Consider the following 72,089-nt stretch of genomic DNA (forward strand, 5'->3'; position numbering starts at 1 on the left):
CTCTGGATACAACTAAATATCCATGCATTCCCCAGACCAGGAGATGATCTCATTCATCACTCCAAAGGTGAATTACTGTTATGTAGTAATGCCATTTGTACTAAAGAACGTAGGAGCTACATACTAAATTTTAATGAACAAATTTTTCCACGAGCACATCAGGTCCCTAATGGAAATATATGTGGACAACATGCTTGTTAAGAGCATGGAGGAATCAACCTTGGTGTTCGACCTACAGAAAGTATTCAATACGACTAGAAAAGCATAACATGAGCTGCAGTCTTTTTTTTGACTTCATAGTTTTTCTCCAAGGGATTTTACTAGAGGGGGATTTAATGAGGCATCAAAGCAATGAATAGGAGTGGATACTTATAAGACACTTAGTAGCGATTAATACATATTTTGTAAAATTATTGCATCAATAAAAAAGTAAATTCATTCAACTGTTTTCTTTTATTTGTTAACCACACCCACTCAAGCTCGAGAAAACACAAAAGTTGTAACCGACCTTATCTGTCCAGCACAGCAAAGCAACGAGGCCTGAGTTAGGATGTACGAGTTATATACGCAATACAGGCTATAACCAAAATCGCAAAATAAGTTACAATTTAAGTTATATAAAACAACAAACAAAAGCAACAAGCCATGTAAAAGAAAATAAACATGCAATTAAAAGCCCTAAAAAAGGAGATAAAATTGTACTTAAACAATTACAGAATAAAAGTGTTCAAAGCCCACAACCTAAGCCATCAAATGTACAATATAAAAGAAAAAGAAACTAAGAAGACGTAGGAGCAACTTCATCCTCAACAGGCTGGGAGGTTTCATCAGTTGAAGCAAGAGTAGAATAAGAAGTCTAAGGATCATCCAGCTTGGGCTCCTCCGGGATAAGGACAATTTGATCATCGACCATGATCTTGTCGAGATCTATGATTGAGATATTGACCTCGAGAACTAAGACTTGAAATTGGGCTTTTACGTTATCTATTGTATCATCCAAGCCCTTCATTGACGTGTATTCTAAGTCTTCATAATTTTGTTTTATTTTCTCGAGCTCCTTCTCCAACTTGAGTTTTTTGCTAAAAAGTCGGACATGGCTCTCCTTAGCCTTTTCTTTAGCTACCAGTGCCGCTTCATAATCCGTGTCCGCCTGCTTCATCATCCCTCTCAGCATTGTGTTGTTCGAATTGAGGGAGTTTTTCTCGATCTCAAGTTGATTCTTCTTCTTCTAGAGGGTCTCAACCTAAGTCTTCAATGCAGACAACTCAACCTTCAAAGCCCTAATAGGGAAATCTTTTAGTTTCTTCTATATAGTCTAGCATACAACAAACATACAGATCCCACCCTTTATTAAAGTTTCCTAATTCTCCCCTAAGCCTACATCAATGACAGCAACAACATTGCCATGCATCACGAATTCGTCTACAAAATCCTGAGCATCAAAATCGGATTCAAAGAAGCTCCTATATTTGTTGCTTAAGGTATTTCTCTTCTTGGAATAGGAGGGAGCTTAGGAGTAGTCTTAGGAGCTTATACCTAGAGCTATGCTTCCCTAGGAACAAGCGAAGAAGTCGGAGAAGGGCTTGATGATTGACTGACCTGCTGCACCTGCTAATTTTCCTGGGCTTGGCGCTAGGCACTTTTCTTTTTGAAAGCTATTAACCTCTTATATGAAGTTGAAGAACTAATCATTCTCTCTGAAAAGGAAAAGATGATTTCCAGTTAGAATAGACATAAAGGAAGCCAGAAATTGAATCTATAGAAACCTACCTAACTCGATTTACACGTAACTAAGCTTACTAATTAGTAAGGTTTTGGTGGGTAGATTAGGAGATTAACCGCAACACTATTGAAACATCTCCACAATCATAGCCTCTTCTGCATCTAGGTCATCCAAATGATAACAAACAACCTCGGGTTCAGAATTCTAATACAAATGAAACATATATTCTGATTTGTCATTTAGCCAAAAAGGTCGGAAGTCTCCCCTAAGTTAAAAGTTAAAATAATAGTTTTTAAAACTATAAAAGGATTCCTAAAAGATGAAAAAAACCTTTCGACCTTGCTGAGCTTGGAAGGATGTCCATTACTGTCTTTTGGTTAAGCTAAAAGGTTTTATCAGGTAAAAAAAAAAACTCAGAGAGATATAATAAGTTCAAGGACTTGGCATACAACCTGATAAATGCGCATGAATGTCCAAGAATTGAGGTGAAGTTCAAAAGGAGATACTTTGGAGGAAAATAAAATACCCATTACAAACTCAGTAAAAAGGATCTTAATTCCTATTCTATCAAAAAAGCATTCATACATTATATAAAATGAGGCTCCGTGTTGTCAAGCAAAATGTAACACATTCTCTCCTAAGGATCAAGTGCTACTAGATCATAGTTCTCCTCCTCATTTTGATTTTTACAAAAGGCCCGAGTAAGTCGGAACTCTGCTGACATTTTTGTGCCCACTACGAAAACAACACTCAATACGATCGAATCTACCCACATAACATTCTCTGGTATATATATTTGAAGGCATAATGACAACTATATAAGGAGACATTGATTTACCAAGACCTACAAAACAAAAAAGAAAAGCCTAAAGACAGGAAAAAAGCTGAATACATTCAAAACAAATCGAATCTCCTTCAAAGTGTATTATCTTAATTTTTCAAGTGTATTATCTTCTAATAATTTTTAAAAATCTTTCTTATGAAATTAAATTTTAAATTATTATAAATTTAATTAATTAATTATTAAATAATAAACTTGATTAGAAAAAAACTAGGATAGATGTAACATTTCCCTCATGTCACAAGCAATGTAATTCCGGGAGTTATGAAAATATTTACTCATAAATACAACATATGATAATTTGATAACATTTTCCCCCATGGTAAGAAAGAATTCATCTCTCTTTCGGAAACTATATTCTACAAATATAAAAATTAATTTCTTCCTAAATGTAAGGTTAATTTAATTCTTACAAATGAAAGATTTTGTGATAAGAACTTGTCCAGACGAATTTGGTACACCAAAAATTTGACGCACCAAAAATAAAAGAACACAAAATCACTAGGGTCTAGGGTAATAAAAATCACACAAATTATGAATAGCTTTGCGTTGCTATTTACTAGTTTGTCCATGTGGTAACTTCAAGATCTTTACTGCTAATTAAAACATTCATGGGCACGGATTAGTCTGATACTAGTAATAATGATTAAAGTTGATGCTTTTTGCCAGCAGTTGGACCCTCATTACATGGTTAATTATGTAGTCACAATAGTCATTAAATCATCTTCATACTAGATCACACCCCATATATAATCACTATAAAAGATATATATTTTTTTCATTTCTTATTGATCACTTCTGTTCTTGCTTGATAAATCTCCGTTCGTGGTATAAGCTCGTCGAACCAAAATCAAACTTGATATGCCTTGAATGGATAAAGTATACGTTAGGAAAAGAAAAATACCAAAAATGAATAACTGCAAAAAATACTACCACATTCAAATTAGTTTCTAATATTTTGTAAAATTATATCTAAATGAATTTCTAACAACGTATTCTCTTGTATGAATTTCTCTTTTATAAATAGTATGGCATCTGTATATCCCATTATTTGGTTAGTATTTTGTTAATCAAATCATTACTCATCATAAACATTTCTTGTGTAACCGATATATATAAGGCACAATGAAGTATATTCATACCCAAATAAAGAATACTAGAAGGTCAGTACTATTATTTTTACTATTATTTTTAATTATTAATCCATTTTTTTTAATCTAATATTTTTTAAATATATTTTTAGCTTATATTTTTAAATATTAATGATTAATTATTGACTAAAAATAATAAATTCTTTTGATTTTGCTAGTATTTTTCTATCCAAATTATGAGCACAATCAACGGAGTTATAACCACCATATCAACTTTAAATATAAAAATAAAGAAAAAAAAACTTACAGACGGGTGTATACAAATATTGGGCAATGGTCATATATGACATTACGTTAGAGATATATATATATCAATGGGTGGTCTACAAGATCACGTCTCCGGCAACCACGTTGGTGGTTTGATTATAATTTATAAAGTTATGAACATGACTCATTTCACAGCTCTCAGATAACTAGATAATAGCTGCGCTAATTAATACCAACAATAATCACCATGTAAAAAATAATATAATATTATGTGCACATTAATCAATTATTAAAATTATTTACCAATTTATTTATAAATAAATAAATATATTATTTATTTTATTTTCAATGTATATTTTATATTCTAATATTATATTTTATATAGATAGTTAAATTTGATAACTGGATATTTAATATGATTCACTAAAATCAACTATAAAAATTAGTCACATATAAAAGATACACATTAAAATATAAAATTTACACAAAAATAAATTATATATATATATATATATTAATTATTTATATATTTTAGTGGTTGAGTTTAATATTTATTTTAATATTTTTTAAAAATATTAAAAAATTATTAAAATTTATTATTTTTTATCATTAATTAATTATCAATATTTAAAAATATAAAATATAATATATTATTAAATTATTACACCAAAAAATTAAATAAATAACTAAATAATAATAAAAAATAAAAAATTCTAGGGGGCTTCTATTTTTTTTAATGCCCACTGCAGAAAAAATAAGACTAGGAACTGACTTGTACTTACAGGTACTTGAGCGGGAGCTTTTTAAAGCTGGCTTGTACTTATTAAATTTTATTTATTTTTTCACACATATTTTCCGTTATTATATTGCTATTGAAATTTTTATATATTTCTAACTTCTCATCCTAACTTTCATAAATTCTAACACAGTCTTCATATACTTTTTATTTTTCAACCTAATCTTCACAAATTTCAACACAAATATATCTCTATCATATATTAGGTATGAACTTCTATCTATTTATATTATTTGTTTGTGCATTATTTTTTTTATTTTTTCAGTATATCTATTATGTTTGTTTGTTTTTTATTTTTTTTTGAAATGTGAAGAGGTTGACTTGATTTATGAAAATCAATCATAAAATTTTTCTTGTAGGAACATTAGTCAAAATTATAATAACAACATGTATATACATATATAAATATAGATATATAATCATAAGAGTAGTTTATTTGAGATATGTGTCCTATTTTTTGTGATTTGTAAAGGTGAGCCAATATATATATAGGTGGATAATGGACGTACCAGTACTAACATTGGATTACATACAAATTTTATTATTGACTAATAATAACTCTATTTATATTAGTACAATCAAGTAAATATTTAAATTATTAATCTCTGAAATTTGAGTTAGGTAATTTAGTATTTTTAATGAAAATGTTTAGGATAAAATAAATTTTTATGATAGTTATATAAAATTTTAAATTTAAAAATAAAAGAATTTATTTATTATATTTATATTTATTATGAATTTTTTATTTTAAAATTATTTTATTTTAAAATATTATATAAAATTTTAAAAAATTTTAAAAAATAAATTATTTTTTGTTATAAACATATTTATTATAATTTTTTTAAGATTTAAAAACTGTTTTATCAAATATAATTGTAGTATTTATACTTATTAAAAGTCATTTTTAATTTGATTATGTAAGTGTCGCTATCTTTTAAAAGACAGCTTTCATAAATTAAAAAACAATTTTCATAAACTATTTTAAAAAAAAAAATTTTACCAAACCAAACCTAACGATGTGACTTTAGAAAACGATGGCATCCATGAAAAGAATGGAGACCCGTCAAATTAACTTACTTTAAAGTTTAAAATCTAAATGTCATTCCCGTAAACAAGATAATTAATGACCAAAACCCTTTCCAACCAACAATTTCTCCGAAACAAAGAGAAAACAAGCTAAAACAAAATCTCCCAAATTCATGTAAAAGGTAATTATATTCATAATAATGGCAAAAAGCATCATCACATTGTTTTACCATTTAACTTTCAAGTGACACAAAGCGAGAACCCGTCATCATCGTCCTGAACTCCTCAAAATCGATGGCGCCATCGCCGTCACTGTCAACACCGTTGATCATTTTCCGGCACTCGTCCAGAGAACACGGTTCGCCGAGGCTGGCCATGACGTTGTGCAACTCGTCCGCAGTGATAGAGCCATTGCCGTCGATGTCGAAAACGGAGAACGCGTCCTTTAGGTTTTCTAGAACCTCATTGGGATCAATGTCTTTGGTGTTTAGTTCAATGAACTCGTCAAGGCTGATAAATCCATCGCCATCTGCATCGACCTCGCGAATCATCTTGTCAAGTTCCTCCTTGGTTGCAGATTGCCCAAGGCTTCCCATTATGGATCCTAATTCCGAGGAAGAGATCTTGCCATCGCCGTTAACGTCGAATTTCTTGAAGACTTGCTCCAATTCGGAGACGAACTCGGCGCGGGTGTACACCGCCAAGGACGGCGAGCGGGAGATGAGCGGGGAGCCGGTGGTGCCAGCGGTGGCGGCGTCGGATGGCGATGATAAAGATTTGTTGATGAGTTTCTTCTTGCGGTTGAAGAGGGATCTGAAGCCCATTATGATTTTAGTTGAAAGAGGGGGAGGCAACGAAGGAAAATCGAAGAGACGGCAAAGGGGTTATTGGGAGGAGGGTACCAGTGCAAAGCGAATTAGTTATTTGCGCAACTGCCAATGGAACCAACTCCTTCGAACGTGGTGGGACTTTGCCATGCCTTATTTCTCTAAATATCATATTTGCTATGTTTGGCGATAAATATGCGTGATTACAGCAAAGGAATCGGGTTTACTGGGTAGTTTCTTGTTAATTCATTCCTTTATTATTTTTTTATTTAGGAAAACAAATTCAAGTTAAATTGAACTTTTGATTATATTTTGCAATCTTTATATTTATATTTATATTTATCTTTATTGTAGTTGTAGTAGTATAATATAAATAAGGAGCTTTTATACTTACTGACACGTTGAGTTTAAGAATTTATTTGTTTAGGTGTTCGTCACTAAAATTTTTTTTGAATTTTTACTTATAAAGTAATAGATTATTTAATTAGGTTGTTATTTTTTAAATTTTAAAATATGATTTTAAAATGTTTTCTTAGATTGTTAGGTATTTAGTTTTTAATATTGTTAAATTAAATTAAAAAATATTTATAAATTAAAAATTATTTGTTTAAATTGTTATTTTTAAGATTTTTAAATTGTAGTTACATTTTATTTATAAAATTTATTTTATTGATAAAGTTACTCTTTAAAAAAAAACTAATAATAAATTTATATTTATTTTATTTAAAATTTTAATCATCAGAAATTTTTTAACTTCATTTTTAATTTTAAGTTATTTACTTAGGTTATTTTGCTTGCTTAAGTTAAGCTATTTACTTAGGTTATTCATAAAGTTATAAATTTCTCATATGAACTATCTTTTATATCATTAAGTTGGTTATTAATTTTTAATGTGTACTTATTTAAAAAAAAATTATTCAAATTTTTAATTAAAGTATTATGTTTAAAATTTTAAATTCAAATTTAAAATATAATTTTTTTTAAATTTTTAAGTAAGCAAATAGGTTTAAGAATATTTTTAAAATTTTATATAATTTATAAACAAACATAATAACTACAAAAGATTATATTCAATTGATAAATAGAATTATCAATTTTATTAAAATTGAGGTTATTTGTACTATTTAAAAAAATTTAATTTAATATTCCTTTATACTTAATTCTGTTTTTAATGTTTTTTCGATAAAATTGAATTAATTTAGTATTTCAAAAAATTTAAAATATGTTTTTTTCAAATTTACGCCAGTTATAAGGTTATTAATTTACAAATTGTATTTAATTTTATTTATTTTTATTGGTAAATAATAAGATCGATACTACTTATGACGAAACTAAAAAATCATTTATGGCAACATAAGACACATCAATCATTTGGTGGTAAGATTGTGGTTCTAGGAGGTGATTTCAGACACATACTTCTGGTAATTTCAACAGAAAGTAGACACGATATATTGTCATCAGCTATTAACTCATCACATCTGTGATCGTTTTGTTAGGTTTTGAAGCTGTATACAAACGTGAGACTTTTAATGTCTTCTTTAGATCAACATGATAGTGAAATAAAGAGATTTGCTAATTAGATACTTGATGTTGGAAATAAAAGTATTGGTTCTGCTGTTGGTGATGAGTTAGATGTTGAAATTCCAGATGATTTACTGATTACAACTGTACTACTGATGATCCTCTCTCTCATTTGGTAAACTTTGCATATCCAGATTCATTGCAAAACATGTCAGATTACAAATATTTTTAGATTAGGAAAATTTTAGCACCCACGCTTGAGAGTGTTAAGAACGTAAACGATTTCGTTTTGACAATCTTTTCAGAGATGGAAAAGAAGAACGGAGTCTCTAAGTTTTACAACATGTCAAGTTGATGAGAATGAAGATGTACAACAAGAATGGTTCATACCAGAATTTCTAAATGATGTTAAATATTCAGGACTACCTAACCATAAGTTGACTTTGAAGTCAGAGTCGCTGTAATGCTACTGCAAAATATATACTAAACTTTAAATTTATGCAACGAGACAAGGTATATAGTTAACGAACTTGGCAACAACATAATTGAAGCGATGATTGTGACTGATATTTTAACTTTATTTTGTTACAAAAAAATTTATAATATTAATTTTTTTTTGTACTTAAAGAATTTTAATTTGTTAAAAAAATTTGTTTTTGCTAAAAATAAATACTTTTTTCTATTTTTTATTTAAAATATTATTATTTAAAATATTATTATTGATATGTTAATATTAAAAATATAAAAAATAAACATACTTTAAAAAAACACTTTACGTCGTTTGTTCTTTATAAAATTAAATTAATTAATCAATTATTAATTTTTAAATTGTAACTGTTTTTTAATAAAAAATAATTTATAAATTGGGTTTAAAATTTTATGAATTTTTTAATTTTTAAATTTTAAAATATAAAATATATATGTATGTAGTTTGGTACAATTTTTTATTGTTGTTATTTTTTTAATTGTAATTAACTTTTTTTAATATAAACATACATTAAATAAGTAAAATGAAATTTAGAAATTTTGATATTGACTTCAATATAAATTTATTTATTTAGATTTGTTTCAAGATTTTTTCTATAATTTTAAATTTATTTATTTTAGTATTTTTTATGTAGATTGTTATTTTAATTTTATTTTGTTATAAATATTTTTGTAATAGTAAATTTTTTTTGTGTTCGAAAGATTTTAATTTTTTGAGAAAAAATTATTTTCGGTGAATAAATATTTCTATCTTTTTATTTAAAATGATATTATTGGTACGTTAGTATTGAAAATATAAAAGATAAAACATACTTAAAAAATGTATTATAAGATTAAATAATTTTATGATCGTGGGTATTTGTCTCTACGAGAGGCTGTGTGAAAAATTTTGACTTATGATATTCATCGAAGATGGCCTTCGCCCTTCAGTGATGAGATTAACTTTTTATTTACCCGAAAAGTAAAATATCATCTTTAAAGACAATGACAATCTTTAGAAAATCACCAATCAAGAGAAAAAAAATGTATGATGCTCTTAGCATGGATAGAGGCCAACAAAAAATTTAAAGTAGGTCAAACTTTAACGTATGCTGACTTTTCAAATTAATTTGTTTATAATAGAGAAGAAAGAAAATGATATCCATGCAAGAGAGAGTATTCTATCAGGGGGTTAAACTGTGTTCCACTGGGTACATATGATATCTACTATATGAGAATTTTGTTAATTATTCAAAAAGGTAGCACAACATATGAGTCTATTAGAACAGTTAACGGGATTACATATCCTAACTTCCAAGATACTTTTTATTTTATGGGACTACTGTGTGTAAAACCCGGTTAATTAACGGCTAATTAACCCATAAATGAGAATTTATTCTAGAAAGCCTAAAATGAGATTTTTATGGCTAAATGTGATAGAGGGGATTGAGACGAGAATTTCGGTACCAATTTTATGGAATTCGGACCAAGATTGAACCGAACGGGTCAAACCGGGCCAAATGGACCTAAAATGGGCCCTTGGCCCAACATAACTAGACCAAAACCCTAGTTTTCAGCACTCTCTCTCCTCACAACACTCATTTCACGCTGAAAATTGAAGAGAGGGGAGGAAGAACACTCTCTCAAGTTCTTTCTCTCACTTGATCTTCAAACCACCATAACTTTTGATCTAGAGCTCCGATTGCCGCTCTGTTTACGGCCACACGTTCACCGTGGAGAGCTCTACAAAACCCATACAATTAATCTTGAGGTAAGCTACGTTTTGCTCTTCGAAATTCCAGCCTTGTTTTTGAGTTTTATGAGCAAAAATGTTGAGATTTTGGGTTCTTTGATGTTATAGGACCCAACTCTCTTGAAGGAGAAGGTTAATCTTGTCTCCTTGGACCTTGGGTGTGGTAAGATTCTCAACCCTAGTGTGATTTTGTTGTTCTATGATGTTTGGGTTTTGAGATGTTGTGTATGGGTATGATGGCTGTGGCTTAGGTTGTGTATGTGTGGATATTGGAGCTTGATTGGTAACTTTGAAAAGCTTGGAAAGGGTTTGGTGGTGAAAAATCTGTTCTTGGAGGTTTTGAGACCTTGAGAGCTTGTGGATAAGTGGTTTGGAAGTGCCCCGGTTGAGCTTGGAAAAATCGGCTAAGGTATGGTTTCGGTTTCCCGTATCTAATATGTAATGTGGTAGGAAATACTTAGGCTAGAGGCCCTAAGATAGGCATTGAATTGTTGATGTTGTTGAATGATTGAGATATATGATGTGGTCATATATGTGATGATGCTTATTGATGCCTCGGTGGTATGATGTATGAGAAATATGCATGTTGTGATATATGCTTGATGATTGGTTATGGTTGAATTGTGGGTTGAACCATGTTGATGGTGAGTATGATATTGATTATGTACAATGATGATTTATTGAAATTGGTGTTGTTGAAAATTGGCATGAGGAATAGTATATGATATGTCAATATGTTTGAGTTTGAGCCACTTGGGTGAAGTGGGTTAAAATGATGAGATAGTGATTTTGTAAACTGTGGTAAAGTGTCAATGTGTGAGTTGATGAGGCTTGATGTTGAATTTGATATATTTTGATAGATTTCAAAGAAAAGGGACGAAATTGGCATGTTTTGATAGATTTTGAAAAAAGTTGGAAATGGCTTGTTTTGAAAATGGCACCTTGTGGTTTTGTATGAAAAATATGGTTATTGGGCATACTTTGACGGGACATAACTTGGACTACGGATCTCTGTTTTGTGCCAAATCTATTTAGAAATGAAATTGGATCTAGGATGTCCATGTCGTTCAAAGAACGGGTGAAAAACGATTTAAAATGAGGAAGTTATGTCCGTCGGAAGATTGGGGGTTGAATCTGTGAATTCTGCAGCTTTTAACTTAGAAAAATTTTTAGCAGAATGACCCCTTGCGCGTGGACGCACCTGGCGCGTACGCGCCGATCTTCCAGAAAGCGCCATACACGCGTGCGCGTGATGTGCGCGAACGCGCCGATTGTGCTGCACCCAATGCCCAGCCATTTTCCAGAGAGTTATGCCAGAACTGTGCCAGTGTTGTGCCTGGGGCACGAGAACACCCACGCGTACGCGTGGTTGACGCGTGCGCGTCGATTGGCAAATTTTTAATCCACGCATTAGCGTGCATGACGCTTGCGCGTCGATGAGTTTTTGAGGCCATCCACGCGTGCACGTGGAGTGCGCGTACGCGTGGCCCTGTTTTTCATCCCAAAGTTGATTTTTGAGTTTTCAAAGCCAAATCTCATACTTCTAAGCCTCCGATCTCACCACTTATATCTTAAATCATTATGATATGTCTAGCTATAAGAAGAAAGGCTAGTGAATGTGGTAACTTGCGAGTGAAGCAAGGGAAAAATGAATGATAATTGAGGATCAAGCATGATTATGTGGGATGCGGAGGATGGTGGTGGAAGTGCTTGTTATGCCATGGGCCGAAAGGCCGTATTTGTTCATGAGATGGCTGGTTATGGATTTAACCGTGATGCCAATGGGCTGGTTATGGATTTAACCGTGAGCCGGAGGGCTAGATTATTGCCGTGTTACGGCGGAGCCATGATTATGGCCATGTACAAATGCATATATGCTGTTGAATGAATTGTGAATGTTGCACTTCCACTGTTGGAAATGAGAGTTTCCCTGGGAGGAAGCAGTGGCTAGCCACCACGTACTCCAGGTTGAGACTCGAAGCTCTTTTGACCCTATGTCATAAGTGTGGCCTGGCACTGTGAAAGACCCGAATGAGCTCGCCCCCGTAAATATTCACCAGTGAGGATGATGGATATAGATCATGATTATGATCAAATTTATAACGAGTATAACTCGAGTTGGGGATGCGTGACAGAGGGACAGTCCAATGGTTAGCTACCAGGACTTGTCGGGTTGACTCTATAACCGACAGATGATATCATCAGCCACTAGGGACAGGCATTCATCATATGCATACTATGTGAATTGTTTGAGATTGCCTACTTGACTGCATACTAATTGCTAATTGTCTAACTGCCTTAATTGTTCCTATTTGTATATTTCTTGTTTGATATAACTGTGTTTGCTACATTATATCCTGCTGGTGGTTGGGAGGTTTGAAGGAATTGGAAAGGAAAGTATTAGTTAGACTGAAGAATCTTTAGTCAGATGCCCTTATATGGTTTAGCTTGTTTATAAGCTTTGATATTATCTGGAGGAAGTACTAGGATTGCCTTTGGCTTTCCTCTATTATTATGTATTATATATGTGGAAGCTGTTACCATGCTGGGGACCTCTGGTTCTCACCCATGCGGATTTTGTGGTTTTCAGATGCAAAACGTGTGGTTTCCCGCTGAGGCATGGTGGAGACTTCTAGAGTTGCGAAGATCCTTTGTTCTCGGGGCTGTGTTTTGGTTTATATATTTTGCTTAGATACTTTTATCTCCACTAAATAATACAAACTGTGATTACTCCTCTTATGGGAGATTTTGGAGAATAGGTTTTATGTATTTGTGTCCCTTTGGGTTTCCTTTGGGGTTTTCCTTATTTTTATCATATGTATATATTGCTATGCTCGGACCGGTTATCTTCACAGTCGGATCTTGAGTCTTGATATTCCTGTTTTTGACACTCCTTTGTATATACATAATCACGCGTTGGATTATCCTTGTTCGTTACGTTATCGATAGGAGTGTTGCGCTTTCGAGTTGCGATTTTTGTTTACCCCTTTTTCTACAAAGGCTCCTAGTTATAATTAATCATCCATACTACTATACGTACTAAATTTTTATTTTAGAGGTCGTAATACCTTGCCATCTCTGAATTATGACTTAAGCATAAGACTCTGTATGGTAGGGTGTTACACTGTGTGACGATAGAAAATTCATTACAGTTATTAATGAGGTCTGGTCATCAATTGAAAAAATTATTTGTGATGTTATTGATATCTATTAGTGTTAATAAACCAAATTGTATTTGGAATGAAATTTAGGTATTATTGGCTGATTGGATACTATATATAAGGAGAAAAATATTGAAAAACTAAGGTATTTTACTATGTGGTAAATTATTATCACATATAGGACTTTACTTGCCAAAAGTAGTATTCACCAATGAGTAACTTTACGTTGCTTTGTCAAAAGTTAAGAGTCACAATAGCCTGAACATTCTAATTCTAGATTAAGACAGCAATCCAAAGTCATCAATAGCAAATGTCGTGTTCAACAAAATTTTTAATAATATTTAGATAAAAAAATAGTATTTTCATTTTACTAACATGTTATGATTTATACTTTTATACAAATATTTGCGTATATATAAAAAATTTATTAACTATACTTTTAGATTTGAAATAAAATGTATAACATGGAGCACACCATTATATGCCAATTACTTTTCTAATGAGGTTTGTAAAATACTAGGTTGTCGATAAATTTTCATGAGCCTTATAATATAAAGTTTAGTGTAAAATTGACATGCTACTGTTGACACGCTACTGTTACGATTATATATGTTCTTATTTTTTAGGTCTCTTTCCTTATAGCTCAAGAATATTATACACTTCAAATTGTTCCATTTGCATTTTACTTTGAATATTATATAAGATGATGATAGTATTATACTAAATTTAAGAAATTTATGATTATAAAATATTATTTTCGATTTATCATGTCAAATTAAAATGTAAATCCGTATATCGCACAAGTTTAACACTAATAAAAAAGTATAGCGAGACAATGAAAATGGTAAACAATGTGAACAATATAGTTAAAAAAATAATAAAATTAAAATCATAAATCAAATTATTAATTAATTATTAATAATTTTAAATTTTGAAATTTAAAAAATAAAAATTTTAAATTAAACCAAATCACAAACGATACAATTACACCCAATATTACGCTAACCTCCCTTTTCCATTCGCGAATTCCGGTCTGCAAAGTAACTCAATTGCTGCTTCAATTCTCCGTTCTCCGGTCCGACGCTGCCCAGACTCTAGCCGCCGTCACCCAGCTTTCAGCCGACGCCGCCCAGCCTCTCTGCAGACGTCTGATTGCACCACACCAGCCCTGGACAACCTCCTTTACGCTATCCACCCACCGCCGCCCAGCCTCCCCGCGAACGTCTGATCGCGTCGCACCAGTCCCTGACAGCTTCCTTCGCGCTGCCCACCTGCCGTCGGCCATGCAGCCTCTCCCGTAGCCCACTGCATTCACCGTCCCAGTGTCACCATCAGCGACAGACTTGATCAACATACAGGGACGTACACAGCTAATGGAGTTTGATCATGATTGCTTATTCTGTTCATTCATCTCCTTCTTCTTCTACTTCAATGGCCAGTTTAGGATGGTCATTTTAGTAAGTACGCGGATGATTATTTTAATTCTTTTGTAGATGATTATTTAGATTAGATTGGATTTAGTTACATATAATTAAAATATGTTGGATGTTCAATTCATTAGGTATGCGAATGATTATTTTTATCATTAAGTGGATGGTTATTTTTTCTAGGAGTGAGCAACGCCGTTAGCAGCGTGTGGCAAGCCAAACAGCGACGATGAAGTGAGATGCTTATTGATGAAGGTGGGGGTAGCAGCAGGTTGGAAACGAAGAGGGTATTTGAGTGAAATATTTTGGTAAATTGGGGTTTGGGATGACTATTCTTTTGGAATAACTAAGTAGATTTTTTGTTTAGGTAATTTGTAGAGTGTTTTTTATTTTTTACATGTATTGGACTAAATCTACAGCTCATTGTTCACATTGTTTAAATTTTCCATTGTCTCTCTAGCGGAGTTGTTCACAATATCCTCTATGCTGGGTACAAGCTATGATGCACGGACACTGACACGGTCACGGGATACGACACGACATGGAACACGTCGACACACGAATTTTAAAATCTTATAAGATATGGAGACACGTATACATATAAAATATAAAGTATTTTTTCGATAAATCGTAATGATATTTTAATATTTTATTGATATTAAAACATAAATTAATTTTTTAATTATTTTTAATGTCTTATTTTAATTATATAAAGTATTTAAAATATCTTTTGTTTTAATAAATACTAATATATACTATTTCTAAATTTATTTCAAGAATACATGTTAAGAATAAGATTGGATACACTGACACGTGATGGTATTTAGGTGTGTCTAAGAGTGTTCGGAAAAGATTTTTTTATTTTTTTATTAAGATACAGTTAGACACAGCAGACACACGTGTCTGATAAATGTCGGTGAGTATCATATCCAAAATGCATTTGACTCGTAGACACGTAACTCAACGAAGTGTCCGTGCTTCATAGGGTATAAGTATACCGCTTTCCTCCCTCATGAGATGAATCCAACCATCATATTATTATTAGGGAAAATTATTATAAAGGATCATATTAGAGATTTAATTATTAAAAAGGACCGTTATAGCATAGTTGTCAGAATCGAACTGGTGATAGAATCGATCAAATTACTAATTTGTTGGTTTAACGGATAAGTTATTGGTCCATCCGAAAAATTAATCATACATAAATAAAAAATATAAAATAGTAAAAAATTTAAAATTAAAATTTGAAATATATATTTTTACTAATATTTTAAAAATAATTAATTTTCGAATTCTAAAAATAACTAATATAAAGATAGACATAAAATTAATCCGTACTACCATAATAACATCTTAATTGGACACAATAAAAATAACAATGCATAAACTATATTCAAAAAGTAATTTCAAAGTTTGAAAATCTTTATATAATTAAATAATTATATATAAGTTTATTTTTGTTCTTAGTTATAAGTATTTTTTTATTTTATTTATATATTAATTATTATTTTTATTTTAAAATTAATTAATTTGTACTTCAATTAAAAAACTAATCAATTTAAAATATGTTGAATATAAAAAATATTGAATTATATATATATATATATATATATATATATATATATAAGTTAGGATATTATATAAAATACAATATATACCATAAAGAGCATGAAAGATATAAAAAATATATTAGTACAGTGATTGTTAATTTGGTCTTCATATTAGAAGAGGCAAGTTCGACTCCCACCTCTTGCTATGTAATTTTACAAATTTCTCAACCCTGCACTCAACCCTGTGCTATGTCATCAACGCGCCGGTTGATCTTGCTTGTTGATTATTTGACTGAATCGGTTTATTTTTTAAAACGGTTAGAATACTAATCTAGATCGATATAGGATCTCGTTTATCGGTTTTTCGATCCAGTCTAATTTTAATAACTATGATTTATACTAAAGTTGTTAAAAAATAATTATTTTTTATAATATTTAAAAAAAAGACCAAATTTTTTTAGAGAGACATATATTTTTTGGTAATTATTTATTTATTTTTTTTGTAAACATATTTTTTTATTCTCTATTATATTCGACTCTTTATTTACACACTTTCATCTATAACAATAATTTGTTGTTAGTAAATTCCCTAATCTCCAATTCACCGTTAGTAAGTCTTTTAGCTCACGTTTTTCTTACTTGTTTATCTTCCGTGATAAGAGTGAAGAGCCATTTGATAATGAATAGAATTCTATTAAACTCAAAATAAAACAATTAGACTAACAATAGAAACATATACTATAATTGATCATTTAATAGTATGCAAATAAAAATGATCTTTCAAGTATAAATTAAATTTGAATTGTAGTTGAAGCAGTCATGATTATCTAATGCATGAGAATATTCATTAGACTGCATAAAACAATTTGAGAATTTTCTTATGTTAAAAAGTTTTTCATTTTTTGAATTTTGAAAACAAAACTATGAAGTTACAATCCACTATACATATCAAACAAAGTACAAAACTATGAAAACTTCATAAGACATTATTTTTCAATTTGGGTAAGAGAAATTATCAATACAAAGAAAAGTAAAATACATAACACAAGATTAAAAATTTTAAATTTTTCTAACATAAACAGAATATAAGGACCTTTGGAAACACTAGCTGAATTCTGCTTTGACTTCAAGTCAAGTGTTTGTTTCAATTTGTAACCAAGAATGGGTAATGTACTCAACAAAGTAAATTACTTATTTTTTACAATAGTAAAATAAAATTAAAATGGAACATATATGAGTTTTTTGTAATATATATCTCTGTTCATCATAGACAAATAAATAAACCTAGGTACCTACATTAAATTCAAAAGTGTTAAAGTCCAAATCCATCAAGCCAAATATAAAAAGAAGTTATAATTTTGGCAAAAGTTACATGGTGTACCTAAGAAAATGAATTCATAGAGAACTCAAGGGCAGAGAAAAATTCGTTAGAAGAGCTCCAACAGTGACAAAGGCAGAACAGAGTCATCTAAGTATAGCAAAGGCATCTGTATACAAGAAAATAAAATCGATAGAAATAAAGAAAATATGCCAAGAAAGAGGAAAAAAAAATACAATGACAATGGAGATGATGGAGGAGAAGAAAACATGAGGCAAGGAATAGGGAATGAAGAAGAGAATAAGAGAATGATTTTGTCATTTCAAGTTTTATTTGTTAATTCTTTTTTGATATAATTTTTATTTGGTTTTTTTAATAATTTTAATATAATTGATTATTTTTTTAATTAAAATCCCTTAATGATTCTCAGCACTAATTTTCCATTATTATTAGAGTGCTTATTGATATTTATTTTTTTATTTATTAAATGTATTTAAAAATAATAAAAACTAAATTAGTTAAGATGATAGGTTGTTTATCACTTAACTAAAAACTTTTGGGTTCACGTTTATATACAATAAAAATATTATAAATTATATATAATGAAGAGTAGTAAAAAAAAAAGTTGGACATCAATCTTTCACATAACGTTTTATGTAATCAAAATTAGATACTTACATTTTTACTTTAAATTTTAAGAGTTTGATTTTGATGTACTTATAATATAAAATATTTACATACTCGTTAAATCACAGATGTTTGATTGTTTTGGATGATCATTTACGTACTTGATATAAAATACAATTGTTTTTCTGATATGATATGACATAATTAAATGCACTATAAAAAAAATATTGAGTACCGTCAGATTTATTATTGAATTCATTAAATAAATTCATCGATAATCAGTTTACCATCGGATTTACTATTTTATACTGCAGTTGACGGTATAAACGACGTCTAAAACTGTTTATCAGTGGATTATTTTTGTTCGACGCTATTTACCGGCGGATTTTTCATTGGTATTTTCAATGGATTTATCGAGACTGAGTTGATGTTTACCAATCCGTTGGTATTTTCAATGGATTTTTTGAGACTGAGTTGATGTTTATCGTCCGATTAACTCGACGGTAACTTTGGCGCCAAATCACGTGTTTAGGTAGGGGTGGCAAAACGGGTCGAACCCATCGGGTCGATCCGCTAAACCTGCTAAAAAGGACGGGTCGGGCTAGGATTTGGAGCCCGCCAAATTAAAAAAATCCGCCAAACCCGCACCGCCAAATTGGCGGTTTTGGTGGGGCGGAGCGGGTTGGTACGCCGGGCCGAAGATTTTTATTTTTCTTTTTTTTTTAATTAAATAAAAGAGTAATTACTATTATAAAATTAATAATTATAGAATTTTTAAACACTTGTTTTTCATTTTTTATTTTTATTCTTCTTTTAGTTTTTAACTTTATTTATTTTATTTTACGATTTCGTATATATGCTCAAATAATGTGACTTATTTTTTAAAATAAAGATGATTCTATTGACAAATATTATTTTTGAACAATTTTATTAAAGTTAAAAATTTTAAAAAAATAGTAAAAAAATTATATTATAATTTGACTATTTTTTATTTGTATTTGATTTTTTAATTATTATTTTTTGGTTAATTTTAATGAATTTTATTAAAAAAAAAAGTCAAGCGGGTTAGCCCGCCAATCCGCCATAAAGCGGGGCGAGCTAGCATTTTAAACCCATTTTAGTTGGCGGGGCGACCGGTCCGCCCCGTTTATGGGGCGGGGCGGAGTTGGGCCGGGTCGCCCCACTTTGCCACCCCTATGTTTAGGTGTCAAGTTACCGTCAGATTTATCCGCCAGTAAATCCTACTTACTACTCTGCTCTTTGTTTTCATGAACGGCGACAACGTCGTTGCTGGACAGCGACAGCGATGGTGCTGGGTGGCGACGACGGCAAACGAACAAAGAGAAAGAGGGAGTCACAGCCGATGGAAGGGAGAAGACGAACGGGATAGCGGAGCTGACAGAGAGGCAGGCAACGGCAGGGCTGAGGACGGACGGCGGGGAGAGGCGGCGGTTAAAGAGAGAAAGGGAGAAAAAAAGTTAGAGAGAGAGGAAATTTCGAAATGAAAGGAGAGAGGGTTCATGCTTAGAATTTTAGGGCTCATTACCGTCGGATTTACCGGTGGATGAATCCGATGGATGAATCCGACGGTAATTTATGCCGGGTCATCAAAACGCAGCATTTCACTAAATTGGGTTTACTGGCGGATTACTCCGACAGTAAATCCTGTGCTAAATTTCGCGCCTATTTTTCCCATTATCCATCTAAGTATTATCAGTGAATTTACCGTTGGAAACTGAAATCCGCTAGTAACAAATTGACTAAACGAATTTCACATTAAAACCGTCCATAAATCCGTCGGTAAATCCAACACTAATATGCGATGTTAAATCTGACGATACTCAATATTTTTTTTGTAGTGATGCATATATAAAATTAAATTTTAATTTTAAATTTTAAATTTTACGTACTAAATTTTAAATTTTTAAAAAACAAGGAAGAAATAAATTATTTAAAAAAAAATGTTAGGAGAAGCTAAGAAAACTCAGGTTTTTTAATTTTTTTTGGTAAGAAGAAAACTCAGTTACTCCACAACAAAAAACGTTTTATGTTCCCCTTTAAAGATGCTACCAATAAGAACATTTGTTTAGAGCCCAAACTGGCGTGGCGAACTTGCTATGATTGAATTCAGACCCATCCTAGCCTTATCCTTAACTCCCGTATATTTATTGGCCTCTAATTTCACAGAATTAAACATACATCTCCTATATTTATTATATGCAACATGCATCCTGCAGCAGTTCCCATGGTATCCAAACTTTCGGGGATGATTCTATTATTTCCATTTTCCATACCATGTTCTCTAAAGGACATTACTACACACGATGTCAACTTGTCATGTCCCCTCAGAATTTTGGATTTGAACCACAGAAGAGGTTCGAGTCTTTCATGTGCAGCAAGAAGGCAGGTTCGATATCAAGATGGGGATATTGATGATGATGAATATGGGCACAATAAGGAAATTGCAATGTTGGAGTTGTACAGTCAATCAGCAAGAGATGAAGTACTCTTTGTTCATGCCATTGTGGACCAAGAGGAAGTAGATGTGCTCATCTTCAAGGTCGATTGTTTATTTGCTTCACATTTAGATTTGGATTGTTATTATATGATTATTATATTAACTACCAATAGCAATACATCAGCTCTATCATTAATAATAGTAAACAAATGCAATTAAACGTGACCATAGAACGGCTAAGATCATAGTCATAAACGTGACCTTTTAATTCAAAAATATTATTTATATATTAAAATTAACCGTAAACTCAATTATTATATTTAACTCATTTTTAATGTATATTTTATACTAGTAATTACTTTTAGTATAAATTTAATATAGTTGCGTTTAATCTATAGTCACGTTTTTTACTTTATAAAAAAGGACCGTGACTTTTGCCTATGAAACTGTGGCTATTAAATTATGGTATAGTATCAGCCACAGTTAAAAATCATGACTTTTGCTCAAAATATACTACCATAGATCAAAGGTCATAGTTTGTTATATCTAATTATCTATGGTCAAAACTGTGACCTAGAGTAAAAAAATGTTGTGATGAACTCACAGCCTAGTGATTTTCTTATTTGTATCTAGGGTCCTCTTCCCCTCTTATATATCCCCCTCCCAAGTTGCTATTTTGGGTTAAAAAAGATCATAAATAATAATTAGGACCAATCTACATAGCTCTCTTTTCCTTTTAATACCAAATTTTGTTTTATTGGCTACAATATAATTGCTTTGTCAAGGCAAATATAATTTAGTTACAATATATAATTACATTTCAGGGCCTTTCTTCAAGCTTGAGCTACAGTACCTCCCCAGATTTAACTAGAAGCATTCTACCAGAAAGGGCAGTGATAAAGACCATAGATAGAATCAAAGGGCCTTTCGACCCTAACAATATAGTGTACCTGCAAAAAGATGTACCATGGGAAGATTTCAAGACAAATCTGCTATCTAATTAAGTGAGTTTCAGTTGCGTTAATTTTCAGCAACAAAAAAGTGAAAAAAAAAACCCAAATCGGTCATGATTTTTAAAATAGGATACTTTTTCATGTTTCAAAATATGTAAAATAGTTCCCTCCGTTAGCCATTAGAAGTGACCGTTGAGGTGAAACATTAATTCCTACATAAATTGTTAAGTGTTCACATATGTGAACTGGACAAATTAATTCTTGGAGTAAGTATAAAACAATCTCTAAAAAAATAAAAAAGAAATCTTAAAACGATTCTTGAAAATTTTAAAAATTTTAAAATAGTTCTTTCTAATGTTTTTAATTTTTTTCAAAAATTAACATCATATAATATTTTTGTTAATTAGAATAATAAAATATTGTTGAAAAATATATAATAAATAAATAATATAAAAAATAAAAAATATATATTAAAAAATAATTTTATTAATACTAAAATATTATAAAAAGTAATATTATTTAATTATTAATCTATAATACCTGCATTGAGGTAATGTATAAAGTAAAAATTATAATAATAATAATTAAATTTAAGAGATTATTAAATTATGAATGACAATATTTATATATCTAAATTTCTAAGATATTGACAATAAATAAATTTAAAAAATATTTCTAAATAAAAAATCTATTTTTTCTTGACATAATTACTAACTGTGTTACTACAAACAATTTTAATTGCAAGCTTATTTTGTGTAGCATTACAAACATTGAATTCCAAAACTTTCTATTCAACATGAATAGAATACTTAAATTTGCCAAGACATTTCTTCTTCAAGTGTTACATAGTATTAGGAGCTTTACAATAGAATTTTGTATTTTTGTAAATTATTTACATTACTTTATGGTTAACCAAAACTTACAAATTTGTCTTTATAGATGACTTGGTTCGCATTACATATAAGTTTTAAAGTGTTGCCTTCATAAACATTTGCACAAATATTTTCAAATGTTTATGTGAAAAAAATTATGTTTATGTTAAATAAAAATTCTGCTATCTCTTCAAACAACACTAGCTTATTCTCTTATTCATCATTAAAAAAATGATCATAAAATATGATACCTATAAATTAAATTAAATTAATATCTTGCATGGTCAAAAATAAATATGGATTCATTTATTTTAAATTATCCTTTTATGAAATAGTGCCTTTCTAAAATTAATTTATAATTTATTTTGAAAATACATAAATATTTTTTGTATATAAATAATTAAATTTGAGATAAATAGGCCGAAATGTTAAAAATTAAAATTTATTAATTTAGAAATAATTATATATACATAATTCGAAAGGGCTATTTAAAATTTTAAAAAAATTTTAGTAACTATTTTGAGATATTTTAAAATTTTTAGAAATTATTTTGTATTTTATCATAAGAATTGATTTATTTATATGTGTGAGTTAACATTTCATATCAGTAGTTACTGTTAGTAATTAACGGAGAGAATTATATTGTCTAATAGAAATAAACGTTAGGAGCTATTTTGTGTATTAAAATATGAGAGATTAAAATATCCAATTTTAAAACTCTCAAAACTAATTTGGATAATTATTAAAAATAGTGCGTTGATTTTTTAATTAAAAAGGTACTTTTATAAAATTATAAGGCTATTTGAGAACATTTTTTAGTACTTTTATTAAAACAAAGAAAAAATTTGTTTCATAACGTGTTGTTCTTAAAAAAAAAGGCTTAATTACTCCAATAATGTTCCACATTCATATAAAAAATCTAATCAAGTCATCCAAGCATTTTTTGTTAACGCGCCTTCTCCCTCCCCCCAAGTTACGTGAAATACACGCGCACCTCCTCTCCCTCCTATCAACGTAATAGATTTACGTAAACCTCTTCTTCAACGTAAGTATTCTTCTTCTTCTTCTCTTCTTTAACGTCAACGATTTGTATTGTAATTTTTGGATCTGCAATCTCTACTGCTCATCGTTCTTCTTCTTTTTTTCTTCTCTTTTACTCGTTGTTCTTCTCTGTTGCTCGTCTTTCTTCTTCCTATTCTTCTTTGTTTTCTTCTTCGATTTTAGATTTCAATATTCTATCAAAATAATGAATGATTCAACTTCAAATCAGTTGAATGAGAGCATTTTAGATTATTTTTCTAAAACAAATCAAGAGGACAAAGTTTAGATTATTTTTTGAATCGAATTGAATGGAATATAATTGTTAAATTGAATTGAATCGAATTGAAGGTACGCATGTGTTCTGAATTGAATTGAATTGATAATCTCTAAATTGTAGACACATGTGTTTTAAATTTGATTTTATATCATGGATAATGTTTCATTCATTCAGTATTATACAATTGTTTCACCTTAATAACGTGTTCAGTTCATTTTGCAGAAAGTTGTTTGAATTTGATTTTATATAATGGATAATGTTCTGTTCATTTAGTAGTCTACAATTGTTTCACCATGAGCACGTGTTCGGTTCATTATGCAGAAAGCTGTTTAAATTTGATTTTATATAATAGATAATGTTCCATTCATTTAGTACTATACAATTGTTTCATCATAATGACGTGTTCAGTTCATTATACAGAAAGTTATTTGATAATGAATTTATATAATGGATAATATTCCATTCATTTAATTCTACACAATTGTTTCACCATAATAATATGTTCGATTCATTCTGCAGACCAGGTGTGTTGTGAATGAACGATTTGTCCCAAAGGTCGGGATGATTTTCTAAGACACTAGAAGAAGGCAGAAAGTTCTACAAAGATTATTTCAAACTTTCCAGTTTTTCTACCAAAATAAGGAACCCGACTCGGAAGGGAGACGTGATTAAGAATCAACTAATCGTATGCAGTAGAGAGGGGAGGTGGAAATTCAAGATATCTCCTACTCTAAAGACAAATCCCTCAGCTGGCATAAACTGTCCAGCCAGGATCTACCTACACATATTGAAGGATATCGGTCTCTGGATAATTTCCAAAGTCGTTCTGAATCACTCACACCCTTGCTATCCAGACTGGAAAGAGATGCTCAAACAACACAGGGAGCTAAGCATGTTCTTGCGTCGCACCATCGAAACCAATGAGGAAGTTAGAATCAGACCAAAAAAAACTTACCAATCATTTGTAGCAGTAGTCGAAAGTCACCGAAAACTAAGTTTTATAGAAAAAGACATGAGAAATTACATCACAAGGGAAGTACAGAATGTATCCAAACAAGACGATGCCGAAGAATTCAGCAAGTACCTACTAAGAATGAAAGAGAAGAACCAAAATTTATTTTTTGAGCTCAACCTCGAAAGCGATCACTCCATCAAAAATGCATTCCAGGCCAATGAAAAAAGCAGGGCTGCATGTGAATATTTTGGAGATGTGGTTTCATTCGACACCGCCTACAACACAAACAGGTATTTGGTTCACGCAAAGTAAGTCTTTACATTCACTAAATCCACACATTTCGGTTCATCACATTGTGAGAGTATCTATTTATGCAAGTACAATCTGATTTTTTTGTTCTTTTGTTGGCGTGAATCACCACGGTCAGTCGACACTTCTCGAATGTGCCCTGATGAAAAATGAGGACATCCAATCATTCAAATGGCTATTCGAGTGTTGGCTCTGTTGCATGGGAGGGAAGGCACCAAAAGGCATTCTTACCGACCAATGTGCATCGATGCAAAGGGCCATCGAGATGTGCATGCCAACAAAAACTCATCGGTGGTACATCTGGCACATCATGAGGAAGATCCCAAACAAACTAAACGACTACAAGTGACAAGAAGAAATCGAACAAGAGATGAGCCATGTCGTTTGGGACTCATTCACATAAGACGCATTCAACAAAAACTAGAATGATTTCCTCACAAAGTATGGCCTCGGAGGCAACAAGTGGCTCTCAGGTAACCAAGGTTTTAATTCGAATTATTTTCATGTCGTTACTTCTTAGGTCAAAACACACACATATTTTGGTTTAACACAGCTCATTTGTTCGGTTCATTCTGCAGAGCTGTACGAGGATCGGCATATATGGATTCCAGTTTAACTGGATCACCACTTTTGGGCTAGGATGAGAAATACACAAAGAAGCAAGAGCATGCATGCATTTTGCAACAAGTTCAGCACACGCAACAGCTCCTTTAGTCAATTCGTGAAACAATACGACAATTGCCTAACAAGCAGAGAGCAAAGAAAGAGAATTTGACGCTGCAGATTTTCACACCGTGATATCGTGCGCAATAAAATCATCAATAGAGGCATAGTTTCAGCACATGTATACCAACGAGAAGTTCAAGGACAATTCAGAGGAAAGGTGAATTGCATCACAAGATCAAAGAATTCCACCCTAGGTTTCACAACATACGAAGTAATGGAGCAGGTTTCTAACTACACATTCAACAAGTTTTTTGTAACCTACGACACAGCATCACAAGAGGTAAAGTGCCAGCACTTACTGTTCGAGTCAAGGGGCATATTGTGCCGTCATTCTCTGAGCGTCCTAAGCTTCGAGCGAGTAGATAACGTGGCACCGAAATACATACTGGAGCGCTGGAGCAAGAACATAAAGAGGAGGCACACACACATCAGGAGCAGCCAAGACGAGCCTCTACTGGAGCCGAGAAGCAAGAGATTCGATGATTTGGTGTTTCGGTCGCACAATATATGCGAATTTGCGTCAGAGTCCGAGGAGTTGACCAAAATTCTGCACCGGGCGTTTGACAATGTGATGGCCGAGATGCAAGAATATAAAAAGAGAGCAAAGAAAAAAGTTTGTTATCCCACGAAGAAGCGACGTTGTGCGTTGTGAACGACCTTCAAAGCCCGCCACGTGTTAGAACAAGAGGCCGGCCTAAGAATAGATTGGGATCAAACCTGGAAAAAAGATTTCAAACGCCACGAAGAAAAAGAAAAGCTGTCTCCAAGCAAGGTAATATTGAGATTAGGCTTAGGCAAACATTCATTTGTGCATTTTGCTAATATATGATTTATTTTCTCTTTTTGCAGTTGAACTTTTTAGACGGCGGATCAATGATTCAGTCAAGCTCCAGCTTTTACAATGCACCAGATATGAATTAACCCGGAGAGGATTATAGGAGTTTCAGTTTTTATTAACATAATTTTTCTTTCATCTATGAGAAAATTTCAATTCACTGAAGTTATAGGAGGGTTAATTTTTTACTACTGTTAGTCTTTATTGAATAGTCACTTTTTTGTTTTCGATATTAGCTTTTGTGAAATTCTTTATTCAATAGTCACTTTTTTGTTTATTGAATAGTCAATTTATTGTGCTATGTCAGAGAGTTCAGGTGTTTCTGAAACTGAATACTGATATATACATTTTGTTTCAAATTATCTCTCTGCTATATTGATGTATGCACTTTTTTGGTTCACCCTGTGTATTAATTTCGGTTCATTTGTTTATTTGGGGCTCTTAATGTTTGATAAACACCGTGATTCCATTCACTGTCAACCTAGAACAAAACAGCATCCAGACAGTTCCAACAGATATATACATTAACATCTCAGACTAACAGGACAAGGACTAATTGATGAGCAGATAATTTATACGCTTTTTGGCATTGTTTTTAGGTAGTTTTTAGTAGGATCTAGCTACTTTTTAGTATATTTTTATTAGTTTTTAAGCAAAATTCATATTTTTGGACTTTACTATGAGTTTGTGTGTTTTTCTGTGATTTCAGGTATTTTCTGGCTGAAATTGAGGGACCTGAACAAAAATCTGATTCAGAGGCTGAAAAAGGACTGCTGATGCTGTTGGATTCTGACCTCCCTGCACTCGAAATGGAATTTTTGGAGCTAAAAAACCCAAATGGCGCGCTCTTAATTGCGTTGGAAAGTAGACATCCAGGACTTTCCAGCAATATATAATAGTCCATACTTTGCTCGAATTTTGACGACACAAACTGGCGTTCAAACTCCAACTTCCTGCCCTATTCTGGCATTAAATGCCAGAAACAGGTTACAAGCTAGAGTTAAATGCCAAAAACAGGCTGCAAACTGGCGTTTAACTCTAAGAGAAGTCTCTACACGTGAAAGCTTCAATGCTCAGCCCAAGCACATACTTAGTGAGCCCCGGAAGTGGATTTCTGCCTCATTTACTTATTTCTGTAACCCTAGTAACTAGTTTAGTATAAATATAACTTTTTACTATTGTACTCACATCGTTTGGAACATCTTTTGGAACATCTTTGGATTATCCTTAGATCATCTTTGGATCATTTTTAGTCCTTAGACATTGGGGGCTGTCCTCACGGCCATGCCTGGACCTTCATCACTTATGTATTTTCAACGGTGGATTTCTACACCCCATAGATTAAGGTGTGGAGCTCTGCTGTTCCTCGAGTATTAATGCAAAGTATTATTGTTCTTCTATTCAATTCAAGCTTATTCCTATTCTAAGATATTCACTCGCACTTCAACTTGATGAATGTGATGATCCGTGACACCCATCATCATTCTCACCTATAAATGCATACCTGACAACCACTTCCGTTCTATCTGTAATAGCTTGAGTGTGTATCTCTTGGATTCCTTATCCATGCGTTTGATTGCCTCTCCTGACAACAGAGCCTTCAATTCCTTGAGATCAGAGTCTTCGTGGTATAAGCTAGAACCAATTGGCAGCATTCTTGAGATCCGGAAAGTCTAAACCTTGTCTGTGGTATTTCGAGTAGGATCTGGGATGGGATAACTGTGATGAGCTTCAAACTCATGACTGTTGGGCGTAGTGACAGACGCAAAATGATCAATGGATCCTATTCCAACACAAGTGAGAACCGACAGATGATTAACCCTACGTAACCCATAGCTGGACCATTTTCACTGAGAGGACATGAGGTAGCCATTGACAACGATGATACCTGAACATATAGCTTTCCATAGAAAGGAGTATGAAGGATTGGATGAAGACAGTAGGAAAGCAGAGATTCAGAAGGAATAATGCATCTCCATACGCTTATCTGAAATTCTCACCAATGAATTATATAAGTATATCTATCTTTATTTTATGTTTATTTATTTTTTAATTATCAAAACTATATAACCATTTGAATATGCCTGACTGAGATTTACAAGATGACCATAGCTTGCTTTAAGTCGACAATCTCCGTGGGATCGACCCTTACTCGCGTAAGGTATTACTTGGACGACCTAGTGCACTTGCTGGTTAGTTATGCGAAGTTGTGAGAAAGAATTGAGATTACAATTATGCGTACCAAGTTATTGGCGCCATTGAGATCACAATTTTGTGCACCACTAATGCATCTTGAATCAGATATAAATATTAACATTAGATATATACATTAACATTAACATTAGATATATACATTACAATTTACATTAATATTCACATATATACATTGAAAGAAGCAGTGTTTGCTTTTTTAAACATAGTTTTAATTACAACTAGTCAAACAAAGTATATCCTATTTACAATATGTATCTCCAGACGTGAATTTACAATAAGGGCTAGAGAGGACAGCAGATGGCTTCGGGAGTCTTATTACTCAGATACCTGAATCACTTGGTGTCTGATTTTGTTCAGTTTGTACAACAGAATATTTGGACCATATTCAAGCCTGAAGGCATCAATCTCTTGCTACATTTCAATTGAAAGGAATTAGTTACATAAGAAATGAACCTAACTTAAATAAGAAATGAAAGAATTTTATGAATTTAGAAACAACTTACTTGTGTCCAAGATTTATATTAATACTCTTCTCGCTTTTGATCTTTCGATGATCGATTATTTCAAGCCATTTCATGACGTATATCGCACAATCATAGCTAAGCAAGAATTAAGTAAAATATGATTAATAGTATACAAAATAAAACACATTAAAAATAGCACTATAACAAAGAAAGATTTTTACCTTGTATGTTGACCATTCAGCCTGATATACTCTGCTTCTTCTCCTTCTCCGTCCTCCATTAAGGGTTCTACCCCAGCGTAAACCCTCATCTGGGAGACTATTAATCCCTGAAAGTGATAAAAAAAAGTGAATTAAAATAGGTGAATCAAAATCAACAACTCCACTGAACTGAACACAAATCATAACTTGAATAAAACGTCATAAACATTGAATCAACAAGGAAAATATTTAAATAACTTACAACAAATTTGTTCAGTTTAATTCTCAAATCAGGTATTTCATCTATCTTCTTGTTCACAGGGTCAAGCACATAGAATTTCTTTTTCTGGACATCGGCAATCCAGAATCACCAGTGCCCTCCATTGCAAATAAGCACAAATAGCTGAAGTTTGGAAAAATGATAGAATATCTCAGTCCAAACGATAGCAAACGAGAGAATTATCAAAGAAGTTTTAGAAATCACAACTTATAAATGGATGTGATGCGAGTTTTCTTTTGTCAAAAAACTGGCAGTAGTGTGCATATTGATCGACATCCATCCGGTAGGCCTTGTTAGTCTTTGGATTAATGTAATTCTTGCCATGGGTCCCCAACATAAACATTTGCAAAATGAATCTCAGTTAAATAAAAAATAAACCAAATTATTTAATCATCAAGAAAAATTTTTCTGCATGCAAAAGAACTCAACTGAACAATCAAGTGAATCAATGAACCGAACACCATTCATGTACTGAATAAAATGTGATCACATTCAATCATCAAGAAAAAATATTACTGCATGCAAAAGGACTCAACTGAACACTTGACAATCAAATGAATCAACTTGACCAACTCCACTGAACAAAACTCCATTCATGTATTGAATAAAACGTGATAAACATTCAATCATCAAGAAAAATATTTTTGCATGCAAAATGACTCAACTGAACACTTGATAATCAAATGAATCAACTTGACCAACTCCGTTGAACCAAATGCAATTCATGTGCTGAATAAAATGTGATAAACATTCAATCAGCAGGGAATAAAAAATTTGGCTTACCACAATATCCATTGGAACACATTATATATCTTTGTTAAACCGGGGACATTTTATGTCGTTGAAAATCATGCAATGTGCATTGACCACCTACGGAAAGAAAATTTACAGGATTAGCAGTATATAAGTCTTTAGAAAAATTATTAATGTTAATGCAATAGGAAAAGATTTACCGTGCTTTTCACATGTTCTTCGGGCATTAGAGACATGAAATGATGTCTAACTGCCTCAAAATTCGCTTGATGCTTCAAGACAAATATGGGGTCATATTTGTTGGTACTATCTTTGGTTTCTTTCACATGTGTCATCCAATGATAACACTTCTCCTTCAACTCCTCCGTGATTTCTTTCTCTTTTTCCAGAGTTTTGTAAACTTCAGCGGCTGTGAAGCTCGGCTCGGCACTTGTTGCTTCAGCAAATTTCAATGCCGCCGTTACCCCAGTATCTACCACTGCCTCTGCCAGGATTTCAAGCTGTGACGCTGTCGGCTGAGAGGATTGACTTGGTTGAGTCACTGTCATTTAAGAAGAGGGACTTGGTTGAGATGCTAGGGGACTTATCCCATAGCTGAAGGAAGGTACATCATCTTCCCATTGTCTAAGACGAGCTGCACTGCAAGACGACAGAGGAAAGTTTCAAGCAATAAGGAAAAAGCAGTACCATATAAGACGAAATTTAACAAAATGATATTAATTAAAACTTACACATTCAACGGAGGTTCTGGCTCCGCCTTCCTCGGGGAAGATTCCTCTCCCACCTGCTTTTTGAGTTCTGGAGGACAACTGTAACAAATAGAAAGTAATTGATTTTTGGATTCTGATGAACCACAAATAGAACATGTAATGAACCGAAATTTACCTAGATCTGAATAAGCAGTAAAACATACCTATCAATGTGTGCTTGTTCTTTCGATTGATCTACCGCCGGAGCTTCTTGGCACGGTTGCTGTTGCAGTTCAGGAGGGTTGCTGCATTAAACATAAAAGAGTTCAATAATGACCCCAAATTATTATCCTATACCATTAAATCTAATAGAAAAAATTTTATATGCAACTTACTCGTTAATAGAAGTTTCTTGTGTTTGAAATTCGGAAGTGTCATAGGCAAAGTCATCTTTTATTAGCTCTTCCTTAAGAAAATTCGGAAGAAACACCGCAATAGGAACTTTTAATTGTTTTGGGATTTGAATGAATCTTGAATAATTGAATGATTGTGAAGGTAGAAATTAACATGTACTTGATTGAGAGAAAGCAATGGTTGGGAATGTTAATACGTATGATTATCTATTTTAATGCATGCAGAGATCTTTCCACAAAAAATTATATATAATTGAATTTTAATTTCTTATTAATTTAATTTCTCTTTAATTAACTAATCGCCAATTCATTGGTCAACTAATTAAGAAAAGAGGTTTAGCACAATTCTGATTTAAATTCAAATAATAATAAAAAAATAGTTCTAGTTCAAATTATATGTCACATATTCAAAACTAGTCCTAAACAGTTAAGAATTATGAGAATGAAAAAGCCACACACTCTTTAAAATACTATTTTTAGTTAAGTTAAAAAGTCATGAGAAAAAATATTCAAGCTAATTCTGATATTAAAATTTTCAAAGTAATAACAGAATCTAAAACAGAATTAGAATAGATTTCAATACTTCTAACCTTTAAAGAATGAAGAACGAAAACTCAATCTTGAAAATAGATTAATGCATACTTTAAAATAAAATAAAATACTTAGAATAATAATCCATGAAAAAGTAAACAAAACTTTTAACCCTTAACAAAAAGAAATTAGTTACTCATAGAGAAAGATGAAAACAAAGGATGAAAACTATGCTGGAAAGGATTTCCCCCTTAACAATGTCATGTTACCACCAAGTCAAATGTCTCTTCGATGTATATAGCGCTAATAATTATATATATCATATGAACACATTTGATTGCCACACAATTTTTTGTTGCATACTTTATATCTGATCATAGTTATTATAGGCATCTTATATATTGGGTAAAATGCACAATTAAATCAAATGGAGGACCAAATTACACAATTCTACCAAATTGAAAAATATTACTAGGATCTCCCAAAAGCATATTCTTATATTCTTATGTAATTTGAATCAGTCTCATTCGAATTAGATAAACCAATACTAATTCGAATTAGTAGTAATGCATGCTTGTAATTCGAATTTGTCCAATTTGAATTATGTTTGTATGGAGTCTTAGGGTAGTTCGAATCAGGGTGATTCGAATTATGTAGCTACGACGTCCCTAGTAATTCGAATGGGTCTGCTTCGAATTAATTTTGGACCATAGTAGATCGAATTAATTTACATCTATTTATATATGATCCAAGCGTATATAAAGAGTACAATAAAGAGTACATTTAATAATATCCATAATGAATTCAATAAAGAGTACATTCAATCATAAATAAAAAAAATAATAATTAAAAATATTTTTTATAAATTATTAAAAATCACATATTTTCTAAAAATATTTATTAAGATTTAGAATTTAATCTTTAATATTTAAAATTAGTGAAATATTTTCCAAAAATATTATATTTTGTTGGTCAGTTAGCATTATTGAATCTATTAACCACGATAATATGCAGATAATTGATTAATTTTCGTATAAAAATATTTTTATTCTATTTAGTATTTAATTTTGATAAAACATTAATTAATTTTGAATTTAATTATTATGAATTCTTATATCTAAGAATACAAATTAAGATTGTTATTAAAAAAAACTTTAAACTTTTTATTTTAATAAATGTTCAACAAATCATTAAAATAAAAAAATTATAATTTAAAATTATAATTTTGGTAAAATTATAAAATTTTGAATTTTTAATAATTTGTAGCAAAATAATTTTAATTATTATTTTTAATATTTTATAGAAAATATTTATAATTATTATTTTTAGAAATTGTTTGATTTTTAATTAGTTTAGAGTATGATTTTATTTTCTTCTTTTACATCCATGTTTGAATGCAAATTTAAATGTCAATAGAGTAAACAAGAAAATCTAATTGGTAAATTTGTTCACATGAGTTAACATATATAGCTTATTTAACTTGTGAATTTTTTTAGGTAAAACAAATGTAGAAAAAGTGTTACGAGTATAAGTAACAATGATTTAAACATATGTAGTTTAAGATAGTAGTGTTTACTTAACTAGATTATACCCAGATGGTTATTACTAAAGAAAACATTGCAATATGTGGTAATACGCATTTTGCGACAGTTTAAACAAATAAAATAATAAATCTTAAGTGCCCGGAGTAGATTCAAAATTTAGAAGTTTTAAATTAAAAATAAAATGTGAAATTTGATTTCAATGAATTTTTCTAAAATTGAAAATTGTATCTTTTTTGAAAAGTTTTTGTAAAAATGCGTACTGGCGCTTAAGCCGGTAGTACCGGCTCTAGTCTATCCAGTACCGCGTATTTTGGAAAATAAGATTTTGAAAATTGAATTATTGTTTTGAAAGGACAAAAATAATTTAGAATTGAAAATCGGACACTAATCTTAAAAGTTTTGGTCCAAAGTAGGCCAAACAGACTTAAAATGCTAACGGGTTAGATCGGATCCAAACTAGGTCCAAGGCCCAATATATATGTATATTTAATGAGTTTTCAGCTCATTTTTTCCCTAAAACAATGAAGGGGGTGCAGTTTGAGAGAGAAGAGAGCAAAAGGGTTTGGTCACTATTCACATCCACTTTCCGGTAACCATAACTTGAGTTATGGAGCTCCGATTGACGAGCAGTTTGCGGTCACATGAAGGTCTCGCTGAGCTCTTCATTTCTATTTAAACAAAGTGGTAAGATTTTTGAAATCTATGCTCCAGTTTCCATCCCAAACAGTTCTGTATTTTTTGTTCTAGTTCTTGAGTAGATTTTGTGATTTTGTTTGTTTAGGGGTGATCTAGCATTGGAATATGTTGGATTTTGTCCCTAATCTCTTTGGGTAAGGTTAGGTCTCACTAAATCCTTGTGTTTAGTTGTTTTTGTGAATCCTAGGTTTGATGTTTATATGTTATGTGATGTTAGATTGAGTTTTGGTTTTATTGGAGTTGGAGTTGGTTTGAGGCTTTGGATCAAGTTTGGTGGCTTCGTTTTGGTGTTTGGTGCATTTTAGAAATTGGCCAAGGTATAATTTTGATTTTCTTTATGTAATATGTAATGTTTCTAGACACTTAGGCTAATTGACCCTAAGATAGGATTGAATGAGGATTGTGTATGATTAATTATATGTGAATTTATGTTTGATGCTGAGAAGTATGATATGGAGTGTTAGAATGTGTGATATATGAGTTATGATAATAATATGATGAGTATTGGTGATATTTATGTTCATGGTGTTGATTATAGATATTGAGATTGAATAATGATAATTATGAGGATTTATGATCGGAAGTGATGAATGATGTTTATGATGAGTGAATTGTACAAATTATTGATGATTGAGATCTTAGGTTGGGAATTATGTATTTGTGTTGATTTATGGTGGGAAGGTTGAGTGAATTAGGTGTGGAAGTGATGGAAGTACAATAGAACAGTAAGGTGCAGTGTGTGGTAGTGTTTTATGATGTTTGGGTATGTTTTGGACTTTTGGTTTGTTTTGGTTATGGAATTTGGAAATTTGAGAACTTTGATATTTTTGTGTAAAACTTAATTTTTGGTGAACTTTTTTACGGATCATAACTTGAGCCTCAGTTTTTGAAATTAGTTAAAATTTATCTTAAATTAAAGTTCATTCAATGATCTTTAAATTGATATAAAATTTGATGAAAATGAATTTTTGTAGAGGAATTTATGAATGTTTAAAGTTTGGGGTTTAAAACTGATTTATGCAACTTTGCAAAATTTTCTAAGTCTGAGAATGCATGCGTACGCATACCCCTCATACGCATATATGCCATTCTGTTTGTCACCTATGCGTACGCATACATGCGTACGCGAAATGGGACAAAATGTATGTATGCGTATGCATACATAATACATGCGTATGCATACACCCTGTTTTGCTGAAAAATGATTTTTCTTCACTTTTAAAGGGTTTTCTAGTTTTCCAAACTTCTTTATCTACTGTTTAAGATTGCTAACTAGTAATTAGATTTTAAGACTAATAGAGATGGGTTAGTGAGCTAAATTGGTAATTTTCTATATGAGTTTAGAAGACGGCAACTTAGATTTCTGAAGTTGTGGGTGAACTAGCGAAGTGTTTTATTTGCAATGGATTGAGAACTTGTGAATGGATGGTAACTTGTGGAATTAAGAATTGATGATAGTTATGATGAACTTAATGGATATTAAAGGAGAGTATGCCAGGCACTATATTCTTGGAATATTGAAACTTGAGAATTGAAAATGGACTGAAATGAGAAAATGGTGATGACTGGTGATGATTTCAAGGAATTTCCTTACAAAGGAATTCTAATTGCAGAAATTAAACTAGACTTACAGGATCTTCATCTATAGATTACAAGGATTATGCCATAATTACACTATATTTTCAAACTCTTCAATCTTACAATTTTCAACAATCCAACCACACTATATCTCTTGTGACATGTTATGGATAATATCAAATGGTCATATCACTTTTAAGAAATCCATATCCAAGCTTGGATTTTTAATTGATAAAAATCTCAAGGTTTAATTATTCTGTTGGTTCTTATAGTTTTGCAAAATTTTCAATTAGATCCCTATACGTTTTTTCTTTTTAATTGAGCCACTGCACCAAATTTTTTTTTTAATTAGGTCCCTCTTAACAGTAATTGGTTTAATTGTATAGGGACCCAATTAAAAAAAATGGTGTAAGAACCCAAATAAAAGAAAAAAAAGTGTAGAAACTCAATTAAAAAAATTGGTGTAAGGACTCGATTAAAAGGAAAAAAGTATAGGGATCTAATTAAAAATTTCGCAAAACTATAGATACTAATAGAGTAATTAAACCAAATCTCAAAGAATTTTCTCACAAGGAAAATCTCTTATAGAAATTATGCCAGAGTTTTAAAGCCGTGATCAGCAAGTTATACAAATTGTGCTAGTATTACAAGACATTCTCCAGTGTCTTCAACCTCACAATTTTCATCTATTTGACCACACTAGAACTCTTTTGGCTCATCATGGATAACACTAAATGGTGTGAAAAATCCATGAAATTACAACCCACACATGAATTTTTATTTCACAAAATTCAATACATTTTCTAAAAAGAGAAGTTGGTTATTGGAATTATGCTAGAGTTACAGAATCATGATCACCAAGTTACGATAATTGTAACAGTATTATAGGACATTCTCCAATGCCTTAAATCTCACAATTTCAAACAATCTAATCACATTGGATTCCTTTTGGTTCATCACATATAACACTAAATGGTCAGAGGATTGCATGAAATCACTATCCACACATGAATTTTCATTTCATGAAAAATTTAGCAAATTTTCTCACAAGAAGATCCGATTATAGGAATTATGCTAAAATTACAAGATCGTGAACACAACGTTACAATTATTGTACTAGTATTACAGGACATTCTCCACACTCTTTAATCTCACAATTTTTAACAATCTAACCATACTATATTCCATGTGACTCATCATGGATAAAACCAAATAGTCATGAAACTCCATAAAATCATGATCGAAGCATGGATTTTGAGTTCATGAGAAATTCAAAAAAAAAATTCACAAAAACATGGTCACAGGAATCATGTCGAAGGTATGATATTTTCATTTGCTGGTTATGTGAATTGTGCTAGTATTACAAGATATGCTTCAGGCTCTTGAATTTCACAATTTCAAATAATCTAACCACACTAGATACCTTGTGAGATGTCATAGATGACACTAATAAGTAGCTACAAAATTTATCACCATCCGATAATAAATTTTGAGTTTATGAGAAAATGGAGAAACTTCCTTACAAGAATTCATGATAAATCAAGGAAGTTCCTAACAAGCGAATTTGGGCGAATCTGGTAACAAAAATTATGTTAAAGTTACAGAATCTTGACTAAAAGGATACAGAAATTATGCTAATGTTACAAGACATTTTCCAGAATCTTCAATATCGCAATTTCCAATAATACAACCAGAATAAATTACTTATGGCTCATCATGGATGACACCAAATAGTCACAATACTCCATGAAATCACCATCCTAGCTCGAACTTTCAATTTAACGAAAAATTTAAGGAATTCTCACAACGAAATCTGGTTACATGAATTATACCAGTGTTACAGGAGCTTGGTCGGAGGGTAACAAGAACTATGCCAATGTTACATTACATTCTCAAAATTCTTCAATCTCACAATTTCCAACAATTCAATCACACCAGATCATTTGTGGCTCACCATAGATGACACCAAATAGTTAGAAAACTCTACAGTTGGTTCCCTGTAACCCGAGTGCACTTTGTATAACCGAGTTATCTTTTGACTTTTAAGCTTGAATTCCTAACGAACCCAGAATCCACACATGGATGATACTACTACAGGATTTTTATTTTTTAGCACCGACAATCATCCACGAGGGACCCCGGGAGGTCTAATGTAACTTTAATTGTTGGAGATGATGAGTTGGAGAAGGTTATAGAATGTACTGTAATAGTAATCCAATTCCTGCAACTTTTTATTCACGATCTTATAACTGTCCCACCATTCTTATAACCCAGCTTCCTTGCACTGGAATCCCTTGAATCTCTCGAGACTCCAAACTTCGCTGCTGGGTGCATGATCGTGAAGTTGTCTTATCTTCTGGCATCATAGATGAAATTCTCTAACCAAATACAGAATTTCATTTCATGAATAATTCTAGTCCAATTTCCTCGAGAAACTATTTTGTTATAGTAATTCTGCATTTGTTATGTAATTATGGTGCACATATTACATAAATTGTTAATTATGCTAGACATTCTCCGGCGTCTTCAATATCTCAATTCTCAACAATTCACCCACGCATGGTCATTGTGAGTTAGGACACATGACATCACAAAATTCTATCAAATCATGGTCGAGGCATAAATCTTTATTATTTGAATTGTTCAAGGAAGTTCTTCGAAGAAGACACAAGTTATGTTAATTATGCTTGGAGTAGAAAACTTTAATCATCATGAATCAGTAATTTGTCCAGTATTAAAAGGATAAACCAGGGTTACAGATCCTTGGCCATCAGGTTACAAGAATTGAGCTAGGATTACACGACTATCTCTAACCTTGTAATTATCGAAACTATCAGCCACAGTAGATACCGTGTGACTCATTCTAGATGAGATGATGACAAGTGGTCACAACACAAGCTTTCAACATCCACCCCATGAATTTTGACTTCATGAAAAATTCAACAAATTTTCACATAAGGAAACATACCTCAAGTGTGAAGTCAAACTAGCGGTATATTTATCAAAATGTTAAATGAATTGTTCCAGTTTTACAGGATATTTTCCAACCTGTTCGATTTCAATCTAAAACAATTCAAACAGACTAGATCTCTTGTGCCTCATCATGGATGACACTGATCAGAGAAAAAGGGTTCGTGATATATACGTTGACTAAATACACTGTAACTAACATCGAAGTTCATGAAATATTCAAAAGACAATGTTACTATACATGGTGACTCTATCATCATAACACTGCGAGTGTAGCAGATAGCACAAGATGAAACAACTTTGCTTATACCTCCTGGGAGGGGGTTTTTCCTTCGTCGAAGACACCAAACCCAGCGAGTTGGGATCTAACTTCCGTCTGATGTTACTTTGTCTCGCCCTATTCTTTATGCGAGCGGCTATCCTCGACTGGTTGACATGCACTTTAAGGGGGATTTAAATGAATATTCCTTTTGAATAGGCTACATGAAAGTACTCCTCTACATGCCCAAGGAGTACATCCTGGCTAGTGTTCAACCCACTCAGACTGTAGGATAGGATGAGATCTTTCTGGAAAGTCAGAACTTGCTCTTGGAAAAATGGGAGATGAAAACTTAAAAAAGCACAACGTTGTAGTTGAGTTTGAGGTTCGTCACCAAAATTCGACATCAACAACAGTTCTAATAATAATGAAGCTCAACAAAATGACGGTGTCCTAACCTAGTTGTAACCCGGCAATAACGTTTCAGGCGACCAGTGCTGAAGGTACTTGTACACAAAAGCTCTGCAGTCATCACTGAATAATAAGTACACAAGGGTAAGCATCATCTAGGCCTCCTCTTTGTACCACAAAAAATGGTCAGATTATACAAACTACCTACAAAAAACATGTGCGACAAAATGTATTGGATCACCTGTTGTGTTGCCTTGGTACAGGGGTATAAATGCAGTGAAATCCAGAATCGATAGGAACGTGGCCAGGGTCTACCAAAGAGATCTGTTCCTGCCTCCTCGACAGCACATAGTCAAGCACAATCGTAACACAAATAGAGATTAACCTAACAAGTGTTGTAGTTGACAAAGTTCAAATATCGTACTCACCACCAGGGAGTCTAGTTGCTTCCTTTAAAAAGTCAGGCACCTTCGGCGTATGGAGTCAAGCACGTAGACTATTTTATTCTTGCGATCAAGTGCATAAGCCCACCAATGCTCGTTCCACAAAAAGGGTCCCATAATCTACCAACAAATACTCATTACACGATCCATACAAAAGTAGTGTAACAATGCATAAAACGACGGAAATTTTGGTGCTTTTACTAGATTTTTGTTCGCTATCCAAATGTGCCTGAAGTAAGAATGGTTTTTCAGTCCTTGAAGCAGTCAGTACTTCCCTGACTAATAATGTCTAAGATCAGACAACTAAACACCCAAATTTTTTAAGTCAAACATCGAAATTAATGATATGAATAAATAATTAGAACAATGCAGTTTCGGGCAACGATTACCATCATGTATGGGCTGAGGCAAACACATTCTTCCAATTGATCGTCCGCACCTTCGGCATTAAGAACCTCAATGACAAAATGCATAAGCTGACAATGCAGAAGACACTGTTACAGTGGGATGGCATGCAATAACGAGACAAAACAAATTATTTAAACAATACATACATGGTTGCTTATCAAAAGTCCAAGTTTTGCACTTGTGGTATCTGTCCGAGCCAAGTGGTGGTCAAACCCAATCGCAATCACCGTAACAAAAGCAAGCAAAGACTCTTTAAGTAATGGGATCCCATCCGAATTAAGTTTTCCAACATATCTCCTATAGGTTTAATCATGATTAATGAAAATGCAAGAAATATAAACATACTTAGAATGTTCAAGCATCATGACTGACGAACCATCATCTGTGGTAACATAGTATAGATAAACCTTCTCTCTCAACTCATCTAGAAAACGATTTGGGGCCTCGTAGACAACCAACTCCTGTGACACAGGGGCGGCTCCTGTTGCAATGGGCGACAATCCTTGATCATCACTTGAATCACCAACTTTTTTATTAGCCATAGAAACGTCTGGTAGATCATCACCTTCTGAGCTAGATACAGAGCTTCTGTCATCGTCAGACGCAACATTCTTTCCACTGTCCTGAGCAGCCATTTTACCCTCCCTAGGACCGTTATCACTGTCCTCAGAATGATTGTTACTGTCATCATCTTCAGTCTCCTTATCACTCTTTTTGGGGTCCACATCGATTTTCTTCTGACCCTTACCCCTCATAACCTTAACATCCTTCATATGTACATCGTCCTCCTTACCATCTTCGCTCACCTTGTTCTGGACAACAGGCCTCCTTGGCCAATTGAATCTCCTACTAACAACAGGGCCTCCAAACTTAGCATCCTCCTGCATCAGCCTGCTTATCTTCTCCTCAAAGATGCGATGCTCATCCTCGGCAAAATGACCGATTAGCTAAAACAAAAATAACCGCACACTTTAATACATGCTTCATTCACCATAAATATGTACGGCAGAAGTAGTTTTTATCCTACCAGATTCTTTCACTTCGAGGGGACGAAGAAGACAGACTCAGCATCCTCACCAATGGAAAACAAGAATTCCTACAATCAACATACAACTACCATTTATTGACCTTTTGTTTTATCCAGCCAACTTACTGGTAAAGGCAATTATGGACTTTTAATGGAATGAAAGGAACTCAAGAATGCTCACCGTAAGAGCAACTTATCAGCATGTATCTGTTCTCTCATCAGCTTGTTCCAAAAAGATAGAAGTTGGAACTCAACTCCACCATTTGTTGCCCCGAAAACTTTGCCCCTGCAAGCATAGAATCTGTTGCAAAATTTGCAACGAAAAAACACTTTTCAAAAACACGATTAACTGTTACATCTGCATGAAGCGCCCAACAAAGAACTACTTTACCCATCTGCATTCCACACAATGAAAAATGAATTGCTTTAAAAATTCTTCTAGTAAAATCAATCCAAAAGTTGAAGCAATAATCCGGCCTGTTGAGAAAAAAAAAAAAAAACACACATTTACCTCCTCGGTCATCATTCCTCCGAATATGTTTTTTTGGGGCCATGTGTAAACAACAATCCACCAAAACTTGAAACTTCTACAAAAAAAACATACCATTAACCACCAACAATCTTCCAGTCGCAGAAGCTCTTGCACGGACAATGTTGATGCTTGACCCCTTATTCGCGGCCCGTGTATTCCATCAACGAAGTTTTCTCGCAGGCCGTGGACACCCACACAGCAAATCCCGTGGACACTTCACCGACCAGTTGGCAACAGCAACAAAGATACTTTCACAGCCCCGTGGGATCCTTCAACAAACTCTCTTACGGCCCGTGGACAGTATCACAGAAAACTTGACAGCAATGCGAAAACGGGAAAGTCAAACCAAACTCCGATCAATGTCTACACGACCCGGAGGAAGCAAAGGTGATTAGTTGTGATTTCAGACGGTTTAGGGTCGGCAATTAACATTAAAAGCTTTTGAATTCTTTTTTGAACAATGACGCAACATTGAGAGAGAGAGAGAGAGAGAGGGTTTCAATCCAACGGTATAGGCACGGGTTACTTCGCTCTCCACCACAAAGGGCAAATCAGACATTGTATGTTGGCGTATGTATGCGTATCTTGGTTGGCAGTTGGCAAAAACAATATTTTGTTGGTATAAATTTTTGCCTACTTAAGAAAGTGATAAACCACTCTTATTTGAATAGTGTCACTTTCATATACGTTGTCTTTCCCTTGCGTTTCTATATGAATATGTTAAACCTTCATGTACTCTTCTTGTAATTAAAAAAAAAAAAAATAGGCCATTCCATGCATTGATGATAAAAACTTCAATAAGATAAAATAACTTAATTTCTTAATGCAGTGAAGACGTTATTCACAACCTGTAGCAAATGAAGGATTCTTTTGCCAGAAAACTAACCAACGTTCAACAAGATACACTAAGGATAACTTCAAAGTACCGCCTCATTTCCATTGCTCCCATACGAACAAATTAGACAGAGGACAACTTTCAAATGACCTAACAGATGACACTAGATTCACCAAATTTGCTAGCTTATACATATATAAATGCCCTACATTGCTGTGCTTTCAAAAACCTTTACAGAACCATTACACCAGAACAATGATCACAGCCGCGCAACGGGGGAGGTCAACGATTTCTTCTCCGGCAATTATGTATACATATAGACAACAGCCGTGGAAACACTGAGTAGGGCTTTTACTTTTCATCACACTTGTTCATTTCCTTTGAGAATATTGTACTTGCAAAGAGGACAAGTTGCATTCATCTTTAGCCATTTCACTATGCATAAAGAATGAAAATGATGATTGCACGGAAGAGCATGGAGCTCTGTTCCATCCTCGTAAGGACAAAGGCATATGCAACATTCCTGGAAAACAAAACAAGCATAAATAAACTCAACTGAAAATAGTGTTAAACCTAGCAGACTGTTTTTATATTGATGAATGAAATGCTCAATTCTATGTTAGGCGATTTTTCTTTTTTTCCACAGAGACAATTTATGGTATGGTAAACGTAAAAATCAAAGAGTTCAGGCCAACATCTTCAACAAAGTTCCTCTTAGCACCATGTTCATCAGGGCTCAGAATTAATACTGCCCCTCATGAGTCCGAAATTTCGTCTTTGGAGTGTGTTCTTTGTTCATTCAAATATGATGATATCCAGATTTTAAATCTAGGTTGGAGAAAATTTGAGCCCCACCAATCTAATCCAACAATTCACAAATAACCAGAAATAGAAACTCCAATATTGTGATTTTGTTCAAAGCCCTATCATCAACTGAACCTCCATCTACAATCATTTTTCTTTAACTAAAATAACAGGTCTAAAAAGGACTTGTACTAGCCCTTATAACACAGATTTTAGCATCTCATCAACTATCTTTTCTATCTCATTTTTTCGGATGGCAGGGGTTACCTATATGGCCAAATTCGAGGAATATTGACACCCTCTTCAAGAACAATAGCATGGCCATGCTCATGGGTTGGAAGGAGTCCTTCTGGGACTTGGAATAAGTCATCCAATAGCTGCAGTAGCTGCTGCACTTAATGCGACAGAATCAGGGCTTCATCATCGAGAACTTGAGTCTGAAATGATGTTATAAGATAGCTCTCTTGGATTTTAAGGGCACTCAGAGCTGCTTTCCACATAGCCTTACTCCTACTCTAGGTGGGATCTCCGTTCCAATGAAAACTCCTTCCCTCCATCACTTAAGAGCCATCTATGTATGTTCCCCTTCATATTTCCCCAAACTTGCCACCCAACCAGTATGTTGAAATAGTTCCAACCTCCACTAACTCAACAAAAAAAATTGTTGGGTTGGGATTCCCTGCACCATCACCACCACATCTTCACATCTTCCTACCCCCTTTCTCTATGGAACCATGCCCTAATTCCACTCTAAAAAGTCTTAACATTCTCATGGTAACATAAAACTTCTTTGCTACCTTGTGGGAATGAAGTTAGCTTCATCCCCTGAATCTACTAGAACTAGTACCACCTGCCCCAAATTGTGGTTAATCGTCAATATTATAAGAGGAAAAGTGAAGCATCATTTCTTTAACATCCACCTCCTTTAACACAGGTCCCAAGTCTTCCTCTTCCTCCTCCAATTGCCTCTCCTCTCCTTCTCCCAACAACAAAAACATGATGGTGTCTTGAGTTGGCAAGTGCATTATGGGCCCCATTTGTCACTGCAGCTAAAGCACAACCTTTTCTTCTGCATCTCAACCCATTCCTCATTAGACAATATCCATACCCCATGAGCTTTATGGCCCACCGTCACACTAGTTTTAGCCCCAGCAGCTTCAGCTCAGTTACCCCCACTCCCAGTTTTAGCCCCTCCTTCATCCACACTAAAATCCTTAGGTAGTGTTCGATAGTATCCATGTTTGGCAGAGTCATGGACACTGTGGCACATGTCCACTGTTTGTTTGCTGAGACAAAACTTTTATAGACATGCTAACACACAATGCATACAAAATAGATGTTTCAGTGTCCTTCCACATTTGTCCCTATATTTCCAGTTTGTTCTCCCCTCTCCCTCACTCCCACCTCCTCCCTTTCTCCCTTATGCCTATACTGTCACCGCTCCTCTTCGCCTTCGTCGTTGCTGCCTTTACTCCATCTTCACCTCCTCTCTTCTTTTCACCTTAGTCTGCCTTCGCCTTCCAGATATGTTGCCTTCCCTTTCTTGATCTGCCTTCACTCCAACCTTCCAGATGTGTTGTGCCTCCCTCTCCCTCTCTCGATCTGGCTGAGCCTCCGCAACTGCCTCCTGATGTCACCTTCCTCCACCTCTTCCTCTCTTCCTGATGTCGTCTTCCTCCACCTCCTCCTTTCTTCCCTGTCGCTGCTCCCTCTAGTTCTGGTTTTCTTTTTCTTTAAAAATAATAAAAATATATTTATATATTTTTATTAATTTATTGATTAATGTTTTTTAGAATGATTTGTGTTGTTTTAATTTGTTTGAGTGAATTTGAGATTAGGCTAAGAGTTTTTAACGGTGGTGATATGGGTTGAGATGGTAGTGATGAAGTGGTGGTGGTGGTTTGCATAATGGTAATATTGTCATATTTATATGACATATTTGTATGTTCTTTTATGTACTTACTTACCAAACAAGTAAAAAATATTGTCTTTTATGTATTTACTAACCAATCGGAGTTTTATATCCCCTCTTTCATATCTCATCACTATCAGAATGATTGGATCTTACATGTTTCCCACTATCCTCGCCATGTGGTAATTCTGTTACGTCAATAGGCTCCTCCTTAGTCTCTTTCACTCTCTTTTCCCTTCTGCTCTAGCTATATGTCATAGGTATATTTCCCTCTCTTAGTAATGGAACCCTAAGAAGGTTCTCCTTCCTCTGTTACAACTCCAAGGTATGTAACAAACTACCTTCACTTAGCTAGTACATGCCCTAAAGCCTCTACCATTTTACGATGAGCCTGTGGCCATTACTAGCACACACAATAAATAGACTGCCACCCTGCACACGACAATGCCCCTCTCCTGCGTGATTGTTTAACAAGAAGCTGGATTACTCACAGTTTAAGGTCTTTGGTTGTGTTTGCTTCGCTTTTCTAAAACATAAAAAGTAAAAAAATAAAAAATAAATGAATTTGCTTTACATTTTTCTAAATGAACTTTTCTGGGTTAAAATAGGCTCCTTAGGCATAGTTTGAGACACTCAAAGCTTCTCGAAGGAATTTGGGGTTCAATAGTGCTACATGTGACCTCTCCCTCTCATGTCACTTGCATCCTAGTGTACATGGATGATATATAATCATCAATGGCTCCTCTCCTTCTGACAATCAAAGGCTCATTGCTACTTTGTACAACAATTTTTGTACTCAATGATTCAGATGCCCTACACTACTTTTGGGGAATTGAAGTTTAAAGACTCCAAGATGGCTGACTATTTCTGTCCCGGCAGAAGTACATTTTGGCGACCTATCCAAAGGAGCAACACGGAAAAGGCAAAGGATATTTCCACACTAATGGCTTCAAGCCTCAAATTGTCTCATAATGGCAGTGATCCCACCCTATATGGGTCTATTGTGGGTCCCTTACAATACGAGACAGTCACTAGGTCTAAGATATCTTTTTAGTATGAACAAAGCTTGTCACAGGAAAACCATTGGAAGTGAATAGGATTTTGAGATACCTAGTTGGCACTTGAGGTCCAGGCATTACACTTAGATCAGGGATAGATCTCAAACATCTGAATTTAAGAAGGTATTGCGATGCAGATTAGGCAACAATGTGATTGGTAGGAGGTCAGCATCTGGTGCATGAGTATACTGAGGACCAAACATTATTTTGTGGTGATCCTGGAAGCAAACGACAGTGGCAGGATTGAGTACCTAGGCAAAATACAGGAGTATGGTTGATCTCACCACAGAATTGATATGGATTCCGTCTTTAGTGTTCCTGCTACAAGGCTGGTTGTGTATTGTGATAATCTCAGTGCTATTATGTTAGCACACATTCCGTTTTTGCACAATAGGACTACCCTTTTTTAGCTTCTAGAATCTATTTCTTAGTTCAAGATCCGACCCCTCTTATCTTACTAACTAGAGTCAAAGAATTAGTAGATCTGTTCCGCCCAAAATGGGAATGGGCTAGGGTTATGAACTTAGAATCTAGAATCTGATGATCGAGTCGATTCCATGATTCTAAGTTCATTCCATACCGGACCAGACCGTTAATCTTCTTTGTGAGAGAGAGAGAGTAATGGAAGGCAGTGTCTAAAGCAAAGTTTTTGAGCTTAAGTGATAAACTACTTGTAACAGATTTTTGGAGATGTTGAGAGCCCAATTTCAGGGGCCATAAGAGTGAGTTATATAAGTGATAGTAAAGCCTAAAGAGAAGATATTAGATGCTGTTAGTTATTACCGCTGAGCCAGCTAGAATAGGACAGACTAACTACCTAATAGCTGTCATAACTAACTATAGATAGAAAGGATTATTTACATCCTTGTATTTAAGCATAGCTCAGTGCTAAACTGTGACAAACCCCGACAGCCAAGAAGTTCAGCGGCAACATAGAGAAATTACTCCTTTTAAATATACATATAGGAGGAGAGGAATAAGAAAGGCTGTGTGAATTTAGGGAGTTAGTTACAGGAGAGAGATATAAATAGGAAGTGAGGAGCGTTGGTTTTAGGTAGGAAAAGACTAAAGTGAGAATTGTGGAGAGAATTGGCCTCTCGAATGCCAAACATCATTTCTGTTACAGTCATACACCCTTACTCGGTATACTCATTCACTGGTTTGGGACTATCACATTGATACTTCCTCTCCAGTGATTCCTCACAGTACTTCTATTCTTGTTATTCATGACTATTCATACTACTGCTTTTCTACACTCTCTCTATCCGAATCCTCTTCTACCTTCGGTGATACCAGAAAACCTTACATAAACTGAGTCATAATACACATTACACATTTCTTAAACTTCTATCTTTCTGAATTCTCTCCTCTCAAAACTCTTAATAAATTCATTGAAGGGGAATACACAACTACATATTCCCCTCAAAAAAATCAAAATGAAATAAGATTTCGAATCTACTATATGATGTTGGCAATTCCAAAGTCAGCATTCAAATGAGGACATATAATTTATTGATTTTCTCCTTTTCAGGTAATCAAACTGACATAAAAACATAGCACTTATGCAAAGATCTTTATGCATATTCATAAACATAAAAAAACTTATAGAACCCTCCATTTCTTTTTCACAAGTCATAATCTGAACTACACAAGACAAATATGAATTAATAATAGTGTTTTAGTAAACATACCGCATCCTCTGGCAAAAGTGTCCGTTCGTTTGCAACATATCCACTATTGGTTTCAATGGGAACCATTCTTCCAGCTCCCCCAGTAGGCTTTTCCTCATCGCTTAAAATTTCAAATCTGTATTTTGGAATTATACTGAGATCTGCCTCTGACGCACCTTCCTATGTTTCCCAAAATAAGACCATGAGAAAAATTAGAACACACACAAGTTTAAAATTTTCTGCCAGTCAGTGTCAAAGAATTTTGTTCATACCTGTCCTGCAACAGCATAGAGAATAGCAATGATGCAAGGCAAACAACAACAGAGGGCAATGCCAATTAAGCATGCCAAAACAACACAAAAGATAGCAAAGAAGACGTCAAATGCCAAAAACACAACAGCCAACCTGTAAAATTCAAAAACAAATATATCCTTACATCATTATGAACAACCTACGCAGAATTCATCACGCAGTCTATGAAATAGAAAGAACTAACGGAGAAGTTCCTTTCGGTCCTCCAAAGGAACAGAAATTGATTAACTTCCCTGTATTAGCAGCATCAAATTGGTAGGTAAACGGTAGTTAATGCCATGTCATTAGTTTCATCCTTTTAAGCCCCACATCAGACCATAATTGATAGTTTAATAAATGGAGGACCAAATTGAAGATGTGCACAGCAGAAAATAGAAATCCCGCCAGAGAAGTGAACAATATCCATTTGACCTTGTTTAACTTGTCAAGGTTTAATGACTATATTAAAAATCACAAATCAATATCAAAAGGAATAACTGATTCCTGATATACCACAAAGGATTTTTCCCACAAATCTTTAATAAAAACCAGGTTCTTCTATCTGCATTTCAGATTAAAATATATCTCTTGGCACATAGAAGTAATGTGTTAAGCATAAAATAAAAACAAAAAAATCTTATTTATCACTTGTATGTCTGTGAATCCACATGTTAATCATATGAGAATATCAAACCATTGAATTTTTAGTAGATAGAAATTATAGAATATCAAGACATTAGAACGAGCATAAAAATATTATTCTTACTCAAAAAGTTACCAAACAAGACTCACCAGTATAAGCGTGGGGCATCTTGCAGAAGTATATCACCACCAGAGACAACCCAGTAAAAGCCCACTATCCACCAAAGGAATGAAATCCCCGTATTAAACGACTCACATCGTTTTGTGAATCTGCTTTGAAGATAAACAAAATATCTGAAAATCTTAATTACCTAATGCAATCCAAACAAGTAAATGATAATATCAATAAGACAGATTCTTATTCAACAGCCAATACTACAGTAATACAATCAATGCCATGTCTACACAATGCCAAGAAACCTTGGAGGTTTACTCTAGCATGTTAAATCCTTCTGCAGCATAGTTAGTAGTTTTACCATCACATGTCAATTAATTAATGCTGGTACAACATAGACCTGAAATCTATGCAAATACTAATTAACCTAATATAAGAGGGAAAATGTTAGGATTCAACTGCAAGGTATGGGACTTGAGTCAAGTATGGGATTCCGATGGGAGGTTTATAAGGTCTTGGACACTCCAATGTCCAATCACAATAGCTAACTTTTCTGATGTCGTGCTCCAATGGTTTGCATAAAAAACTACTGAAAATGTATTGCACTCCTATATTTAAAATTGAAGAAATTTATCTTTGATCAACCAGACAATAATTACACTCATCCTATCATATATCATATGTAAGTAATAATAAACAAACCAAAAGTCATTGTAAAATCCAAATATATTAATAACATTGCACATGATCAAAAACAGTGAAAATCCATTAACATATGGATCCCCTCTCAATCAATCATATGCTGCTGTTAATTCAAACAGACAAGGATGACAGTTCATTTCACACTTCAGTTACTCTACAAAATAAAACAACTGGCAAGGACTCCTATATCAGCTACAGCTTCAACAGTTACGTCACAGCATAAATGTACTTAGCAAACCCCAAATCCTATAAACCATGCAGATTATGAATAAGACAATAAGTGTATATTAATACACCCTCATCAGGAGGTTGTCAAATGTCTATTGCGAATATGCAATCAGGCTGCAATCTTGTAATAAAACAACTATGGAGCTGTTTGGTTTGTCGTTTAGGCAAGGCCAGCGTTTACTTTCTAGTTTTACAAACATAGTTTTGCCATGAAGAAAAATGGGGAAGACATCACGTGTGCTTTAGATTGTTTTTCTCAAGGGGAAATTTTACATTTTCAAGTGGTCATGTGAAACACAATAGTGGATTTTTATGGGAGAGGTTTGAATTACAGATATTGGATGTTTGGGGTATAAACTGTATACATAGGATAAATCCAAGGGATTAATTGCATGTTCCTTTTTATCAATACTATACATGCTTCTTGACACTAAAGCGATATACCTACTAAGAAGGATGATAGAGAGGTATCGTAGTACTAAAAAAGATCTACATATGGTGTTTATTGACTTGAAAAAAGCGTACGATAAGGTGCCAAGAGAGGTTTTATGGAAAGTTTTAGAAAAGAAGAGAGTAAGGATCGCATATATTCGTACAATTAAAGACATGTATGATGGGAGTACAACTAGTGTGAAGACTCAAGGTGGTGTGACAGAGGAATTTCTTATTGGAATAGGATTACACCAGGGATCATCCTTAAGTCCATATCTTTTCACATTAATCTTGGAAGTACTCACAGAGCATATCCAAGAGCCTGTACCATGGTGCATGCATTTTGCCGATGATATCGTCCTTATGGAAAAGTCAACGGAAGACCTAAATAAGAAGTTGGAGTTATGGAGAGAAGCTCTAGAAGTGTATGGGTTGCGCATAAGCCGGAGCAAGACGGAATATATGGAATGTAAATTGGATGAAAATTGGAGATAACATCCTACGGAAAGTTAAGAGTTTTAAGTATCTTGGATGCATCATACAGGATAATGGAGAGATTGAACAGGATGTAAATCATAGGATCCAAGCAGGTTGGTCAAAATGGCTGAGTGCGTCTTATTTTTATGTGACAAAAAAATATCTTTAAAACTTAAAAGTAAATTCTATCGCACGGCTATCAGACCGGCTATACTTTATGATACAGAGTGTTAGGTGGCCAAAGGGAAGTACGAACATAAGTTAAGTGTGGCAGAGATAAAGATATTGAGATGGATGAGTGATCATACCTGATTGGATAGAATAAAGAATGAAGATATAAGAAAGAGGGAGTTGGAGTAGCATCTATTGTGGAAAAGATTGTAGAATTCAGGTGGTTCGAACATGTGAGAAGAAGACCGACAGAACACCCAGTCAGGAGGGTGGATGAGATGGAAGATGGATAAGAGGTGAAAGGTAGAGGAAGATCTAAAAGGATCATCCATGAGGTGGTCAAACGAAATCTACATGTAAACAGTCTTTCTATTGACATGATATATGATAGAGCTCAATGGCGTCGTTTGATTCATGTAGTCGACCCCACCTAGTAGGACAAGGCTACTGCTATTGTTTCTGTTGTTGTATACATGCTTCTTTACTAAAACTTTATCCTTATTTATTGAACAAAAAAAAAATTAACAAAACAGTTGGCATTTTCAAATGCATTTTAGGCCATGGTTGCTTTGCACTCCATCAAACAAATTACATTTATTCAAAACTTCATACAGATTTCTTTTCTGTTCATCTTTTCTATTCTATTCCCTCTCATTCTTTGTCGGGGTGGGTGGGTTTGCCCACTTACCTACCGTAAAATTTAGGCATTATTCATAGATTTATTTGCTCATGTACTCATCGTCAAAAAGGCATTGTTGAACAACAACATACACAAGCTAATGAAATGGGGCTCTACATAAAGTATGTATATAATGGCATCAGCTGCATACCCTGCCTGAATTGGTGTAGGTGGCTAATGGCTAGTGTTGACATGTATCTTCTCACGCCAAACCATATAGAACAAAAACAAGAAGATGTGCTGACATATCACATGCATGTGTTATGGTAGATCACAAGTATGGTGAATTTTTGCCAACTTCACCTTCATCAAATGCAACTAGGTGTAGGCTTAAAAAAAATACACGTAACAAATAGTCAAATATTCATAGAAACTATGAAGCCATGAATAATAAAGGATAAATTTCACAAAAATAGATGCCGTTCATAGGTTAAAACACCAAGATATTAAATAAATTTTTCATAAATGACTCTAACCAATGAAAGGTTGCTATGCACCACTTTTTTCTCCACATTATCATGATAGAAAATTACTTACTCTGCCCACCTCCATTGAAACCCGTTCAATTCACTATTCATGGCCCCCTAACTAATCTTGATCAACCAAACTAATCAAGTCACACTATCTCCAGCAGCAAATCCATTTGTTCCTATCCAGTCACTTGATCACACGTGTCTGTACCCTGTATTGCTAAGTGTGTTTGGTTTGGTGTTTAAAACATAAAAACACAGATGTTATTTTGTACGTTCACGTGAAACAAAAAGTTTTGGCTTTTGCTTACTTGTTACCTTTGAACTATTAATTGAGAAAATTTATTTCCTTTCTACCAATCTTGCCTTTCATTCCCTTCTTTAAAAAGAGGCATAAAAAACAATCTTACTTCACATCTGGTTTTTGCGTGGTCTCTGTGGTTCCAATATTTTTTTCCATCAAGAACTCTCATATTTGTTTCAGTCACTAAGGTAAATATTTCAAATTTTTTTATCATGCTTTCTTTCATGTCTTGATTTTTACTTATTTTTTATTGTATTTCTTTTGTTTATATGATGAATGTTGTTCCTTTTTTCTTTTTTTTTATTGTTTTTTTAGTGCTCTGATGTCTCATGCATGTTATTGTCACTATTCATGGCCCCCTAACTAATCTTGATCAACCAAACTAATCACGTCACACTATCTCCAGCAGCAAATCCATTTGTTCCTATCCAGTCACTTGATCACACGTGTCTGTACTCTGTATTGCTAAGTGTGTTTGGTTTGGTGTTTAAAACATAAAAACACAGATGTTATTTTGTACGTTCACGTGAAACAAAAAGTTTTGGCTTTTGCTTACTTGTTACCTTTGAACTATTAATTGAGAAAATTTATTTCCTTTCTACCAATCTTGCCTCTCATTCCCTTCTTTAAAAAGAGGCATAAAAAACAATCTTACTTCACATCTGGTTTTTGCGTGGTCTCTGTGGTTCCAATATTTTTTTCCATCAAGAACTCTCATATTTGTTTCAGTCACTAAGGTAAATATTTCAAATTTTTTTTATCATGCTTTCTTTCATGTCTTGATTTTTACTTATTTTTTATTGTATTTCTTTTGTTTATATGATGAATGTTGTTCCTTTTTTCTTTTTTTTTTATTGTTTTTTTAGTGCTCTGATGTCTCATGCATGTTATTGTCTTTTTTGTGGAGTTCTTATGGTTTCTTGTATATGAGTCCTCTTCTATCAATTTACAGTTCTTTGTTTCTTTTTTGTATGGAACATTTTGTTTTAGCTTTGTACAATTTTATAGATGTGGTTCTTGTATACTATATTACTATGTTTATTATTATTTTCTTTTATAATATGAATTATTGATCCATTAGAAAGAGCAAATTAAATTAAAAAAACTAACTATAAATAATAATAATAGAATTATAAGTAGTGAAAAATTATAACCCAAACGAGTACTAAAAAGTGTATTCAGAGTAATACATAAAAAAGTACTATGTAAAAAAGTACTAAAACAGAGTACTGAAAAATTACAAAACTAACATTCTCATGTATATATAAAAAATTTAAGAGAAAGATAATATAATATGTTTGATGAGACATCTTTATGTATATATATCTAAAATTTATATTTTTTTCCCCTAATAGAATAATGAATAACAATGAATCTCAAGAGACAAAAACAAATAGGACGTATAACTTGATTAACAAGATTTATTTAAATATCTAAAATAAAATGTTAAGATAATATAAAAAAAGTTATTTAAATTTATGTCATTTTCAGTAATTTTTCATCTAAAAATAATTTTGAGTAATGTAATCCAAATATTTATTTTTCATCTAAAATAAAATGTTAACACTTATTTTTCATCAAAATCAAAATTGAATGATTTTGATTCAAACTCTCATGTGCAAACCTCAATTCAAATACACACTAAGTCATTCCCGTGAACTACATATCAGGCTATCTTAATTCCAAAGCATAACATACTTATACCTACTTGATGAGCTTGATCGTAACCCCAAAATTTAACTAGATTGACCAGTAGAAAAGCTTGGCAATTGAACAAATCAACTAAAGTACTATACCAACATGTTCCTTCCCTGTTCTCTCTCATTTCCATGTCGAATTAGAATACCATCAAAATAAACTAAATTCTCAAAAACGTGATTCCACTAGCTCATTCCCGAACCATCATATACAACACAAGCTCTAATTTCTCCAAAGCTTATGTCTTTTTCATGTTCCCCCAAAAGGTCCTTGCATCTCAATTTACGGAATCAAAACTAGCACACAAACATCTTAATAAAAGAAATTCCAATCTATAAAAAAGTCAGTTTAACATTGCTTCGAAAAGTCAAAATCAAACCTCAACAGTGAAATAAAATTCAAACGAATTAAACATACCCGGAGTGAGAAGAGTTTCCATCACCAACATCATCATCGTCACTATCGTTGGCATCCTCCAAGCTATCAGCATCCTCGCTTTCTATGCCACTCGTCCTTCGCTGACGCCGCGAATTCCTTTGGTTCCGGCGCCGGTACTCGAGCCACACCAGCACCACGTGCAGCAGGCACTGCAGCCCGTACCCGAAGATCCACAGGCGGATCGGCGTGTTCGGCCGCTCATCCAAGGTGCACGCAAGCATCACCGCTGAGACCACTACGAAGGCCATGTTCCACGACATGTCGAGCGCCACGACCGGCTTCGAGTATCCCCAGTCGGCTCGCCGCTCCTCCAGCTCCCGCGCTGCAGTCTCGCGGACCAGCATGGACGGGCCACGGCGGCCCGTGGCTCGGCCCAGCAGAAGCGCGAGGGTTGGAGCCCGAGACGCGGCGGAGGCATCAGAGTTCCCGTGGCGGGAGCGGAGGAGTGGCGCCTGGGGCTCCGCTGCCTCCGTGGCGGTTGTCTGTGATGACATGGCTAGAGAGAGAAAACGGATAGCATAATTCAAATTGAAAGGGAGAGATGGGAGTGAAATTGTTATATATTTAGGCGAAGCGGAAGTAGCGTAAATTGGAACTGTGGGGGAAATCACTTTCCATGCGGAATTGAAGATACAGTAATTTGTAGTGTGCGCGTCTAGGTCACTGAATTATAATTCCAGAGAGGAGAAGTGCCGAAAGAGGGGAAAGGAAGAAAGGAGATTAGGGGAGAAAGGATTTGTGAGTGAGGCGTTGAATGGTTGGTAAGTGTCGAAACGGTTGTTGAAAGCGCTGGGCTTTTGGGAATGCTTAGAAGTTAGATCTTGAACTTCAGCTCACTCGGTGAGTCAAAGGAAACCGGAAGAAACGGTGGTGGATTATTATCAGTATATATGGACATTGGACAGATAATCACCCTTTTAGAGTTTTAGTTATTTTATTTATATTTATGTTAAAATAATAAATATAGATATACTATTAATTAAAATAGTAAATACATTGTATCACATTCCCATATACTAGTATAACTAATCACCAAAAAAACATATACTTGGATATCAATATTTAATACTCCCTGATCTGTATATTGATTTTTTTATTATTAAATGTATAAAAAATAATTGAAGTGGAATTAATTAAAATATTAAATAATTTATAATTTAAATAAGATATCTTAAATTCAAGTTTTATAAATAATATATAATGAAGAATATTTAAAATAATTTTATACCAATTATTTTGTTATCCATCATATAATATAAAATTATATATATATATATATATATATATATATATATATATATATATATGGTAGTATCTAATGAGAAAAATATTTTTATATGAAAAATAAAAAAATTTAATTATAATCATTAAATTTAAATAAGTGGTTAGAATTTGACTATAAAAATTTAAAAAATGTATATAATTAATGTGTTTGAAATTAAGGAGATAGAATAATTAATATCCTTAAAATTTAAAAAAGAAAGAATAATTAATTTTAATGTATATTTATAATTTTAAATATTTTTAATTATATTATTTAAAATATAATGCAATATACAAGATACGAAATAAAATAATTTTATCTCTTAATAAAATAAGTTGATTGGTCCATAAATAAATAATATACAAATAAACGAAATAAATGTATATATTTTATTTATACTGTAAATAATTTATACATATATTTATTTTATTTATACTGTAAACAAGATAAATAATACAATGTAAATCAATAAAAATATTTTAAATTATCTATATATGTAAATAGAACATTTATTCTATTTTTATTAAAAAAAATTCCCATAGATACCACCTCTCTCTCTCTTATATATAATACACTACCACGTTTATTAATGTATTAAATGTTTATTAATGTATTAAATGTGTATATTATTAACACGTATTTTAACATTTTTTTAGGAAATGTAAATTCTAATTTAATTTAAAATTCACTTTTATTAATTAGGTATAATTGTATTCTACTATAATATTCCGACTGCGAAGTTCGATTTTTTTATAAGTTGAAACTAATTATCTATATTTTATTTTTATAGTTAATTATGATTTTTTTCCTGCAAATACATAATTTTAGTTAATAGAAATTACGCATTTTATGTGTTTAATGTTAATTATAAATATTTGCTCTGTGTTGATCGTTAATATAATAAAATAAGGATAAATATTAGAAAAAACAAATTCGTTTATCAGGATTTTATTTAAAAATTTTGAAGACGAACTCATGAACCTAAAAAATTATGATGCACTACAGAATAGGTAATAGATCATCTCTATTTTTTTTTAATAATTGAGAGAATAAAATATGATTTTTTATCATTAATTTTATAAGTGCGACTAACAATAAATATAAGAGAGAGTAATAAAGAGTTAAATATTACACTTTATATTTTCAATTTTTTTAACAATTAAGAGAATCCATTCTCTTATAGAATCTATTCTCCTGGTTTTGGGAGGATAACTGGCTACCTGGTGGGCTGTTGAAAGATGTGTTTCCAAGACTGTTTTCGGTCTCAAACCTGAAAGGATCTGTTATAGGGGATTGTGGGTTTTGGAATGGGTTAGAGTGGAGTTTGAGCTTTCGATGGAGGAGAGAGTTGTTCCAATGGGAGTTGGAGCTACTAAACCAACTTCATGAGAAGTTACAAATAGTTAAGCTCACAAGTGAGAGAGAGGATAGTGTGATATGGAATTTTGATAAATATGGTTTATTTTCGATTAACTCCTTTGTGCAGGTGATGCAAGCAGAAATTATTCCGGCGGACATCGCGAGATATAGCTTCACTAGTGCTGTTTGGCGAGGTTTCGTACCTCCCAAGATTGAGCTGATTTCTTGGTTTGTATTAGACGGCAGAGTAAACACCAAAGATAGATTGTGTAGGCTAGGCGTTATTGCACCGAATGATAACATGTGTGTGTTGTGCTGTAAGGCCGTAGAGTCTGCGTTTCATTTGTTTATTGGGTGTGAGGTCACTTGTCAGGTGTGGAGTGCTTGGCTGTTTGCTCTTGGGAGGCTCTGGACAATGCCAGGTTCACTAAAGGAGCACTTTCAAAGCTGGACGACTGGTTCAGTGAGGAAGGAAGACACCAGGCGGTGGTTCATGGGTTTTTATGCTGTTATATGGACAATTTGGGTTGAAAGGAATGCGACGATCTTCAGGAATCAAGATACTAATGTGGAGGGAATTATCAGCATGTCCTTCGAGTTCTCTGATGAATGGTTTGGTGGTGAACCATATGGTTATTGATGGCAATACCGTAAATGACTAGGGACTATCATGTACTTGGTGTTGTTGGTTTATACTGTTTAGTCTTTTAATGCTCTACTTTGTGTGTTGAGCTCTTTATTTCAAAAAAAAAAGTATTTTTTGTGTTAAAATTGAGAAAATTTATTTCCCTACAAAATACACCACATGGTGTTAAAAAATGAGGTTTATTTTTTGTATCTTATAAATAAATTAGAACACAACACAACGCTCAGAAAAATAAAAGAAAAATAAAAAAAGCACTACATGGTCTCGTTGAAGGATATCATGTAGCTCCTGCCAAGGATTCAACTATTCTACAAATTCAGCACTATTTATAATTTTTTTTTGTAAGTAGGTCAGTTACGTCATTAGCCTTTCTCTCTCTTAATAAGATTAAAATGAACCTCTTATTAAAATCTAAGTAGCTCTTGAATCTTAAGAATTAAATTCTCATTATTATTATTATTATTATTATTATTATTATTATGAATAGTCTGATGAGAATCAAATTGAAGTAGTAAGAAAACATCTAAAGAATCGGTTTCCACAATAACCACCTTAGAGCCACATTTTCAAGTAAGGACTAAATCTCTCCATGCTACAAAATGTTCCTAGCGGAAAATGCCTTAATTAGGAAGAGACCCAGAGCAACCTTTCATTCAAGAGCCTTCCTTGTTCTAAAGCACACATTCGAATCCGCCGAGATTCCGAGCATGATAGACACTTCCATCACAGCTAAATTTAACCATTCCTTTCGGTGGAGGAGTCTAGACCACATCGATGCAATGAGCTTGAAGATGGTAAGTTGATTTGTTGAAGTTATGAAGATCTTGTGCAAGCCTCCACGCTAAAAGAGTAACTCTCTCATGAGACCAATCATCATGGGAGTTGAAGATATGCTGGTTACGATGACGCCAACTCCACCATAAACCAGCAAAAATGATGAAATCAACCTTCATCACTTTCTGGCAGAAATAGGTAAAGGTGTTGGCCGAATTTATAACATGATTATCACTTCTCTAAGGTAAAAACCCTAAAAGAGAGCACACACTACGAGCTCTGGCACAATCAAATAGACAGTAAAATATTGTCTCTCTCTAAGAACTGCAACGCAGACATAACTCCAGATCTATCAAACCGCGGCAAAATCGAAAGAAGGCAATCGGAAGAGCATCATAAAAGCAAAGCCACACAAAGAATCTTAATCTTCTCAGGGAGGTTGGAGAGCCACAACTAATTCTAATTAGCATTAGCATCCCAATAAATTTTGCCCAATTGCCCTTTAAAATCCAATTATAGACATCCTTGGTGGAGTAGATTTTTTAAGATGATGAATGCCACCACTATCCACATTTCACACTACCAAAAAACAACACTGAACATTGGCGAAAACAAAATAATCTAATGGTAACTTTCGCGGCAAACTATTTTATTCCCATATTTTTACCATTAGATTTTTTTTTTGTAAATCCGACAATAAGTTCAATTTTTTTCGTTAAATTATTTTGATGCAATTAATGGTCAAATTCTAAATTTTTTATTTAAATTTATTTTTTATATAATTAATATTCAAAATCTAAATAATAGAAACTAAACATGTTAAATTAAATATCAAGCGTACAAATAAAATGTAAAGTTAAATAACAGAAGATATACTACAATCAAACAGTCTAAAACAAAACTCTAATCACTAAAGATCCTGATAGACGACGTCATCGTTGTTCCGCTAGTCCTGCTGAGGCGGCGGCCTAGGTAGTGATGTTTGTACCCCCTCCAACGGCGCTATTGCCACCACCAGTAGTGCTGCTACAACTGGCACACATCTGATTTTAGTACACCGCCATCTGTCGCTCCATTCGCTAAAGCCGCCCTAGCTCCTACCTCCACTCCAGCATGAAGTCATCTGTGCCTATCATGCATGAGAGGATCGCCTGATACCTCTCCTCAGACTCCTACAGTTGCTGAGCTTGTTAGTGAAGGCTCCAAGTGAGGAGCAGCACTTGCTCCCTCAAATCAACGTCATTCTCAAGATTGACGGGATGACTGGTGGCAGAGATGGATGATTGTCTCAATGTGGATGTGTGGAGGTTATTGGTGAAGAACGACCCCAGCCCAAAGACACAATTCTTGTACGGCTCAGAAGCGGCCTCGCGCCAAACCATCTCAAGATGGACGACTGATGCAGCGAAGTTTTTGCTGTCGTCTCTAGTACGCTGAGATTGTTGGATTGAGACTTCCAATCTCTATGTGTAGGAGTCCTATGTAACACATTTTATAATTAGGGTTACAGTTAATTTAAAAATGGTATGTCACATGATGTTTACTCACATAATAATCTGCGACCCGCTGATAAGCAAATTTCCCCTTGTTCTCCTTCAATGTGTAAGTATACTTGAAGGTTTCCACCATCGTCGCATCATGATCCAACAAATTACACTACATATTTTGAAACCACATGTTAAATCAAGTAATAATGACATTATATTGATACTAAATGAAATTAATAACAAAATGAAACAAGTTACTTACTAGCCTAGCCTTTGTCTTTATGAAAGTCGCTGACCCACCAGTATACTTTGATGACCTAGCCGATACCTTGTTAGCTCTGTTCGTGAGACCGTGACGCTTGAACCCCTCATCAGTCTCCCAATGGACGTACAATGCCTTCTTAATATCCGGGTAGAGCCAAATGGTGAGGTGGTCACAATGCTCACGTACATCTTCCAACATTTGCTGAAACCACCTAACCATCTGATGGTCGAAGATCTTTCTAATCATGAGATCGTGAGTCTTGTCCCATATAAATTTCTCTTGCAGAAAGAACATTTAGCATGAGTTAATTAAAATTAAGCATAATTAAACAAAATAGAATATATAAACTAACTAAGATTTGAATATATTGAGTTTTTATCGCCCACTTCTAAAACCATCGCTCTCTAGTCTGGTTTGTTAAAGTTGTATGTATTATGAGGTTTGTTGCTATTGACCAACTGTTGAAGACTGTATGTAGGATGTTGTGAAATTCCTATGTAACAAATAATAAAATGAACATAACTATAACCCTAACCCTACTAAGAACTCCCTAGTTCTTACCCCCTATTTTCTTCCCCTTTCAGCTACAAGTGCGATGGTTTAGTGCGTAGCTACAGGAGCATTGAATATTATATTCATGACTTGAGTTGTTAGAATTTATTTTTCTCTCGTCGTTTATTGCTTTTAGTTTTTAGAGGGGTAGGATTTGTTTTGAGAATCTTGGAATAAGTCTATATATTTAATGCTATGTGAATATATATACCTTTGTGGTTAATGGTGTAAAATAAAGAATATTTGTTTTCTTAATTAAAAGTTTTGGTTTGTATTCGCAAAGACTTTTAGTGCTATCATGAGGTGCTAAAAGTTAGGGTGTTACAATCGATTTGGTTCATTTGTCCTTGGTCTTGGTCTTTGAATTAGTGCTTGTAATCTTAATGATTGATGTAGTGAAATTTCGCTAGTATTGTGGTAAAGACTGAACGTAGATTATTGCACTTCGAACCTGGATACATGCTGGTGACACTTTCTCTACTCTATTTAATAGATAGGAATAGAAGCAATCATAAACTTTATCTAAAAGATACCATTAAGGCTGAAAATAATGTATCCCAGAAGGATAAAGCCAAAGAAATAATCTTCCTTTTTCGTTATCTTGACAAAGGATTGAAAAATGAATATCTCACGTTAAAAGATCCTGCGAATCAGTGAAAAAATCTTGAATCATCAAAAAACAGTGATACTTCCTTAAACCCGATATGAGTGGACACACTTACGTTTATAGGATTTTAAATCCATAAATGAATACAATTCAATAATGTTCCGAATTACCTCATGAATGAAATTATGTGGGAAAAAGATCATTGATAATGGCATATTAGAGAAAATTTTCTCAACTTTCCATGCCTCGAATGTGCTCCTGCAGTAGCAGTATCGAGAAAAAGAATTTAAAAAATATTCTGAGCTAATTTCTTGCCTTCTCGTTGCTGAGTGTAATAATGAATTGCTTTTAAGAAATTATGAAGCGCGCTCAGTTGGCGTTGCCCCATTTCTTGAAGCAAATGCAGCAAATCATAACCCCAAAAGAGGTAAATGGCAAGGTTTTGGTAATAAAAAAATTATGGAAGGAAGAAAAATTATGTTCACAAGAAAGGATCTCACCAGAAGTGGGATAAAGAAAGAAATAATGGGCAAAATAAATCCATAGAGGATAAATATTTTCGTTGTGGTGGAAAGGGCCATTGGTCACGTACTTGTCGTACCTCAAAGCACTTAGTTGATCTTTATCAAGCATCTTTAAAAAATGACGACAAAAAGGAGACAAATTTTGTTTCAAATGATGTTGCTGAAAATTACACCACTTATTATGAAGTATCTGATTTCTTTGAAGAGAAAATATTGGTCATTTGATCAATGATGGAAACGTTTAATACATGGATTTATTAAGTATTAATGTAAATAAATAATGTAAGAAACTTCTTATTAAATTTTATTTTCTATATATTTGAATTTCAAGTATGATGTATATAAATAATGTTTAATAAAATATTAATGCTTATGTTTATAAATTTCAAAATTACTAAATGTGTCAACTTCTAAAATAATAATAATAGTAATAATAATAAAACTTTTAGTATATGATACTATTTTTTGTACAATATTTTTTAGAAAAAGAATTCCAATCAGGAATATAATTTTACTACACACTTTTACTTATTTTATTATTATTATTTGTCTTTGAAAAAATGATAAGACATATAATGAAGATGTTTGTCTTGCGGATAGTGCAAGTTTGCATACTATTCTTAAAAGTAACATATATTTTACACATCTTGTATCAAAAGACGATTATGTTAATACTATTATTAGTTTAGTCAATATCATAGAAGGCTCCAGAAGAGCTATAATTTTGTTTTCTGGAGAAACGAAATTCATAATAAATAATACACTATTGTCTATTAAGTCTCTAAGGAACTTGTTGAGTTTTAAAGATATTCGCCGAAATGGATATCATATTGAAACAATGAATGAGAGAAATCATGGGTACTTATATATCACAACTCATGATTCAAATGAAAATATTATATTAGAAAAGTTATCCTCACTTTTATCTGGGTTATATTATACTAAAATTAGTACAATGGAATCACATGCCATTGTAAACCCGAAGTTCACCAGCCCAAATGAATTTATAATTTGATATGATCGATTGGGTCATCCGAGAACAACCATGATGCGAAGAATTATTAAAAACTCCCATGGACATTCGCTAAAGAACCAGAAGATTCTTATATCTAGTGAATTTTTTTTGTGCTGCATGTTTTCAAGGAAAGCTAATTGTAAGGCCATCACCATTAAAGATTGGATTTGAGTTTCCTGAATTCCTAGAAAGGATTCAAGGCGATATACGTGGACCTATTCATCCACATTGTGGATCTTTCAGATATTTTATGGTCCTAATAGACGCATTTTCGAGATGGTCACATGTATGCTTATTGTCTTCTCGCAACCTGGCATTTGCAATATTACTTGCTCAAATTATTCGATTAAAAGCACACTTTTCAGAAAATCCAATCAAAGCAATTCGTCTTGATAATGCTGGTGAATTTACTTCCCAAGCCTTTGTGCTTATTGTATGGCTAACGGAATAAGCATTGAACATCCAGTAGCTCATGTTCACACACAAAATGGGTTAGCAGAATCACTTATTAAACACCTCTAATTAATTGCTAGACCATTACTTATGAGAATAAATCTTCCAACCTTGGCTTGGGGCATGCTATTTTACGTGCCACAACACTTATTCGTTTGAGGCCAACAAGTTTTCATTAGTTTTCTCCTATGCAATTAGCTTTTGGCCAGCAGCTAAATATTTCCCATCTAAGAATATTCGGGTGTGCGACATATGTTCCCATTGCACCACCTTCTCGCACCAAAATGGGACCCCAAAGAAAATTGGGGATATATGTTGGATATGATTCTCCCTCTATAGTGAGGTATCTTGAGATACAAACTGGAGATGTATTTAAAGCCCGATTTGCAGATTGTCATTTTGATGAATCAAAATTTTCAATATTAGGGGAGAGAATAAGCTTCCTGAAAAGGAACTTAATTGGAATGCATCATTCTTGATGCATTTTGATCCTCAATCAAGACAATATGAACTAGAAGTTTAAAAAATTATACATTTGCAAAGAATAACAAATGAATTGCTTGATGCATTTTCTGATATAAAAAGGATAATTAAATCCTATATACCAGCTGAAAATGCTCCTATTCAAATTGATGTCCCAGTCGGACAAATGGTCATCGAAACAAATTCACGTCAGAAGTGTGGTAGGCCTGTCAGTTCCAAAAATAAAAATCCTCGAAAAAAAGAGGTAAATACTATTCTTGTTGAAAAAGATAAAGACATAGTAAAGACACCTACAGTTGTCTGAAATTCTGATATAGGTTTGACTCCAGAAGACGTTCAGGTACCTGAAAATTATAATAATGATGAGATCTTGATAAATTATGTCTTTATAGGAGAAAAATAGGACCGAACTAAGACAATTGTCAATGAAATATTTGCATATAATATGGCATTAAATATCATGCATGAAAGTAAGGAGCCAAGAACAATCGAAGAATGTCGACAAATGAATGATTGGCCAAAATAGCAAGAAGCTACGAAGGCTGAGTTAGACTCACTTGCAAAATCTGAAGTCTTTAGATATGTAATTTGTACACCAGAAGATATAAAACCTGTTGGATACAGATGGGTATTTGCGAGAAAATGAAATGAGAAAAATGAAATTGTACGCTACAAAGCTCGACTTATGGCACAAGTTTTTTCATAAAGGCCTAGTATAGATTATGAAAAAATATATTCTTCAGTAGTGGATGCAATAACATTGCAGTATTTGGTCAGTTTATCCACATACTATAAACTACATATGCATTTAATGGATGTGGTAGCAACTTACTTATACGGATTATTAGATCGTGATATCTATATGAAAGTCCCTAAAGGATTAATGAGATCTAAATCATCCAATGAATATTCACGGGGATTATACTCAGTCAATTGAAAAGATCTTTATATGGTTTAAAGCAATCTGGATGAATGTGGTATAATCATCTTATTGAGCATCTGGCCAAAAACGGATTTAAGAATGATGATATCTGCCCATATGTTTTCAAAAAGAAATCTGCAACTGGATTCATTATAATTGCTATGTACCTTGATGATTTAAATATCATTGGAACTCCTAAAAAGATTTCAACAATTATAAAAGCTCTAAAAGAAGAGTTTGTGATGAAAGATATTGGAAAGACTAAATTTTATCTCGGCCTGTAGATCGAACACACAAAAAATGAGATCTTTATTCATCAAACAACATACACAGAAAAGATTTTGAAGAGATTTTATATAGATAAGTCACATCCCTTAAGTACCTTAATGATCGTAAGGTCTTTGGATGTAGAAAAAGATCAATTCCATCCTAGAGAAGAAAATGAAAATATCCTTGGTCCTGAAGTACTATATCTCAACGCCATTGGAGCACCAATATATCTTGCTAATAAAACAAATCTTTTGATATCTTCATGGAACGGTTGATATGGAATTGTTTTATCCATATGGATCCAAGTCACAACTAGTTGCCTATGCAGATGCAGGATACTTGTCTGATCCACACAATGGGAGATCTCAAACATGTTCACATATGGTGGTACAGTTATATCATGGAGATCTACGAAATAGACTATTGCAGCAACATCCTCTAATCATGCTGAAATACTAGTGATACATGAAACTAGTCGCGAGTTTTTTTGACTCAGGAGTTTGATCCAATATATTCTGTCATCATGTGGATTGATTGATCATAAGATAGCTCCAACTGTTTTGTTTGAAGATAATACAGCATGCATTGCTCAACTTAAAGGTGGATACATCAAATGTGATAGAACAAAGCATATTTCTCCCTAATTCTTCTTCACTCATGATCTTCAAAATCAAAGAACAATTAATGTCCAACAAATTCACTCAACCGATAATCTAGCAGATTTATTTACAAAGTCACTCCCAAAATCCTCATTTGAAAGATTGGTACATTATATTGGGACATGTCGATTTCGAGATATTAAATAATGTCGACAAAAGGGGGAGATTGTACTCCTTTTCCCTTGGTTAGATTTTTTTCGTTGATTTTTTCTTGACAAAGTTTTTAATGCGGCAGTCCCCATCACAAAGGATTTTGTACTCTTTTTCCTTCACAAAAGTTTTTTCTCATTGCATTTTTTTAGTAAGATTTTAATGAGGCATAATCCTAAATAGACATCCAAAGGGGAGTATTGTGATAAGAACAAATACCTAGATGCCCATTTATGAATTGGACGGTTAACATTGAGGGTTGAAAATGAAGGCATAATCACATGTATAAATAAAAGGCATCGTCAGATGTAATTGACACAGCAATAACAACAATTCTCTTTCTCTTTATATTACTAATATATGAAACAATATTCTCTCTCTTTTATATGCAACAAATAATCTTGTATCTTTTCATATATATGAATTATTTCTATTATATTAAGATAATAATATTAGTGAATACTGATAATAGAATTTTATATTTATATTTCTTTATTTTATATTTATTTTTTCTTTTTTAGTTATTTATTTCACAACATTTTTTATTTTTTTTGTTTAAGAGGGTTAATAATTTATTATTCTTATTAATTAAAAAAATCAATAATGCTCCACATTCATGCAAAAAATACATCCAAGTTATCCAAGCATTTTTTGCTAGATGTGCCTCCGCCACCCCCACTCGCTTGTGATACACACGCTATATATTAACGTAAAGCTTCTCTCCTACAACCTAAACCTTCTGCTCAACATAAACCTTCTGCTGCTCTCCTAGTTCTTCTCTGCTCACGTTCTTCTTTATCGATTTGCATTGCATTCAACGTAATAAGTTTCAGCGTTCTTCTCTGCTCACGTCCATCTTCTTCGTTTTCTTCTTCGATATGCTTATGTTTCATTTATCATCTTCCCATTCTTTTTTGTTTTCTTCTTTGATCTGCACATAACATTTATCTTCTGAATCGAAACAATGAATGATTCAACTTCAAATAAGTTGAATGAGAGCAATTTGGATTATTCTTCTAAAACGAATCAAGTAGACAAGGTTTGGATTATTTTTTGAATCGAATTGAATGGAATGCAATTGCTAAATTGAATTGAATTTAATCGAATTAAATGGATATATGTGTTCTGAATTAAATTGAATTGAATTGAATTGATCATCTCTAAATTGTAGACACAGATATTTTAAATTTGATTTTATATAATGGATAATATTCCGTTCATTTAGTACTACACAATTATTTCACTATAATAACGTGTTTGGTTCATTATGAAAAAAGCTGTTTGAATTTGAATTTATATAATGGATAATATTTCATTCATTGAGTACTATACAATTGTTCACCATAATAATGTGTTCGGTTCATTATGCAGAAAGCTGTTTGAATTTGATTTTATATAATGAATAATGTTCTGTTCATTTTGTATTATACAATTGTTTTACCATAATAACGTGTTCGGTTCATTATGCAGACCATATGTGTTGTGGATGAACAATTATCCCAAAGGTCGGGATGACTTTCAAGACATTAGAAGAAGGTGAAAAGTTCTACAAAAAATATTCCAAACTTGCCAGTTTTTCTACCAAAATAAGAAACACAACTCAGAAGGGAGATGAGATTAAGAATCAACTAATCGTATATAGCAGAGAGAGAAGGTGGAAATCCAAGATATCTCCAACTCTGAAGACAAATCCCTCAGTCGGCATAAACTATCAAGCCAGGATCTATGTACACATATTGAAGGACGTCGGTCTCTGGACAATTTTCAATGTTGTTCTGAATCATTCATACACTTGCTGTCCAGACCGGATATAGATGCTCAAACAACATAGGGAGCTAAGCTTGTTCGTGCGTCACACCATCGAAACCAACGTGGAAGCCAGAATCAGACTGAGCAAAACTTACCAATCATTCGTAGCAGCAGCCGACAGTCATTGGAAACTAAGTTTTATAGAAAAAGATGTGAGAAATTACATAACAAAGGAAGTATAGAATGTGTCCGAACAAGACGATGCCAAAGAATACGAGAAGTACCTATTGAGAATGAAAGAGAAGAACTAAACTTTCTTTTTTGAGCTCAACCTCGAAGGCGATCACTCCATCAAAAATGCAATCAGGGCCAATGCAAGAAGCAGGGCTGCATGCGAGTATTTTGAAGATGTGGTTTCATTCGACACCACCTACAATATAAAAATGTATTTGGTTCACCGAAAGTAAGAATTTATGTTCATCAAATCTACACTTTTCGGTTCATAAATGTGTGAGAGTGTCTATTTATGCAGGTACAATCTAGTTTTTAGTTCTTTTGTGGGCGTACACTTCTCAGATGCACGCTGATGAAAAACGAGGACCTCCAATCATTCAAATGGCTATTTGAGTTGATGAGTTTGGAAAACTCTAAATTAAATTGATGATGATCAAACATTATTAACAGCAAAATTATTAATTTATTAAAGTATGATTTTTGCTGTGCAGATTCCTTATTGGGCCGAAAATAAGATTCTGATGCAAGCCCAACAATATTCAGCCTTGGTTTGATGCTAGAATGTATGATGAGTATGGCTGAATTATTTATTGTGCTAAATAGGCCAGATTAAGTTATTATTACTACAAGCCCAAAGAAAGCTTTCCTATTTGTTCAATGCTTGATCCAAAAATTCATCAGGAAAGCAAATGTTATTATTGGGCCATAATTCAAATAGTATCATAAGCCCAATTTGTTTTGCATGCCTGGTCCGAAAGAAAAATGAAATTGGGGCACAATGGTTAAAATAATGAAAACCCAATTCATTGAATCTTGGTTGCATGCTTCCAAAGGACTTCACACTTTAACTTGTGGTGGAATTCAAATTTTATCAAGTAAAGTTAATGCAGTCCTTGGAAATATGAAAGAGAAAAGGTCAAAGTGATATGATGGCAATTAATGGTAGCTTACACACTATTACACAAAGCATGGAGAAATGCACCTAATTAATTTATCTATCATAACACTCATAGCTTTGCTTTTATTTTCTCTTTCTTCTCTCTCTATTTGCTTTTCTTCTTTTTGGTCATTACCCAGGAAACAATGGGAGCTAGGTTCATCAACCAAAAGAAAGAAAAAGATGCATGCTTCAAGACCATCGAACTAATGATGGCAAGAAAACATAACAAAAGAAAAGTATGCTGTGGCTGAGATTATCACCAAAAGTGGTAAGATTTGATGAGGTAATCTTGGATCCTTCATACTCAAAAAGAAAGAAGGAGATTCGGCTAGCAAGGAAGAGATTCTTGGAGGCATGGCTTGTCTCTGATTCTGCTCAACCACCATAGGAAGTAGCTAGAGTGGCGAAGTGATGGAAGAGGCAGAGATTGGAGCAGATGAAGTCATCATCATCATGAAGCATCAAGGGCCAGAAATCCATCTTGGAGAGCAAGCCAAGGATGGAGCGCTCGGATTGATGAAGAGTGATGACCAAGAAAGAACTAGAGGTACTTGTATGTTGGGTTTTGCATGAGTTTCCTCTTCTCTCTCTGTGGCCGAACTGGTTCTGTTTTGAAGGAAAAGAAGTTAAGCTTGGTTTTGTTTCAACTGTGAAGGCTTCTCTTCTCTATAAAAGGGGTGAACAGTCACGGTTTGATTCAAGGAAAGAAAGTGAGAGTGCAAGGCACAGAAGTCTCATAGCTACCTAAGCTTACAGATTTTCTTCTCCTTCAATATATTCTGTTTTGTAATTTTTCTGTTTAATTTTGTAATGTCTTGAGTCTCATGGAAAAAGGCAAACAGTGAGATTTGTATGAAAAAGCCATAGAGCGGAAAAAGGCAGAGAGTGCAAAATTAAAATAAAAAAGTCATAGATGTCCTTAGAGTTCCTTTGTTCATCTATATTGTGTTTCATGATTCTGTGAGAATCCCCTTGTAAGTTGGGTTAGCACTTTACAATTTGTAATCTGGATGATTATAGTGAAATTCCATCATTGTTGTGATGGAGACTGGATGTAGGCTGCATTGCACTTAGCAGCTGAACGAGTATATATCTGGGTGTAATCTTCTCTCTCTGCTTCTTTATATCTGTTTCTACTGCACAGGAGCTAAAATAAAAAATATCTCGTGCCAAGTGACGAGACAAAAGTAAAAAGTCTCATGGCTAGGGACGAGACAAAAACAGAAAAGTCTCCTCAAAGACCAGAAAGTGTAATCAAGAAAAAGGGGGCTAAGATTCAACCTCCCTTCTCTTAGCCACTGAAACCATCATGAGTGTTGGCTCCGTTGCATGGGAGGGAAGGCACCAAAAGGCATTCTCACCAACCAATGCACATCGATACAAAGGGCCATCGAGATGTGCATGCCAACAACAATTCATCGATGGTGCATCTGGTACATCATGAAGAAGATCACAAGCAAACTAAACGGATACAAGCAACACGAAAAATCGAACAAGAGATGAGCCACATTGTTTGGAATTCGTTCACAAAAGACGCATTCGATAGAAACTAGAACGATTTTGTCACAAAGTACGGCCTTGGAAGCAACAAGTGGCTCTCAGGTAACTGAGGCTTTAATTCAAATTATTTTCATACGGTTACTTTATAGGTTAAAACGTGCACAATTTTTGGTTTAACCCAGCTCATGTGTTCGGTTCATTATGCAGAGCTATACGAAGATCAAATCACCACTTATGGGCTGGGATGAGAAGCATACAAAAGAGCGAGAGTATGCATGCGTTTTTTAACAAGTTCATCACACGCAACAGCTCCTTGAGTCAATTCGTGAAACAATACGACAATTGCCTAACAAGCAGAGAGTAAAAAGAGAGAGAATTCGACGCTACATGTTTTCACATCGTGATCTTGTGCATAACAAAATCAGCAATAGAGGCGCAGTTTCAGCATGTGTATACCCACGAGAAGTTTATGGAAATTTAAGGACAATTCAGAGGAAAGGTGAAATGCATCACAAGATCAATGCATTCCACCTTAGGCTTCATAACATACGAAGTTGTAGAGCAGGTTTCTAACTCCACATTCAACAAGTTTTTCGTCACCTATGATGCAGTATCATGAGAGGTGAAGTGTCAGTGCCTGCTGTTTGAGTCAAGGGACATGCTATGCCGCCATTCCCTGAGTGTCTTAAGCTTCGAGCGAGTAGATAACTGATGCATGGCTTAAAGCGGGTTAGGAATTTTTTCTCAAGATAGAATTAGTGTTGCAAGTATAGACCCATCCCAACAATCGACCAACATCAAAGTTTAATTCAATTAAAAATAACCGAGAATAATTGAACCTCGAGTCGTCTCCCTCAGACAATGCAATTAAGTGTCATATTATTGGTTGTGAGGAAAAAAAGGGTTTCCAATCAAGGAACGAAAAATTAAAAGAACTAAGAAATAAAAGAACTAAGAAGAGATCAAAATTGATACTAATGTAAGTAAAAAGGAAGTAAGGTCAAAACTAGTGAAAATGCTATAAATGCATACAAGAGCCTTGACTTGGGAATGAGAAATAAGAAATTCTATCATCGTCA

General features: G+C 33.4%; 4 protein-coding genes and 1 long non-coding RNA gene across 12 annotated transcripts; 2 read left to right on the plus strand and 3 right to left on the minus strand.

Annotated features, from left to right (window-relative positions):
- Window positions 1-3,400: 3,400 nt before the first annotated feature.
- On the minus strand, window positions 3,401-6,709 carry LOC130979115 (probable calcium-binding protein CML25). Its single transcript, XM_057902479.1, has 2 exons — window positions 5,975-6,709; window positions 3,401-3,429 (listed from the first exon to the last, which is right to left on the minus strand). Exon 1 carries the CDS (start codon window positions 6,566-6,568, stop codon window positions 5,978-5,980), a length of 591 nt encoding a protein of 196 aa, XP_057758462.1. The 5' UTR covers window positions 6,569-6,709; the 3' UTR covers window positions 3,401-3,429; window positions 5,975-5,977.
- A 13,804-nt stretch (window positions 6,710-20,513) lies between these two features.
- Window positions 20,514-24,692, plus strand: LOC130982874 (uncharacterized). Of its 2 annotated transcripts, XM_057907001.1 has the most exons (3): window positions 20,514-20,953; window positions 21,676-21,855; window positions 24,514-24,692. In XM_057907001.1, the coding sequence occupies exons 1-2, from the start codon at window positions 20,618-20,620 to the stop codon at window positions 21,853-21,855; spliced, it is 516 nt and encodes a 171-aa protein (XP_057762984.1). In that variant the 5' UTR covers window positions 20,514-20,617; the 3' UTR covers window positions 24,514-24,692. The 2 variants fall into 2 exon arrangements, with proteins under 2 accessions (XP_057762984.1, XP_057762983.1); XM_057907000.1 differs by lacking the exon at window positions 24,514-24,692 and having other exon boundaries at window positions 20,516-20,953; window positions 21,676-21,875.
- Window positions 24,693-39,155: 14,463 nt separating this feature from the next.
- LOC130979868 (uncharacterized) lies at window positions 39,156-42,956 on the minus strand. Of its 7 annotated transcripts, none has more exons than XR_009086762.1 (10): window positions 42,304-42,956; window positions 42,091-42,176; window positions 41,881-42,000; window positions 41,700-41,768; window positions 41,018-41,619; window positions 40,819-40,859; window positions 40,654-40,740; window positions 40,250-40,384; window positions 40,063-40,151; window positions 39,156-39,944 (listed from the first exon to the last, which is right to left on the minus strand). It is a non-coding gene; the product is annotated as an uncharacterized LOC130979868 (long non-coding RNA). The 7 variants fall into 7 exon arrangements; XR_009086766.1 differs by having other exon boundaries at window positions 40,250-40,543; XR_009086761.1 differs by having other exon boundaries at window positions 40,250-40,740; window positions 40,819-40,969; window positions 41,049-41,619.
- Window positions 42,957-43,029: 73 nt separating this feature from the next.
- LOC130980009 (E3 ubiquitin protein ligase RIE1-like) lies at window positions 43,030-55,990 on the minus strand. Its single transcript, XM_057903597.1, has 5 exons — window positions 55,137-55,990; window positions 49,594-49,713; window positions 48,783-48,915; window positions 48,532-48,690; window positions 43,030-43,589 (listed from the first exon to the last, which is right to left on the minus strand). Exons 1-5 carry the CDS (start codon window positions 55,649-55,651, stop codon window positions 43,428-43,430), a joined length of 1,089 nt encoding a protein of 362 aa, XP_057759580.1. The 5' UTR covers window positions 55,652-55,990; the 3' UTR covers window positions 43,030-43,427.
- A 1,920-nt stretch (window positions 55,991-57,910) lies between these two features.
- LOC130981433 (uncharacterized) lies at window positions 57,911-58,420 on the plus strand. The gene has a single exon (XM_057905031.1). The coding sequence runs from the start codon at window positions 57,911-57,913 to the stop codon at window positions 58,418-58,420; it is 510 nt and encodes a 169-aa protein (XP_057761014.1).
- Window positions 58,421-72,089: the final 13,669 nt, after the last annotated feature.

Source organism: Arachis stenosperma, chromosome 5 (assembly GCF_014773155.1).
Source record: "Arachis stenosperma cultivar V10309 chromosome 5, arast.V10309.gnm1.PFL2, whole genome shotgun sequence".
NCBI classification, from domain to species: domain Eukaryota; kingdom Viridiplantae; phylum Streptophyta; class Magnoliopsida; order Fabales; family Fabaceae; genus Arachis; species Arachis stenosperma.

What these genes read in the sequence shown, in the direction of transcription:
- LOC130982874 (XM_057907001.1), top strand. Translation starts at nt 20,618, where the DNA reads ATGCATCCTGCAGCAGTTCCCATGGTATCCAAACTTTCGGGGATGATT. An exon ending in TAGATGTGCTCATCTTCAAG is followed by an intron (nt 20,954 to 21,675) that starts GTCGATTGTTTA and finishes ATTACATTTCAG; the next exon opens with GGCCTTTCTTCAAGCTTGAG.
- LOC130980009 (XM_057903597.1), bottom strand. Translation starts at nt 55,651, where the DNA reads ATGTCATCACAGACAACCGCCACGGAGGCAGCGGAGCCCCAGGCGCCA. An exon ending in TCTATGCTGTTGCAGGACAG is followed by an intron (nt 48,691 to 48,782) that starts GTATGAACAAAA and finishes TGGGAAACATAG; the next exon opens with GAAGGTGCGTCAGAGGCAGA. An exon ending in CACTTTTGCCAGAGGATGCG is followed by an intron (nt 43,590 to 48,531) that starts GTATGTTTACTA and finishes TTTGTTTTCCAG; the next exon opens with GAATGTTGCATATGCCTTTG.
- LOC130981433 (XM_057905031.1), top strand. Translation starts at nt 57,911, where the DNA reads ATGCAAGCAGAAATTATTCCGGCGGACATCGCGAGATATAGCTTCACT.
- LOC130979115 (XM_057902479.1), bottom strand. Translation starts at nt 6,568, where the DNA reads ATGGGCTTCAGATCCCTCTTCAACCGCAAGAAGAAACTCATCAACAAA.